Raw genomic sequence first — 72,089 nt, forward strand, 5'->3', positions numbered from 1 at the left:
GTAAAATGAACAGTGGCTCAAGGTTTTTGCACAGACCCATACATTTTATGAATAATCACTCCCCCGATACTGGTGCCATGATTAAAGTATAAAGTAAGTTCGTTCTGGGGTTCTTATGCCATAATGTTTTAACGTGTTTCATGAATAAATGATGACTACATGTAAACAAAACCTATTTCCATTTTCAGTATAAATGAGCTGTCATTTAAATGCAAGGTGCTGTGGAGTAGCATGGATCTGTGCTTCTGTGACGGGGTTTGTACAACTGTGTTTTCCATGCAGAATTTTACGCCATTGCTTTGCCAGCAGTTGTGAACTGAGGGCGTAGTGTTTAGTAAATCCACTTTAATTACTACTTTTTTAGGGTAGGAAAAAGAAGAAAGGCAGGTCAGTAGTAAATTTTAAGCAATATTTGGCGTTTAATGGAGATCCTCTTCCATGAGCCCCAGTAAACCTTTGTATGCTCAATAGAGGCAACTTGACACTGTTTGTGAGTGATGAACAAAATCATTTTTACAGTTATGTGAAAAAAGTCTGTGTGTAATCACACCAAAGTGCAAACAGTGTGTACAGGAGTCCATTCACATGTACCGGAGTCTGATAAAGAAAGGACGCCTGTCTGGCACATAGCTTTACTTTATGACAATTAAAACACACAAAATTACCAAGAATGCACACCAACACAAAGCCAGTGTGACCAAGTTTGTTTTACATGATAACTCACATTCCCGAAGCAGCTCAGTACACCACAAAGACATAACTTCAGATAAGAAAATAGTAACTTATTAACTTTTTAAAATCTTTTTCAGTGTTGCAGTTATACAGATCATAACGGTTAATTAAGGCGCAGATCCTTCAGAATTATATGTTTAATTACAGCTGTACTGAAATTGATGAGGACCATAAAAACAGTATTGTGGCTACTGCTCAAATATTTCTGGATCCACCCTGGCCTACACACCTCAGGCAGCACGTGTATAATTAATCAGCGAGCCTCGGCATGATGGCTCAGTGTTCAGCTTTCAAGAAACAACACAGACAAATTAGCTCTTTCGCTAAGGTCACAATCTGAGCAGCGACACAGATTAATTTCAAAGTACACCCATGTAATCAGATAATTATCTACATTATTTGTATAGAATCAGTAAGAATGCTGTAACATAAAAAGCCATGCAACTCTGTCTCTTAGAAATTGTCCTTATGAACCATTCCTGCTACGGCAAACACGTTTTCATGGAAACTGAATGCAGCTTGATTTCTTTTATAGCAATAGAAAATAATACAGAACACTCGCTGCACATAGGGATGGGCAATCCGAACAAAAAAGCTACCTGATATTCACTGAGAACTGTTCAAGTGTTCTTCAAAGCTCGTCTCCTTGCACCTGTTCTAAGCGACCGGGACGTGACAGCTTTATCTGGCAGTGTTTGCTCGTCTTCACTTTCATTGACTTTATTTTTAAAGAGTTCCACACAGTCTGACAGCTGTATTGATCTTTAGTGCTGCATGTTAGTTACCAAAAAACCTTCTAAATCTTGAACTTCTGATCTTAAAACTAAATAAGAATCATTACGTAGAAACAAAAAAATATCCACAGGCCTGAATGTCTGATGCAGAATTGGCACAATTTTAATATCTTTGCCATAAATCAAACCCGCTGGCACACATTCTGTAACATCTCTGCAAATCTGGTGATGGTTTAGACTTCTACCCTGGAGAAAGTTGCAGTTTCCTTGAATAGTACCGTGTCGTCTATACTGGGCCACACATTACCTTTGGCATCCTGGTTCTGGCCCAGGCTGTATGTCTAATATCCCTGTTCTAAATAGTGGAGTCCCACTTGTCTGGCCTTGAATATCAAAAGTCAAAATGGCAGCTAGAGACAAAAAAAAATGTTTCCAGGTATAGGGGCGATGTTTTCTTTTCTCTTTTCGCTTAGCTTGATCATATTTTCAATACGAGGGCCCGAGACAGTAAATATCTAAATTACTAAAATATGCATGTTGAAGATTCTGGTGTGGTTTAACTGTTTTGTGGAGCAGTCAGCATGTGTTGGGAGAGTGCTGGAGTTTTATGGGTAAATTCGTCTTCCACATGTGAAAAACTAGGATACAAGTATTGTTTTAGTTAAATTTAGACATCAAAGAAATATGTAATTTGCTAAATTAAAAGATAACATGGGTTTCTTTGTCTGTATGCAGGTGTAATAACATTATTTTAGCAACCTGTGCATAGCAAATAATTCTAATAGTAGGGCAATAAGCGAACCACAAAAATCTGTATTTTAAAACCAGAAATAATAGCAACCCTATGATTATAACCTTACCAACTTCCCTACGTCAAGCAACCTTACTGAATGAACAGACATCAATTTAAAGTATATTCCCTAATTTCTTCTTTATTAATACAGTTTTGTCTCTTTCTTGTGGGAAAATATTGCCATGCATGGAAAAGTAAACCTGTCAGTTAAAAAGCAGTGTCGGTGTGAACTGTGGACGTAGTATTTCTATAGATGGAACTGCTGCGATCAGCCACCCACATCTGATATTATCTTAAAAACCCTTATGTTGCAAAAAAAAGCATATTATATAAAATCTGAATATGTTATTTGCAGACAATAGCTTGAAAGATATGAATAACAATATCCAGCAGAAAATTTATGAAGCATTTTAAACTGATTTCAAGGTCACTGGTTAAATATTCAAGCTTTTCTGCAGCATAAGGAGAAAAGTGAATGTGTGTTTTTCAGCACCTTGAATTTTTATTTCTGAGGCTTAAAATGAAACAACTTTAAGGCTGGGTCAGTCTGTCAGTGGTTTTAAGTCTTATTAAAATAATGAGTAAACATTTGGCCCGCTACCTGAGCAGCAGGTACAAGAAATTTAAGAGAATTTGTTACATTCACCGTTTGGCTTGAAATCATTGGATACCTGCCTTCACTCAACAGACTGCTCTGACACTACCCATATGGAAAAGAAATCGAAAAAACTTATAAAGACTTGCATCAGATTTGGCTTGCCTCATATAGTGAATCATATAAGGCTAATGGAAAAGATATATATAAATCTTATAACGTTTGTATCTGTCTTGTGTGAAACTTGTATGAAAAGCATACAAGAGTGAAAACAGATATAAGATCCCCTGAAAAATTATATAAATGAAACTTGTATGTATTGGATACTTCCTAAAACAATATATGAAAGTAATGAGAAAGTGGACACTTTCATAAGTAAATCAAATAAGGGTATAAAAGCCTTCAGTATGATTATATATCAGAAATGGGAGGGTTTTTTTTCTCCTTCTATAATCTGAGTGTCAGGTAGAAACAAGTTTCATTTGTTTCAGTTTGCTCATTTTAAGTTTTAAATTTAAAATTATATATATATATGATCTGTATCTATAGGAATATAAATAAAGGTGAACACTACATGAAAAATTCACAGCATTTCCGCTTTCCAGTGTGATTGCGGTTTGACTCGTGTGAGCCGGCGTGTCGTCATCAGAAACGCGCGAGACGCTCTGGATGAAAGAACTCGGTCCTGCGTCACGCTTCACATCTTCACGGTGAGGAACTACGACACGGACAAATGATGCAAGCGAGGGAAACCTGGATGACGCTAATGGAGTTTGCGAGTGCCTGCAGCAGCTTGATCTTCATTAGATCAGAGATTATACTGAGTTTAAATGGGGCACTGAAATTAATGAAAAAAATATAGAATATTTAAATTTAAAAAATGGTTTTCCTATGAACTTTTCCTTTTTTGTTGGCATGTTTTAGAACAGCAACTTCTGTATGTCAGCGGTTATTAGAAGCACTCTCATTCTGACAGCAGCCTCAGGGCTTTCACACAGGTATCGGTTCAGCACTGACAGATTAATGGATTCTCTAATATCTCTTTGACTGTCACATCAATCCAGCCGTTATTATAAAGCACTTTGGTTTTATGAGGCGGCTTTTTCAAATTATTTTACGTGCACAACTGCTGCTCTGATGACACACTGGAAGCAGCTGGATAATAAGATTTTGTAATTATGCTGGATCTAAAACTGTTAAAGTGTTTGATTTCTGAAAGCAGGGCTGGAAGCTCTACGAGAAAATTCCTACAGCATGAGCGTGGATATGCTCATCTTTTATATCTAACGTTTATTACTTAATATGGCCAAAGCTTCTAACAGTGGGGTCAGAAGTTTTGGCAAAGGCACAAATCTTGTCTTTCATACAAACGTTATTTGTGGCGTGGTGGATATCAGCCTCTGAGCCAAATCCTGAATGATGGCACATTTCTAAGATTAAATCTCGGTGGGATTAAGAAATAGATTTGAGGAGATTCCTGGCCGTTGATCCAAAAAGCTGATTTGACCTTAGTTATCGCTTTGATTTCTGACGTGGTGCTCCATCATCCTGAAAAATGCACAGATTATCACCCCATTGCTCTTGGACCATTGGAAGAAGCTGATCTTTGAGCATGTTTTTCGTATGATCAGTCCTTTAAAAGCAAGCAGATAACCTGAAGCCCACAAAGGGTGATCGACTTGAAGCACTGATAATACAGAAATGGATTACCATCAATCAGGACTTGGGCCAGAACTGATTATTCACCAGTAAAAAAAGAAGAAGCAAAGAATGCTTATGCTGAAAATAATCCAAGTAAAAACTGAAATGACAAAGTGTACAAAACACAAAATGTGTGCCACTGCCAAAACATTTGGTCATGAGTTTAAAATTTCTGTATGTGCGGGGCCAGCCAATCAAAAATTGTCTTGAACAGAGAAACTTGTTTTAGATGGAGGATAAACTGAGGGAAGTGGAAGCTAAATAAGGATTCATCTCAACTGCTAATTGTGTAAAGTTACTCTAGTAGAAGCAAAGAATGAAAATATGAGGCAAGGAAATGAACATAATGGGTCCCTGGAATTTGAAAAAGTGCAGCAGGCTTGGAAAATAAGAACATACTAATAATGTAAGTAAGAGAAAACAGTTTTCCACAAATTATATAGTATATAGATAGTTTATATCATAGATCCACAGTTCTCATAACCTTAACTATGCCTTGCACAGAGCCCGGTATAAAGTGTATAAGGATTAATTTAACAGTGCACCATGCATCCAAGGGGTTAAATAAGTATTTAAAGATAAGATATGACACTATTAATGAGATGCTGAGTATGTTTAGGAGCTGGCAGCTGGTGGTTATGTTAAATTAAACAATCATATTCAAAAAATATGTAATACATTGACTTTTTCCTGGATTCACTGAGTGTGAAAATGAGTGCTTTTGTCCTAACCCAATCAGAAACATTATTTTTTTTGCATGTTGTTCATCCACCCCGACCACCTCTTTACCTGTTTGACTCTCTATAGAAAACACAAAGTGTGATCCCGGCAGCAAAATGAAACTAACAGACAAACTAGGATTTCTAGGAGCTGGAGCTGCAGGCATTTGGTTTTATAATAGTTGCAGTAACAACACCCATGTCATCAACCTAGATGGCGACTGAAGCTTAAATACAGCCAAACCTGAGCAAATGATTTTCACATTATGGAATATAACAGCTTAAAAGAGCAGAAAAAATGGTGATCAAACCAATTAAAGGCACATATTTGTACATACAGGCATGCATATAAACAAAATTTACATTATAAACATGCTTTTTAATGTGTACACTGATGAAAAAATGTTAAGACCCACCCAAGTGTTCATTAATGGGTTGTTATGGGGGTTTTTTTTGGCTTAGAAGCAGGCCACCCTGTATTGTACTCACTCCACATCGGTCCCATAAACTTAAAGTTCATATTTTACACTAGAGGTAACTTATCTCCAATGATGCGCTTGGTTCCAAGTTTTCCTCTGGTAGCGTTTTAGTGCTCCCACCCTTGGTTCCGTTGAGAAGCAGTGGGACAGTCAGGGTGGCCCCGTTGGCGTCTTTCCCTTTCGCATCCCCCATGTTATCCCGCCTATCTGGGGAGGCTAGCTCTGTGACTCCAGGCGTTGCGCCTTTCTCTAAGAATAACGGCTGCGAGCTCTGCAGCTGGTAGCTGCTGTTTCCATTCTGGGCAATTCTGTATATCTCAGTCATTTCTGAAACCACCTCTTCATCATCATCCTCTTCATCCCTGATTGCTCGTCTCAGGCTCTCTCTGGGCATGAGCGCCCTCCTGCCCTCGTCCTGCTGCTGGTGCTCCAGGGGCTCGTGGTTCTCCACCTTCCTCGTGGAGCGGCAGAGGGCTTTCCGGAAACCCCGCTTGAAGTTGTCTGACAGGAAGCCGTAGACGATAGGGTTGGCGCAGCTGTTAGCATAACCGAGCACTACGACAAAGTAGTAAAGGCCCTGGTACTCTGGTGGCAGGGCCACCAATAAGTTGATGATGTTGAGGGCATAGAAAGGTAACCAGCAGAAAACAAACACAGCAACAACAATCACAACCATGCGTGTCACTTTCCGCTCTGACTTTCTCCGCTTGGTCGAGGTGGCGTGGACTTTCTTCCCCGAGCTGCGGATCTTGAAGACGATGAGCAGGTAGCAGAGGCAGATGATGAGAAGAGGGCAGAAGAATCCAACAGTGGAGGTGTAAATGATGAAAGCAGCCCTCCAGATGTTAGCCGGCTGGGGCCAGGCGATGTTACAGGTGCCTCCTGCTTTCTGGATGTTAGCAAAGATGACCACTGGCAGAACAACAAGGAATGACAGCGCCCACACGGTGCCATTCACCACTTTGGCCACCTGAGGCCGCCGCCACTTAGAAGACCGAATGGGGTGGACCACGGCGAGGTAGCGATCGATGCTCATTACGGTCAGGCAGAAGATGCTGGTGAACTGGTTGATGGAGTCGACAGTCATGACCAGTCGGCACATGAAGGAGCCGAAGGGCCATGACTGGAGCGTGTTCTGCACCGCCAGGAAAGGCAGGCCGAGCATGAAGAGTTCGTCGGCGATGGCCAGGTTGAGAATATAGATGTTTGTCACGGACTCTATCTTTGAGTAGTGCAGAACAATGTGAATCACTAAAGTGTTGCCGCCCAGGCCGATGATGCAAACAATTATGTAAATGAGTGGGATGAGGACCCCTGCTACGCTGGGACCCGAGAAGGCATCAGGGGCGGTGGAGTTGGTGGAGTTGAACAGCGTGTCGTTCAGATCGCTGTCGTTGAACATGAGCGGAAACAGTGGGAGACCCGGCGAGGGGCTCGCAAAGCTGCCGTTCTCCCACGTCTCAGCCGTCATCTCCAGGCCGGAATACGACGCGTCACCCATGTTGCTTTGTGATCTCAGCTCCCACCCATCTGTTCTGCTGAAGCAAAGAAAAATAAAATAAAGTCACTGAACTTCATAGCTGACATTTTTCAAGTTTCTTTCAGAAAGCAATGAAAAGAAATGGAAAAACTGTTTTTCAAGGACATGACAAAGGGTAACAGTACTTTTACTTTAATATTAAAGCTCTTCACACTCAGACTAAGAAGTCATCAATAATAAGAAATATTAACCTGAATATATATTTACCATGATGTACTATGATGGCTGAAGTGGTTAAAGTCTATACAATTTGTAACTTTGTATAAATTTACTGGGTCATTTTAAGAAATTTCATCAACAATTTTTTAAAACACAAAACAGTATGCTTGTTAATAGATAAGTGTAACACTAAAGAATTTACTATTTGATTGAAAATGATGCTCACAAGGTATCCCAAGCTATTTATTATTTGTGTGTACTGAATATCATTTTTAATATTTTATATATATATAATATTATTTTTTCTAACTATAAGCTTGGTCTGATTTTTTAAAATACTGCTATAGTTGTACTTTCAGCAACTTCCTTATTTTATGAAGCCGAGGTACTGAGGTTGGACTTAGAGGCATAAACCTTCAGATGCCCATCTCATCCTGGTTTAAAACTGGGGATTCTTTGCATGTAAAACACACATTAACCACATGAAGACAGTATTTGTTTTTCTTGGTATAACTCCTATATTTCTGTTCTGTCACCAAATAGTTTGTTGCCATTCAGGCCACTAAACATTATTTTTTGCTATTTGCAGGTTTAATAACCTAAAGCCGGCCTTTCACTTAATGACTTTTCGATTTCACAGATGCAATAAAATCCATCCAGTCTTCCAATAAACTCATTGGGGTTTCCATTGTTGTAAAAACAATGGAAACAATTGATTGCTTGATGCTCATGGGACCCGACTCCAGCAGAGCTGTTTAAACCCATCTTTTTCTTGTCTTAATGTTATAGCGTTATGTCTCAACTTGTAAATGGTGAATTTCTTTAATGTGAATGTGGTATGTGTTGACATGTCCACAGTCTGTGGTGGCTTCTCTTCTTCATTTAGGTTTTTTGCTTTTCTTTTGTGTACACAAAGGCAGCTGTGGCCCAAAGCTCCTGTTCAACACGTTTAACCCCTCGGCCATAAAAGGTGGGTGGGCGGGGTTGGTAGTGTGGACACCCAAGTTTGCGAATAACTCGGGAACGAGGTGTTGTAGGATTTTGAAATTCATACCATAGGTGCAGCTACTAAACATCTTGGACGACTTTGAATCTCAGTGACCTTGAACTCAAGGTCAAGATAAGAAGTCAAGCTTTCAGAAAATCACCTTGGGTTTTCAAACTTAAATGTGCACCTACTAGGAGGCTGACTAGGAGGAGACAAAAGGTCTCCCAATTTAGTTGTCCAATACATGTAAATAGTAGTTATGTTGTAATTTTGCTAATGAGAAATAAAACATATTTAGGAAACATCTATCTGGAATTATAAAACTTGTGGTAAGATGAAGTGTCTGTATTCTGAGCACAGATTATTAGATATAGTATTACAATGCATTTGTAAATTAAGAGTTAGGGTATTTTATAAAATCAAGCTTTGCAAGTCACTTTTTCACTCCCAAAAAGTGTTGTTAGCCATAATAAGCTAGGCTGTTACATGAAGAGTTAGCAGAGATGTTTCTCAGAGGGTGAGCTGCAAAAAAGAAAGGCTGTAGATAAAATAACGAAAATGGGATAGAAATGGATATGAGATAATGACTCACACAGCAAATAGATAAAGATGCTTGTTTGCAGCATGATTTCACCATGCCATCTATATTTGGTTCTTTTGATAAAGCAGGTAAATTAAACACAGGATATTCTCACACGTGGAAAAAGCAGATAATTGAGATTTCATTAGCAACCCAGCAGCACTCTAGTTAATGTGAACTGGGAACACGCATGGAGGAGAGTCGACTGGAAGACGTAGGGGGGTGAGACTTTGTCATGCTGACCAAACACTGAAGGGAAATAACAGCTGCTACGCTCACCCACACAATCTCTTTCATTTTTAAATGAAGCATGTGAGAAAGAATGAGTATCTGGCATGCTAGAGAAGGTCGTGTTGCTCTGCTTATTGGTCACTGCTGTCCAAACTGAAATGACATATTGTCAAAAATGTTGTACAAGTTGTAGACTGAGAAGACTTTATCTATTAACAGTTGAAGCATTCTGTTGTTTTCAGTGACCTGAAACTAGGATAGCTGTACTGAGGTCCAAGAGCAAGAAAAGGTCTGTTGTCCTAAAGAGTTTAACACTACAATTTCAATAGTAAACATAAACATCGCCCCCTGGTGGCAAATAAATACAGCAATTTAAGGTACATCCGCACTGGTGTCACTTTTCAGCTACATCCATTTTTTATATACAGTTTATGGTACATTGTGATGGACCGAGTTGAAAAAGCAGGAGTCACAGGAATTATTAGAAAACTAGGGTTTCCATTTATTTAACCCCCCAAAAATTATATTTACAAAAGTAATAAATGTTCAGCTCATAAAAGAGGTCAAAGAAACAAAACTCAACAAACCAAATGACTGCCCAAACAAACATAACTGACCTAAACATGAAATGACACACAAGGGTACATACAATGCCTGATCAGACCACTATGAACATGAGGGGTAACTAAACAAAACACAATTGTAAACAACAAAAATGCAGTAGATTCTGGTTCGTTAATAAACTAAACACCAAAGAAGGAAATCAAAACTACTAAACCCTAAACTCAAATACTGAATTAAGTACAAATACTTTGTTTTTAATTAAAGAAAATACACATTCTCCCCTTCAGTAGGAAGTGGTGGTGTGGTCCAATTATCCCTCTTTGTATTTAATGATTTCAAACTCTGTCCACCACCTTTTGTCTGGCAACTCCCAGGGATCATGGCAGGTAAAAAGTAAAAGAAACAAAGGTTAGTCAAAAATAAAAGTAATGAACTGGTATGAATTCCTAAGTAAACTAAATGTACGTGCTTACAAATAGAACAAATGTATCCAAACCAATTAATAAAGTTATTGGAAACTAAAGTGTGTTATTGTGTTCAAATGAAGAAATGAAAATACACAAGTTACCGACTTTAGAGTGTGGCTATGGGTTTGGCCATCACATACATGGTATGGTGAATAATAACGGCTTTAACTTGAAAACAAATGACAGCCTTAATGTTACGCCTGAACTTCAGATCACAGGATTTTTAAACATTAAGGCTTTCTAAAAACCTGCAGAAACCCTGATCAGAGAAATTAGAGCTCGCTCACAGCAAAAACTAACACAACATCTGTATTTAGTAATAACTTTTGTTTTAAGCTGTAACAAACCAACAAACAGAAGGCTTAAGAATCTTTTTCGTCTTCTAAAATAACTGATAAGTGGGAATAACAAATACAGAAGAGCCTGTGAAAAACAACCTTACTGAGCTTCAAAAGTTTCGAGGGTCTCTACACTCATGCTCTGTTCTGCAGTACTTAACATCAACTGCACAATGCCAGTTCTCGATTGAACTGCATTTAGTGGCCAATCATAACGGGAATCTCCATATGCCTCCATTCTAGCTCAAGATAACAAAAAAGAAAGCAGCTCGTCATCTCATTCGTTAATTTGAATGAAGGGAAGAATTTCTAAGATCGTTTTTACCAGCTCCAGCCTTTGCCTGTCATTGACAGACACAGAACTTTATTGTTTTTTTACTATTAGAATTATAACTACAAAAATAAAAGCAATTTAAGTTTAATAAGTTTCGATGAATGCCATTTTTTTCTGAAATAACCACACAGAAACTATTTTTGTGTGTTGAATGACTTTTTTAGCCCACTTCCACTTAGGGTTAGTTGCCTTGAAACAGCACTAAACATGCCGGAAAGTGTGTCTACTGGAGTGTGCAGACTGGAATTTGGTCATGTTGTATCTATTTTACACAGTCTGTGTGTAAAATAGACACATCATTATTCTGGATGATTTCCTGGCCTGGCTTGCTGTTTCCTGAATTAGATAACTTTTGTCCAAAACATGAGCTATTTTTAAACCATTGAAACATCCATCCATTCTGAAGGAAATTGCCGTCCCGGGTTTCCTCCGTGGCGTGAGCGATAAGCAGAGTTTTGTCCTTTCCTTCTAAGATTCCTAATTATTTAAAGTAACACTCAGGTATGCCGTTCAGCTGGGTTAGTTACAGCGCCGGGAGCAGCTTGGGAGAACAAGGAAACACAGACTGCTTCAGGTTGCCTTCCCAAATCAACTCAAAGGTTTATTTGATACACAGCAGTTTATATAGATGAAAAAAAAGGTTCGTGTGTCAGCTTTCCCAGTTCAAACCGGTACAGACTAAATAAGGAAACGTCTTCCTGCCTTGTGAGCAAAGAAGTATCCTGTGTGTAGTTTATCAGTTCAGCTATAATTTATGATCATCCCAGCAAAATACACTCCTAGACATAAAATACAGAGTTCTTTCATTAGTGAATTCTGAAACGAACCACCTAGCCTTTAACGAGCCTTTTCCAGGAGATAAAGAAAAAGGGAGGATGGGAGTAAGGAAGTGGTCTCATCTCTGTGGTGTTTTCGACCTTGGGGTACCAGCTTGTGAGTCCTACACATTAATTCTTGGGTCACAGAGAAAGAGAAAAACAACTAGTAGATTGGCCTTATTGAGTAACAGTTTTCCTGTATAAAACAATATCCTGTAAATGCTTACCGTGGTATCAAAATATCATAACACATTCTCTTCCACTTCTCCTTGTAAGGCTCAATGTTGGGGGCGGGGGCTGGAACCCAGCTGTCTTAGGGCGAGAGGCAGGGTACACCCTGGACAGGGCACCAGTCTGTTACAGGGCTAATGACAATCGTGGCTCAAGAGTTGGCAGTTCGTCTTGTAATCGGAAGGTGTGTGAATGTGAGAGTGAATGAATAGTGGAATTGTAAAGCGCTTTGAGGGTCTCAAAAAGCGCTATATAAATACAATCCATTCATTATAATACATGGAGAAAGACAACCATTCACACCTATGTGAATTTAGAGTTACCAATTAACCTAACCCCACTAAGTGCATGTCTTCGGAATGTGGGAGGAACCCACGCACACACGGAGAGAACACGCAAACTCCACAGAATCGAACTCAGGACTTTCTTGCTGTGAGGCAACAGTGCTAACCATCGTGCAACTGAGCTGGCCCACCATTTAAACAAATATATCTGTAACATTTTTTAACACAATGTTGTAGACTAATGGAGATGACGTAGCTCACCTACAAAGACCTTAAGTTAACTCTTTAATAAGTACACAGCAGTACAGCCTATTCAGTGTATTCAGTGTCAGAATGTGTCAGAATAAAAGGATGAATTTTACAGAAAGCCTTCTCGAAATCGCTTTGTTCTTCTTCTTCTTTTTTTAACTTACAGAACATCTAATGTGTGAACAGCAGAGCCCTGAGCGTATCCAAGAGTTCATCTAACAAACTGACTGAAAGCTTATTGTTGTGCCAAGGCGGCAGCTGCAGACTCAATAAAAAAGGATTTCAGTCTCTTTAGTTTAATTTAAGACACGTGAGGAAAAATGCAAAGTGCAAAACACGAAAACAAAAGCAGCCAATCTACTGTTTACCTCTTTGCGAGGCCGAGTAGTTTCTTGGTTTTGTCACATTAATCATTTTTCAATATCTCCAGTTCCTCGTGATTACGCACATTTCACATTACATTCCCCAAATTTGGGCACCATGGAAACAGGGGGGAGACAAAGCCCAGAGATCAGGGTCGTAAATCAAACTGAACCAAATAAAAGAAGAATGAGTTTTTTTGTCTTCTCGAGGTGAAGTGTTTGAAAGAGAGGAAGAAAGAGTACACACCATTTTTCTTTTGCAAGGAACAAGGACAAATTACAAATACCAGCAAATTGGGTCTGGTATGTTGTACTGCTGATAAAAGCCTGCGCACATGGTGGTTTTGTACTGCCCTGAACTCATATCGCTCTTCAATTAAATAACAGAGAAACTGTAAAAAACAAACAACAAACAAATACAATTATGTCCTCTGGTTATGTTTAAATGTGTCCCTGTTGTCTCGTTAGCTGTCAACATGTTTACCAAATCAGCTGCAGTCATTAGATTATCATTATCCAATGAGAAAGATACACAGTTTTAATATTGCTAAACTGGTTTGGATTTGCATGTATGTCCATAACGTGTTGATAGCAAATGTCTTTCTAGAAAGAGTAAGACTTCATAATAACAGTCCCTCAGCAAGAAAACATAATGGTGTATTTTTAGGTATAAGGAAAAAAATATCCAATCACTCAGTGTTGGGTGAAAAAACATGTAATCACCTGTAATTTGCATTTCTAAAACAAAGACATGCACAAACCTAAATATGAAACAACAGTCTGAGTGTTTGCAGACCTTAATGAGCTGTTGCACCTGGCTGATTGAAAGGAAGCATCGCAGCAAGAGATCTTTCAGTTGAAACAATGGGAGGAATTATACAACTCTATCACACACAAGTGTGGGAAAAGACGCTGGTTTCTCAGTCAGCTGTGTCTAATGAAAATTTGGAGCTAGTACAAGCAAAAAAAGGATATTTATGACCGGAAACATTCAGGCAGACGGACACTGTGAAAATCTCAAAGCAGTATGTCTTCAATAGAAACGTAAAAAATACGAATAAAATGTATAAGACAATGCATGTGAAAAAATGATTAAAAAGCTCCCTGAATAAGACGAGATTCACACGCAGAAACCTACGGAGCCCCTCTGATGACATGGTCCAAAAAATAAATAAATTTTGCCCACAAAGTACTACTTTGTGGGCACGAAATGGGTATAACGTGCCCACAAAATACTTTTTTGTGCCCACGAAATACTATTTTGAAGGCTCGAAATAGGTAAAAGGTGCGCATGAAATGCTAATTTGTGGGCACAAATTGGGTATAACGTGGCAACGAATTACGCATTTGTGGCAACTCAATTCAATTCAATTTCAATTTCAATTAAATTTTATTTATACAGTGCCAAATTGCAACAAAAGTCGCCTCAAGGTGAAATAGATAACGTGTGCACATCATATTGATACAATTCCTGGACAGCTGCTAAGAGACATAAGCATAAGAGTAGGCTAAACCTATACACTGTGTACAGAGACAGTATGATTAAGTTTTATTTTAGGCTGGGAATGAGCTACAAATGCCTTTTGAAAAGCCTGGCAATGCAAGGAACCATTATTACGGAGAGACATTTAAACAGGATATTGAGAGCCCAGTTGCTTTACAGACGTAAGTACGACCTGGACGCTGGGATAGATTTTATTGTCAACCAACTGGAAGGGCCTGGGAAGGATCACGGTTATCGCTCAAGTGTTTCGTGCCCACAAATTAGCATTTTGTGCGCACGTTATAGCTATTTCGTGTCCTCAAAATAGTATTTCGTGGGCACAAAAAAGTATTTCGTGCCCACGAAGTAGTATTTTGTGGCCACAATTTATTTATATTTTGGACCATGCCATCAGAGGGGCTCTGCAGAAACCAGCTTTAACACCTTACATTCTGCGAATCTGAGCTGTCCACTGCTATTTGAGAAAGACTTCATCAAGTGCCATGCCTCAAACATTTCAGGCCATTATAGAAACCAGAGACGTTTTTCTCAGCTTGATCCAGCTGTTACGACTTTATCACTTTCTCACATCATTATGTTGGGTTTTTTTTGTTTATGGGCATTTCCATAAATTTTAAATGGTAAATTCAGTCTTTGGCTCATAAATACAGAAGATCCATATAAATTCAATGCAGAAATTCCTTCATTTTAAAATGTTACATTATACTGTATATATTTTTTATACCTTTTTAAATTTCTTCATTTTTAAATGATTAGACTGGCAAATAGCAATATTAGGCTATTATGAGACAACAGCTAACTATAAGTGTATTACAAATACATAATTTACTTTACATATACATTAGGTGACTTTATAGTTAGACATTTTTCGTTCTTAGGCTTAGGATGTTCAACCATCCCACCCTTTCTAAATGAGAATGAATACTGTGTAGTGCCTCAATAAATATGATATCAGGCTCGGATGGCACTGGTGTAGATGTGAACCTGGGGACTGTAGTTAGAGTTTCATTGTTTTATTCATTCACTGAAGGAGAGGAGGACTCGACCGCGGGACAAAAGAAGGCAGAGTAAAAAACAAAAACAACAAAATCTAAATCATTAATGAAAAGGCTGAGGTCGCACGCAGGAGGTCAGTGAGCGAAGCAGGCGACTTCAACAAGGAGCTGGCAAAGGGCAAAAGAAACCCTGGAAAAGGTCGTACACAAAGTAAACTAGAAGAACACGAAGCAAAGAGCAAACCTGAGCAAACACACAGAAAGCTTCACTATAGGAAGCAACATGAAGATAGCAACTGACAACAACAACATGGAATAGTGAAGTATGTTTAATAACTGGACAGGGGTGAGATAACCTGAAGACCTAAAAACATAAAATCACAGAATACTTGTTTACCTTCAGCTGCTGTTCGTTTTTTAATATGACGAGTTACAAATCTCACTGCTAAGATATGAATCATGGGACAAATGCTAAAGGACATTGTGCATATTTCTGAGTCACCAGAAGCTTTGACTAAAGAACAGATTTCACAACCATCATTTGAATAGACAGTAATTATATATATATATATATAGCGTTTAATCAATTTATAATTAACAGGGACAATTGGCCTGCTTTTTAAATTACACCAGCTAAACACTGACGACTGCTGCTTTTCGTGAGTCTGTTAGATGTGAAAAAAATCACGTAAACTGCATCACAACAGGATGCTGTGAAAGAGCTGTAATTGTTTGTGTGATCACTGCTGTGGTTAGACACATCCCAGTCATCCCCGTGGCATTTCTCCAGGATTTCCATACTTAACTTTGTCGTGATCGCTTTCATTCCTGCTGAGCGTGATATGGTGTTAGGTCGGGGATCCAGTTACGCACCACAAAAACCCATCTCAGCAGCATCAAACCTGCAGCGTTCAAACAGAGACAAATGAAGTACCGCGAATCCTGCACAAAGTGGAGATTTTCTTACATGATGCTCACTTCATCCCCATTTCTACGCATATTTCTACCATTTTTGTGTTCTTGCACATGATTTTTCATCTGTCTTCTCTCACGTGTACTTTTCTGTGTCTGTGTACACAACATTCATGATGTTCAGTTTTAAACGGCAGAAAAAAAGGCCACATCTGTAAGTTGGAGGAGTTGGTGGAGGAGCAAATTACTTATCACACCAGAGACACCATGATGGATTTTTACCTTCAATTTCAATTATTCATCTGTTATTATTACTATCTGTTATCATTTAAACTACAGGGTTAGGTTGAAGATAATATCATATTTTGCAGCAGATGTTACCATTTTTTTAAAGCTTTGGCTTCTTGGTTGCCATGGTGACACATCTCCAGTTTTGTCACAATACATGCTGAAGATGCACTAATTACTGAAATAAACTGATTACAGTCGTGCTTTTTGTTTTGTGCCGGTGTATACAAATATAGATTCGTTTTTCGTGGTAATTCCACATTTTGCTGTGCCACCGGCTGAGGCTGCAGCTATAACCAACAACCAACAGATTTTAAGGTTTTCCACTTGTCATAGGGAAGTGCCTTTCTTCCATTTCTTCCCCTCGTTAAGATGCTCCTAAGCCTCTTAAAGTCCTCTCCACTCCTAACAGTTTTTCACCTGAGGAGCTCTTCTAAGGGCTCAATGCTCTGTGAAGATCATTCTTTTTCATGATATGTCTCAACTCTAAGCCGGATTTCTCAGAAAACATCATAATGAAGGGAACACTTGAACACTTATCAATTTTCTTAGAATTTTCTTTTATCACTAGAAACACTTCATAGTACTGAGAAGCTTTGTAAATAAGTGCTCTTTCATTTATTCCCTGGGAAAGAGAATTGATTTGGTTTTGTTAACAAATATAGTATAAAGTATATAAAGTGCTAAGTGTCCTGATGTTATCACCATGTAACTGTTCTTCTTATCAGCTTTGACACCAAAAATAATGGCATGCATGGGGGCAGGTTTGGTATGAGCACTAGAGGGGACACGTGGAGTGACGGGTCGTCTCAAAAAACTTTAGAAATGCTGCATCACTTTCAGATTCATATTCCCAGAGTTTCTGATTATTTACTCTGCTGAGTTTACACAAATGGATAACTCCCGTCCTGATTTGTCTTTGACTGGTTATTTATTTAGAAAAAGAAACAAAAAGAGTTAATAAAAAGTAACCCAGTATATGTCTAACTGTCAGGCCAGTTTTGTGTCTTTAAATGAGCCATCCATCTATCCATTTTTACTTGTACCGTCCCTTCTTTAATTTGACTTTGGTACATATGGTACAGTGCCAAAGTCTTAAGCCTCCCCTCATCCCTTTATACTTTGCAACCAAAATAAGAAATAGGTGGAGGGTTTTTTTAAAACAATGTTCAAACATGTTATATGAGACCAAAATAATTCTAACGAGCCAGAAAGTCTGTTTGATATGACCACCTTTACTCTCCCACACAGCCTGATAAATTGAGTTTAGGACAAAATTCAGAAAATACTAGAATTTCATCATTTCATCAAAACTCAAGCACAAACTTCTTGGACTGCAAACTGGCCACACAGCAAGCCCTATTAGTTTTCAGATAATGTCATTAAAAATGCTCCAGCCAGAAGAAATGCAACAAACACAGCGCACAGTTCAGCGGAGGTGAAGCGGAGTCTGGCCGCTACTGTCTGGCCGGGCTTGTTTGTTTCCACTGCCTTTGATTTTGGACTTTTACTTCTGCCTCCTGTTCGTCTGGATTTGGCTTCGCTCCTCCTCTGTGACTGTTGTGGCATTTTAGTGCCGCCATTCGCCTCGCTCCTACCAACACCACAACTGTCTGTTTTTTTACCTAGAAAGATACTTCAGGAATAGAAGTTATATACATTTGAAAACTAATCTGAATTCATTTAAACTCGCAAAGAGAAGCAGTTCAATCTATGATAAGTTGTTATTTTTAATCGATTTTTCTAAACCTGGCAGTATGGGAGTGTCAGGGATCTGACTGCAGTTGAACAATATATATCAAATATATAAAACAATTCATTTACTTTTTGATTTTTCTGTGTCACCAAAATGGGTATTACTCTCTAAAAAAATAAATAAATTAGTGCCATTTAAACCATTAGCTCTATTCAAAAGCCACAAGGAACAAAGAGCCTTTTATTTTGCAGCACTTATGTTGTCCTGAGGAACAAAGGCATAAAGAAGAGTGCACGTGACCTCATTTGCACTTAGATAGGAAAGTGATCACATATCACAAAAAAGTTTAAATAGATCCAAGAAGAATTCAAAAGACAGAATTATAATTGGTTTCTTCAAAGCACCTCAGCAGGAGATTTAGGATGCTGCCAGAATTGGCACCCTGATCGTGTAGAAGGAGCACAGAGGCGTTTTAACGGTAATGTGATCCCTGGTTGAACTGTAGGGGTGAGGATTTTTCTGTCACTCAAGAAGTCTTCAGACTTTGCAGTAGTCCTAAAACTTTTTTCCATGCTAAATAAATAAATCAGAAATTAAAAGCTCGGTCTGTGTCAGACTGTCAAAATCATTCCGAGGTCATAATCAGCTCAAATCAGCCTTCAACAACCCTGATATATTTTTGAAAGTGGAGCTCTGCTGGGTTTTCATCCATTATTTAATTTGTTTTTCTCTTAATCTGGCCCACATACTCATAGAGCATCATATGAATGTTGATCCAGAGCCATCACTGCAGAGCACGAGCGAAAAAACGTCCAAAGGAAAATGAGGTCATAGCGGATGAAAAGAAGGTTTGGTGTCCCACGAGGAACCAAAAGTTAATGTGAAATTATTATTTTAATGGACCTTAGTGGGACTTGTATTTTCCATCAAAATAAGTAGGCAGAAAAAAAATGCTTGTTTATATTTAGGAAAAGATGACAGTTTGTTGTCTTAGTTACAGTAAAAGTTCAGGAATGAACTAATATCAAAATATTTGTTTTATTCTGTCTTCACACAAAATAGTTTCAGTTACTTTGTTTCTTTTTTCCTTTTTATCTAGTTTTGTTGTTTATTTCACTTAAATAAATCTTTTGCACCTGCTCTAATTTGTTTAGTTTAGTTCAGTATAATGACTGTGATGTAAACAGAGACGACTCTCACTGAAGTCACTGAGGAAAAGCTTCATTTAGTGTCTAATGGCTTTCTATCATTTGGCATTTCTTCTGTGCGGTGCTTTGAATGAATAATGAGAAAGCAACAACTTCAGTTTCACTTGTCACCAGGATAGCCAAACCTGCATGAATATATAACAACAACTTAGATAGATAATGCATAGATGGTGCATTGCAATGTGAGGTCCAAGTTCCCCAAAAAGCTGGCAGACCTAGGGACATCTGCACAGATCCCCTCACAATCAGACAAACGTTATATAACTCGGGCCCAAGAGGACCCTACAGGACTCTCAGGTGCAAAGTACAATCGACACCATAACTGTGATCATCACAGAAGTGGAAAACAACAACTTTGTCTTTTCACTGATTAATTTTTTAACCTGATTCTTCATTTACCCATTTTCTTCCACTTATCCAATTCACAAGAGAGCAGGAGCCTGCTATAGACTGAGAGGGCGGGGACACAGATCACCAGTTTATTGCAAGGCTCAAACAGAGAGAAAACAACCATTCACACTCACGTCTATGGCCTATTTAGAACCAGCAATTAACCTAAACCCACTAACTGCATGTCTGTGGAAGAAAGCCACATAACTGCTGTTACAAGCAGAAGTTCAGATAATTCAGGGCACCAAATACTGGCCTCGTATCTAGTTCTGTTAGTGGTTCTGATATTGGACTTAGCAATGAATAGTTTTAAATTGGCCACCCAGAACCGCATCGGAAGATATGCGCCTCTAAACATTCACATAACAGTCAAGGACCAATGCTTACATTTCTTCTGAAACTTCATTTCAATTTTCTATGGAAGCCTGGCTTGTGACAATAAATGTGAATTTTAGTGCCTCTTTTCAGATTGTTGGTGCAAAAAAAACAGGCGTCATTTAAACAGGTCATAAAAATTTCATTTAAATTTCAGTTAATTTGTCTTGGCTTCATGGAGCAGCTTGATTTGCGTGTCTTATGTAAAAACTATTAAACAGCTAAACATGTTTGTCAGTTGAATTACATGTATGGCATTGTGTGCATACCATCGCTTGTATTTCACAAGAAATTCAGGTCTTTTTTCAACCAAAAAACTCAAATACTTGCTGCTTTCTTTGTCATGTGTGAAGATAAACTGAATAAAGTTGTTTTTTTGGATAAAACAAGCCATTTAAATATGTCAATTTGGGCTCTGTGAGTTGACAACATTTCATCGACTGCTGAAAATATTCATGATCCGCAGGAAAGTTCAAATATTACACAATTAGCAGCTTCATCTTAAAATAAACTCTGCCGTGCATCCATAACACCTATTTTAATTTTTTACGAGGCTCACAGAATTAATTTACCAAGCTCTCTGTCTACATCTATAACATCTTGACGCTTGTCTGTTAACTGCATTTTATTTGTAATATTCCATTCAGTCTCTAATCTAATCAATGAGAACGTTTTCAAATCTGTGACCCAAACATCAGTTTTTGCTTTCTTTAGATTATTGTTCACCAGCTTTCTACTGTCACTACAATTCTTCACCTTTCACATAGCAAAAGAAAAATACTTGGAAAAAACAGCACACCTGACTAAAATGAAATATGATCTATATTTAAGCCATTTGATGTCAACAGCCTTTGACTAGATGATGGTTAGAGATGTATCAGGGACTCATCGCTTGTGATCATTGGTGACACATTCATTTTTTCTTTATTTTTGGTTGTCTCGCTGAGTCATTCCGGACAGATTTACAGATTTATTTATCCAATACAGTGGCGGAAACAAGGCTACAATTTACAGATGTCTCCTAAATGCATCACAAAAGATGCTGTCCTGAAAAGATGACAGGTTTGAGCATAGACTGACTGAATGTGAGTGTGTCTGATTGGGCGAAATGGCTGATTGTAGGGTAAAACTTTTTCAAGAACCGCTCATCAAAACGACTAAAAAATCGAATAAAAAAATCTGTCCAGCAATCTTTGATTGATTTTTAGACCATCTCTGATGAAATCTCTAAATGTCGGGGGAAATCTCAACTCCCCCGTGAGAGGGGGAGTTGAGTAGAGACTTGATTTTAGGGTTAAATTTAAAATTAAGTTTATATCTCCTTGAGGACACTACGGAGAAATGCCTATTAGATTTTTTAAAAGTCTCCATGGAGTCATCCTGAAAGTATAGTTGCCTTTTTTCTATATCTCAAAAACAAAAAATGTACAGGGCAGGCTCATCGTGGCCACCATTTATACTATGAAATTTCACCCAGATATGAATCCATGCAGTTTTACATCTGCACTTACATAACTGTAATAAATGCAGACTTCAGGAGTTTCTGCATCAAAAAGGTCTGCACACGCTCTGATGGTTCAAGCTAACACACTGTTTTAGTGTTACATTTTACATGTAATGGTATTAAAGGTAACCGACCCCTTTAATATGTCTTGAGCAGTCTTAAAATCACCCCAGTGTGTGTTTATTCAAACATTCTTTGAACAAGTGGCTTTTGTTGCAGAAGTGCCTTTGTGTGGCTGAACAAACCTGCAGCTATCAGAGCTGCTGGAGGTGAAAGCTGCCTTATCTCAGACATGAAGGTGCGACTGCTATTTGTGGTTTCATGGAAGTGAGTGGCACACAACGTACAATTACTGTGAATGGGAAGTAGTTGTTTTTATTGTGAGCTGTGGTTTTGTTGGAAAATCATTCAAGCAATGGAGTGGTTCACTGTTTAACCAAAGCCTTTGAGTTTTGTTTTGTTTTTTTTAGAACATGTGAAGTCTATGAAATACTTTGTCACAATCGAGATATCGACCGAAGAAACAGTGTAGCATTTGTGGTGCCATTTTTTTGGAGACCTGGGCCCGTATCCCTAAAGAATCTTTGTGCAAAAAGTGGCTCCTAGCGGCCAAATTCTAAGAAAATTCTCAGAGTCATGACGTTTTCTTAGAATTTCCCCTAAAAGTGACACGACAATCCCAGTTAATATAAAAGCTATTCCTCAAGATTCCTAACGCTTAAAAGGGCTCCTAAGGCGAGATCTGCTAAGAGCAGGGAAGAGGACTTTTAGTGGCTTAGGAGTTCCCCTAAGCAGCTGCACAAAATGGCCAACAGAAGAGGCAGGAGAGATGTCCTGCAAACACTGGATGACAGGGAATTATTGAGACGCTACAGATTGGATCGTGCAGGAATCATGTTTGTGGTGGATCTCCTTAGAGATGCAATTACTTCACCAACTCGACGCCACAACACTATTACACCGGAGACGAAAGTAATCACAACCCTGAGGTATTTGGCAACCGGGAAAATGCAACAATGCAGCAGTGATGACTTGGGTCTGCAATCACAGACATTGCTAAAAGCTGAGCGGTGTTACCCTCGTTAAGACCACACTGGACTTGTAACGTTGTGATTTCTACTTCATTAAGGACAGCCCCTTGAGATAGGCCATCTTGTTTTCAACAGGGTCCATATGGGAGTGAAAGTACAAAATATGTCAGCTAGGATATTAATATGAGCAAATAAGACACAAATCATTATTTGAACAGGGTGTAATGAGTTTAAGTTTTCACATATTTTAGATTCTAATGGCTATAACCCCTACAGCTTACTATTCATTTTCCAGATATTTTCTTGAATGTGAAATATTATTTACAATTACAGTCAGCATAAGATTAGAGTGTATAATTATGTTTATTGATTTGAGGGTACATCCTTTGCTCATTATCACCAAAAGCTCATTTCCATCAAACTTGTAGGATCAACCAATCACGGCTTTTGAAATGATGACTCATACCTAGCAACGGGGTCAACCACACCTCCTCACTAAGATAGGATTTTCCATCCATTCCTTGCTCAGAGTTCACTGAAAATGTTCTGGAATCACTTCTAAGCTAAAACTCCTGGCAAGGAATTTTTAGGTTAAGTTAGGAGCTCTCTGAGAGGATTCTCAGAATCTTTAGGGATACGGGCCCTGGAATGTAAATGTACCGGCCTTTGTGTGACTGTAGGGTCTGTACCTTACAATATAAGGTGTCATAAGGCAATTATTGTTGTGATTTCAAGTCAATTTACATAAATAAAACTGAATTGAAACGAACTGTCTCTAAAGCCCTTTGGGTCAGCTTCTGTTGTGTAAGATGCAAAAAAAGCTTCATTTTTCATAGAGTACGTGTGAGGTACATTTTTTCATTTCCCAAAAGATTATTTATTTCAGCTGATCAGATTTATTTGTGGTCTACACACTGAACACTGAGGATAGAAACGAGGTATTAACCCTATCACATTATTATTGAGTCGATACCAAAACCAGCGTTGGTATCGATCTTATCGGTAGTTTTGGGTCGATCTGCCGACCTCTGGCAGATGGTTTTAATAATCCACAGAGGAACTTAAGCGTTTTTGCTTTAACCACCATGTGAGATCATAAGCTGGTATTTTCTTTAAGCCAAAGTCAGATAAAACTGATTGATATTAACAAAGACATAAATTATCTGGTGTGAATTCGTTTATCTTATGCCATTGTCGTGGTTGTAGAGTTGTTTTTTAGTTGGTTCCCAGTTTGGTTCACTTTTACTTTTAGTGGTGAAGTTTCTTTTATTTCTTTTATTTCTTGTTTTTCTACTTTTACTTTCCTCGCTGTTTCCATCTCCATCTTTCCTCCGTCTTGTCTTAGTGCTTGTACCTTCATGTTCATTTCTTTCTGCATTGCATTGATTGTTTTCACTTGTGTGTAATTACTTTCACGTCTGTCCCACTTCTGTTTGCTCCTGCTGTGTGTCATTCCCCACTGAGCCCCCCACACTACTGCAGAGATGTTTCGTTAGATAGAATTTACAGAAGTTCCTTAAATGCATCACATGCAGGAAGTTATACAGTTACAGCTGAAAAGAGAGGCTTGCTGAGAGTGTGGGTGTGATTGTGGGTTGCAGCCTTCTCAGGAACCGCTCATTCAAACAACACGAGTGACTGTTTCTGTTTGACTCTGTGAGTACTTTGACTTTCAGACCACCAGAGAGATACAGTTTTATCAAAGTAAGAACTTTCTGTCCTTCTCTTACTTTCTCACACCCTTCAAATCCCTCTTTTAGGGTTAAATTCAAAAATAGCTTTTGGTTAAGGGATGGTTTAGTTACTTTTGTACCTGGCGAAGGTTAAACGTAAGAATGCATTTAGAGTTTTTCTCACAACAGAAAAATAATTCTCAATACTTAATTTGGTTCTGAAATCAGTAATGCATTTCCCCACCCACATTAGCTTTTCTCATTGTTTCTGTGCACACTGCTGTGATTTTTACACATACTTCACTACTATAGATATTTGCTAATGTGTTGATACACTTCTGATCTGAATCTCACAACTCAACAAACCATTTGTACTTTTGTCAGTCAGACTTCTGGATCTCTCACGCTCCTGAATACCATCCACCATCGAATTAGTGTTTTCAGTCAAATGACTTCAAGCATTTTTCAAATATGCATGAAAGACCGAGGCCAGTAACACACTGTCAGTGGTAGCCGTGAAACCGCTCTTCAGTTGAAAGCAGACATAAACACATTCTCAGGAGAGGTTTAGTTGAAAAGCATAGAAAGACACACACTTGTGTCAAGGTGTTGTGAGACTGCTAAGTACACATAAGCGTATACTATACATACACTCATCAACCACTTTATTAGGCACACCTTGCAACTACCAGGTCAGACCCCCTCTTCACCATATTGACGTGATAGCATCACACAGTTTTTTTCTTCCCCATTCAGGTTTGAATTTCAGGACATTGCCTTCACCATGTCCACATGCCTAAATGCTTTGTTGCCGACAGGTGATTGGCACTGGATTCACTCCAATCCACAAGACTGCAAATGCCAACTCTAGAGTAAATCAAATGAATGGTTCTCGAGATAGGTGCTGATTAAAGCCAGATTAGCCACCGGCTGGCCTGTGTGATCAGCTGCTTCTCAATCTCTCAATCCCAGTCACAGAAATCATTTCAGACTGTTCAAAAAACCAGCCACGGTGAAGCTGAAAACGACTAACTGAGCTGATATTTGAAACAGGCTGTATGGTTTTAGCTGACTAACTCTAATGTCAGAGCATCATAATGGATAACAGATGACAGTATAATTAGTAACAGTACAAAATAACAGATGAACAACTCAAAGCTGACACTGCATGGACATCCGTGTGTTGACAACATTTTTCACGTCTATACAAAAGGCATTAAAACCAGAAAAGCGCAGGTCAATTATTAGTAAATCACTTCTGCCATCTCCAGATAGATGCTGGAGGTACATAAGCACACTGTCTTTGCCTTCTGCTGCTGCTACAGACTGATGCTGCCATCTCGTCACTGTTGTTTTTTTAAAGAACGTGAAAGTTTTGGCAGCTCGGCCTTCTCTTTCCATCTGCCCCTGTCAGTTTTTTGCTCTTAAACTTGTTTTCTATGCTTGTATTCCTAACCATCTTTCTTCTCTGTGGAGTTTGCAGTTGTGGGCATGTCCACAATAATCGTAAACCTAGAATTTCACACAGCCCATTTCTGAATGTCGTGCTCATTCATTCATGGTAAATGGTAAATGGTAAATGGCCTGCATTTGTATAGCGCTTTTCTAGTCCATAGGACCCCAAAGCACTTTACACTACATTCAGTCATTCACCCATTCACACACACATTCATCATTAAGACTTCATTTAAAAATGCTGCAGTTGTGGAGGTATGATCAAAGTGAGATTTTCCAGGTGGGGACAACTTCCAACAGATTGCTTGTGAACAGACGTGATCAGCTGACCTGTGCTGTTGCAGACTCAGTGTAAAGCAATAACCTTGCTTTACACTGATTTTCTCAGTAGTATTCTGTAATATATATGCGGTTTGCAAGCTATCATAATGTTCTTCCAACTGCTTTTCTGAATGAAGCAAATTTATTTATCTAGTGGTTTTCAAGACACAAAGGTACCCACAAGGTACTTTACATCAAATAAAAACCTTAAAAGGCAAATAATAATAAGTTACCTGAATGCCAGTTTAAAGTCAACTGAGCTCATTGATCACAGACTGGAGGCCAGACAGCTCCAAAGAGTGGGAACTATGATTGCAAAGGCTCTGTCACCTTTAGTTATTAGTCTAGATTTAGGGAAGGATCACAAGGCCGATCAGTCTTTGGAGTCGTGCTGGTGACACATGACTGCAAAGGTCTGCAGCTGTTGGCTCTGTTCTACAGTGTGTCTTCGTCCTGTCTTCCTCCGATCACCCCAACCGGTCGCGACAGATGGCCGCTCCTGCCTGAGCCCGGTTCTACTGGAACTCTTTTCCTGTTAAAAGGAAGTTTTTCCTTTTTATACAGTTCCAACAATTTTGTAAGATTAAATATTCCGATCTTCCGGAAATGTACCTTCCAGAAAATGAAATCAAAGCGTCCACACATCCTGAACAAATCTACTCTCTGAAGTAAATAAATCTACAAATGAGGATGTTACATATGAGTTTAAGATCTGTCTTGCTGAGCAGTCCTTACTTTTGAAAAAAATCGAATTTTCCTTATGTCTTTCTCTGAGAGTGAAGTTATCAAACTTTTTTCCACCTAACTCACTTCAGCTAGTAAGACTGTCAGTTCAAACGAAGTAACTTGCTTGCTCCCTGCAGAGCTAGCTAGATGCTTAAGTACTGGGGTCGCAACTTCACTGATCCAACAATGTGAGACAGGGATGAGAATGAAAAAAGGATGAGTGCAGCATGAAGGCAGGGTGGCATTACTTTCTGGTTTTTTAAGAGCGCTCCGCAGCATCTCCTGGGAGGAACGCCAAGCTGCAGCACATTTATTATTTGGTGAATGAATGACATCAAACATGGGATACCATGGAGCCGATAGCTCAGCCTGTGGAGTAATTTCTGCCCAGTACCACTGACTATCCATTGAACTGGTTCTTCTAGGCAAACTACTGACTTATTTGCAACAATCATGATTTGATATCACAATGATGAGGAGGCCACTGCCCATGTTGCTTTGTTACTTACATATAGTAGTCAAGCACTTGACTGTAAGTATTTTATAATGCATTTGTCTACACTTTGAGGCAAAGTGAATGCCTCACTTTGCAAAATCATCCATTTTCTTCTGCTAATATCATGATGGCAGTGGGTTAAGCACAGCATCCAGAGATCCTTTGTCCCAGGACGTTCTAATTCTGAGACAAGACGAGATGCATAATCTCTGCAGTGAGCTCTGGGTCTACCCTAAAGGGAAGGCATTCAGAAGGAATCCTAATGAGCATGACCATCTCAGCTGGCTCCTTTAATGCAAAGGCGCACAGGCTCAACATCAAGCTCCCCACACAAAGTCAAATTTCAATCAGATCTCATTTGGTTTGAATTTCCTTGTCTTCAAGATCAGTCATAAATAAGGTATTTCTAAAAAAAAGATGTCGAAAATAGATTGTTTTCTTGCACTTTACCACTGGGAATGACTTCTTTTGCTACGGGATCAAGATGACTAAATATATTCACATTGCACAACAGCAGCACAGTGATCTCAATGCAAAATGTAAGGTAAACACAGTTGGGAGAGTTTGGGTTTTTCTTTTTGTATCTCACTGCAGTGGCAGTTTTAACTCGCTGCGGGAGCGGAAATGCCAACATCTTAGCTGTCAAACGCTGCTGCACCTGCTGGGCTGAGCAGAGCATTCATCGCAAAGGTCAGAGTCTCCGACAGCCGCACAGCTTTAAAGGTTCGGAGCATTTCAGGGAGGAGCTTTGTTATCCTGACAGGTGAGTAGCAGTGCAGATCACCAGGTGTTCACGCAGAGGCCAATGAGATGCGCTTATACTTTACTTTCTATGACACATCATACTTCTACTCTTACTGCAGTTCAAAATGCATTTAAGAGCATTTAAAAAAACCAAGCAAATATGGTTATAGATTAACCTACCACGTGAAACTTAATCAATCATTGACATTTAAACTCTGAAGCTGCCGCCTGGGAACTGTTGTTGAATCATTTTATATGTGTAACTAAATCAATAATCATAAAGGTGTAGCTCAGGGAAAGGGAATGCTTTTAAGTAAATCTGTATTTGTGTGGAGTGAGAGCCACATGACAGCAAGAAATCATTTCTGAGTTTTGTTTGCCAGAAATATGAATTATGTTGTTTATCCTCGACTACTATAGTTAGAAATTCTAATACACAAAATGTGAGACTGATACAAAATTAATACTAATTGCACATACCTGATACAAAATATTGTATCAGGTATGTGCAATTACTGCAGTGTCATGTGGCGGGGACACCTGCATCTACAGTTTGTTTGCAGGAAAATCAAGCCTATACTAAAGCCTATACTGCCAATGCAGCTCTTAAGGTCTTCTAGTAACGTTTAAGGAGCAAATATAAGACCATAAGTCAGTATCATCAAGTGTATAGTGTATCTTTACACTGTCACTTGCAGAATTAAGTGTGGAAACCAGGATATACAGGGTTTCATCATTTATATTTTAGAATATTCACAATTAAAACAAAAACAGATATGAAGCAAACCAATGTTTTTAAATAAATATGACTGATAGTGTCCTACTTATAACTGAGATAATTAAGAAATGTATTTTTAAAATTTTAGAGGCAACAGTGTCTTCTTTAATTTAAGCCATTACCCACTGTTCTCTTATTAAACTGAATTTGTTCTGCTCATTTCCAGCAGAACGTGGATTCTTTGCATGCTTTGCCTCTCAGCTCATGCACAGTCTGAAAAACAGTCTACAGTCTCCCTTTAAACCAAGTTTATCCCTTTGTTTCATTTACATTGCTGTAGTGATGTGCGATACCACTGATTTCCTTTCCGATCTGACACCAAGTAAAATTCGGGGTGGTATCGACGATACTGATCCGATACGATACTTTGTACAAAAGCTTATCTTATTTATTTTATTTATTTATTTATTGTATCTCAAATCACCATGATCACAGGACATCAGACTACTTGTTCTTATCACTTAATAATGCAGAATTCATCATATTGAAATAAAAAAACTGAAGTCGTGCGCTTTTTGAACACCTTGCCTGCCTGCAGCACTAAAGGACTCTGTGAGAGACGTCTGTCTCACCCTGGCAGCACCTGTCCCACTCCTCCTCTTCAGTTCGCCTCAACATAAGCTCATCATATTCTGTGATATGATTTACTCTGAGGTGTTTGACAAGGTCAGTGGTGTTGCCACAACACCTCACTTTCTTGCCACATGTATCGCAAACCATGTCTCGGCTGCTTGTGGAGGTAAAATACGTCCACACATGACTCCGTTTACGCTCAGCCATTGTTGTGAGTGCACACGCCAAGGGGCTGCGACACATTTATACAGACGTATTTCACACATGACTATGAAAGGCGGAAGAGGAAGTAGTTCCTTCCAATGTAGACAATCTGAATGATATAGTTTCTTTCCACTGTGTTCCTGTTAATGATAAACTACAAATTTACCCTAAATTACTAAAATATTGATATTTTAATATGAGAATCGATTCTAGAACATAAATGATTGGTATCGGAGGAATCAATATTTCAGTATCGATCCGCACATCACTACTGTCATGGTCCCTGTGCCTCACCAGCTGATTCTGTATTAGGCAACATGTTTTCTCTCTCTCTCTCTCTCTCGCTCTCTCTCCTGCCGGGGCGATGCTCATTACGGGCTCCCGCCCCTGGCCCACGCACCTGCTGCCGATCGGGATAATCACAAGGCCGATTTAAGACAGCAGCACTGTGTCACTCGTCGCTGGATCGTTGAGTTATCAGCGTCAGTCGCTCAGTAGATTGCAAATAAGGATCTGTGAGTTCGTTCCGTCTGTTCGCCTCTAACTATTATCTCTGTGTACAGATCTATCCCGGACCTTTCCCTGCCTGCCTGTCATCCCGTGGACGAGTGTGTGGATGGTGTTTCCCCAGTGTGGGGAGTGAAGAGAGAGAGCCTTTGGAGGACGTCAGATCCCCGTCTTTTCCCTCACATACCCCGGAACCCTGGACCCCCCTCCCCTCCCTCCAGCACTTTGTAAATAGCATCACCTGGTGTCGTTGTGTGAATAAAATCTGTAAATCCTGTAAGGAGTCCCGGTCTGCGCCTGAGTCCGTTAACTGAAACCTGACAACTACATTGCTGATTTACTGAAGGTAAAAACATATGCAAATGAATAATTGACAAAGGTTTATTACATCTAATTCGTAGGTGTGATGGTGGATAAAAAACATCATTTGGAAGCACCACATTGATTTTGTATATACAGGGAGTGCAGAATTATTAGGCAAGTTGTATTTTTGAGGAATAATTTTATTATTGAACAACAACCATGTTCTCAATGAACCCAAAAAACTCATTAATATCAAAGCTGAATGTTTTTGGAAGTAGTTTTTAGTTTGTTTTTAGTTTTAGCTATTTTAGGGGGATATCTGTGTGTGCAGGTGACTATTACTGTGCATAATTATTAGGCAACTTAACAAAAAACAAATATATACCCATTTCAATTATTTATTTTTACCAGTGAAACCAATATAACATCTCCACATTCACAAATATACATTTCTGACATTCAAAAACAAAGCAAAAAAAAAAAAAACAGCAACCAATATAGCCACCTTTCTTTGCAAGGACACTCAAAAGCCTGCCATCCATGGATTTTGTCAGTGTTTTGATCTGTTCACCATCAACATTGTGTGCAGCAGCAACCACAGCCTCCCAGACACTGTTCAGAGAGGTGTACTGTTTTCCCTCCTTGTAAATCTCACATTTGATGATGGACCACAGGTTCTCAATGGGGTTCAGATCAGGTGAACAAGGAGGCCATGTCATTCGTTTTTCTTCTTTTATACCCTTTCTTGCCAGCCACGCTGTGGAGTACTTGGACGCGTGTGATGGAGCATTGTCCTGCATGAAAATCATGTTTTTCTTGAAGGATGCAGACTTCTTCCTGTACCACTGCTTGAAGAAGGTGTCTTCCAGAAACTGGCAGTAGGACTGGGAGTTGAGCTTGACTCCATCCTCAACCCGAAAAGGCCCCACAAGCTCATCTTTGATGATACCAGCCCAAACCAGTACTCCACCTCCACCTTGCTGGCGTCTGAGTCGGACTGGAGCTCTCTGCCCTTTACCAATCCAGCCACGGGCCCATCCATCTGGCCCATCAAGACTCACTCTCATTTCATCAGTCCATAAAACTTTAGAAAAACCAGTCTTGAGATATTTCTTGGCCCAGTCTTGACGTTTCAGCTTGTGTGTCTTGTTCAGTGGTGGTCGTCTTTCAGCCTTTCTTACCTTGGCCATGTCTCTGAGTATTGCACACCTTGTGCTTTTGGGCACTCCAGTGATGTTGCAGCTCTGAAATATGGCCAAACTGGTGGCAAGTGGCATCTTGGCAGCTGCACGCTTGACTTTTCTCAGTTCATGGGCAGTTATTTTGCGCCTTGGTTTTTCCACACGCTTCTTGCGACCCTGTTGACTATTTTGAATGAAACGCTTGATTGTTCGATGATCACGCTTCAGAAGCTTTGCAATTTTGAGACTGCTGCATCCCTCTGCAAGATATCTCACTATTTTTGACTTTTCTGAGCCTGTCAAGTCCTTCTTTTGACCCATTTTGCCTAATAATTATGCACACCTGATATAGGGTGTTGATGTCATTAGACCACACCCCTTCTCATTACAGAGATGCACATCACCTAATATGCTTAATTGGTAGTAGGCTTTCGAGCCTATACAGCTTGGAGTAAGACAACATGCATGAAGAGGATGATGTGGACAAAATACTCATTTGCCTAATAATTCTGCACTCCCTGTATGAGTATGAAGACAGTTGGTATTTTGTTTATTAATAAATCCATCCATCTTCATCTGCTTTATCCGAGGCCGGGTCGCGGGGGCAGCAGCCTAAGCAGAGAAGCCCAGACCTCCCTCTCTCCAGTCACCTCCTTCAGCTTATCTGGGGGAACACCAAGGCGTTCCCAGGCCAGTCGAGAGATATAATCTCTCCAGCGTGTCCTGGGTCTGCCCCGGGGCCTCCTCCTGGTGGGACATGCCCGGAACACCTCACCCGGATCTACTCTGAGCCCCTCCCGGATGGCTGAACTTCTCACCCTATCTCTAAAGGAGAGACCAGCCACCCTTCAGAGTAAACTCATTTCCGCCGCTTGTATCCGCGATCTCGTTCTTTTGGTCACTACCCACAGCTCGTGGCCATAGGTGAGGGTAGGGACGTGGATCGACCGGTAAATTGAGAGCTTCGCTTTTACACTCAGCTCCCTCTTCACCACGACGGACCGGTGCAGCGTCCGCATCACTGCAGCCGTAGTACCAATCCGTCATCACTCGCGAACAAGACCTCGAGATACTTGAACTCCTCAACTTGGGCAGGAACTCATCCCCGACCTGGAGTGGGCACTCCACCCTTTTCCGGCTGAAAACTATGCCCGGCCGGGCCCCATGGACTAAGGCCCGGCCACCAGACGCACACCCTCGGGCACCAGGAAGAGGCTCTGAGCACAAAATCCATAGAGGCTGGGGTCTATCACATCAGGCAAGACCTCAGATGCAGGCTGTGTAAAGATGCCCCTGAGACAATCCAGCACATAACAGAAGGGTGCAAGATGCTAGCAGGCAGGGCTTACATGGAATGCCATAACCATAGTTAGTAGTATACAGAAACACCTGTGCCGAGTATGGCCTGGAAGTCCCAAGGTAAAAAGGGTGGTGGAGAATGACCGAGCTATGATCCTGTGGGACTTCCAGATACAGACGGACAAACTGGTGGTGGCTAACCAACCGGACATAGTGGTGGTGGACAAACAGAAGAAGACGGCCCCAGTGATAGATGTAGTGGTTCCTAATAACAGCAACATCAGGAAGAAGGAACACGAGAAGCTGCAGAAGTACCGAGGGCTCAGAGAAGAGCTCGAGAAGATGTGGAAGGTGAAGGTAACAGTGGTCCCAGTGGTAAGGATTAACTTATATTACACAAGACATTTTTAAGACTTCAGTTTTCACTTTTTTCATGCCTTCCTTAACCAAAACACACTTACATCCAGAGGGCCATCACTTTACCTACATCACTATAATCAATATTTAATTCATCACTGTTTGATTTCACTTTTTAAAAAGTCTCTAATTAATTAAAAGATTTTAAAGTATCTGTTTCCGCTGCTGCACGGGTCAGCCATTGTTATTTACAGGGGTGTTTTTTTCACAAACCTTTATTTTCTATGTAATCTTTATGAACATTATATATAATTTCTCAAATAAACTAAACTAAACAGCAGGTGGGTGGAGCCACAGCGTTCATATTAGTGTTTGGCAGACTTATTTTTCATAGAAATTAGCACTTCAGTTTTTGCCATTCAAGTAATCAGTGAAGCTACTTTTACAAATATTACTGTTGTAATGATTACTGATCCTGTTATTAGGAAAGGAGAAAAAGAACAACCTTGCAGTGTTTCAGTCTCCCTCTGATTCCTCAGCATGTGACTTCTTTTCACCAGCCTTTATATAAAATGAAATTAAATCATGCGGCTGCTCTGAAATGTTGACAACAACTGAGTGCTCCATGTCTGATTGTTGGTGGTAACAGAAGAACCAACCGTTTACGGTTTAAAGCTGTATAACGAAATCTCCAATTACTTTAAGAACACTTTTCTATTGCTTATCTGAAGTGCATATGGAAGGTCTGTGAATGAGGAGCCAAGGTGTAAAACTCTTATTCAAAGTTAGTCTACTGGAGCCTTCTAGTGTCCACAAAGCCATGAAAGGTTCAGGTCTGAGCAGCAGCTCAGGGACACTGTTAAAGACATGTTTAAAGAGTGTATTTGCTTTGTTTTGTTTTGTTTTTTTCTCTTGAAAGCCAAGACTGAACCTTTGAGCAGCTTGCCAAGCAGTGAACCAATCAGTTTCCCAGTAGGGAAGAGTGCAGAAAGACTGTATTATAATCAAAGGCTGGATGCTATATTAAGATATTTACCATATCTGTTTTTATAGCCTGTAACATAATGTTGGTGTATTTAGAAACACAGAGTCTTTAATATCACATATCTGTAGATCTAATTTGAGTCATCGGGTTGAATGACAGTTTTAATATATGTGAAAGGTAACTTAATCAAGAGGTAACCATAGCAACATTACAAAAGCTTTGCACAGCACATTAAAAGCACAGCAGCTAAAGGTTCAAGGTTCGTCCCTGTCTATAAAAAGCTTCATCTCCAGCGGCTGATATTCGACACCCACCACCCCCATCAGAGTCATGTATGACTCTCGGGTTAGAAACTATTCCCACAGTTTTGCATTTAACATGTATTCCCACTTCAAATAGATTTAAGGGTAGAGTTGATGGGATATTGTGATACTGGACATTTCACAGGTTTCACTGGTAACGTTAACGTGTTCTCGTGCAGATTTGCAAGAAACTGCTTGAATCACAGAGATGCACACTTTTTTTTGATTTAGGCTCATTCACTGGTTACACTACTCATTAAACCATTTTCACTTTACTCCATAACATAAACTTAAATGCATTGTGGGGTTAGCTGTAACAGGTAGGGCAGGTAATCTAGGAATCAGAAAGTTGGTGGTTCAAGCCAGCTATGAAACCCAAGTTGCTCCCTATAAATTCATCTAAGCGTGCATATTAAGCACTCAATATAGAAAAAGTGCTTGTATGAATGTGTAAAAGAGACATGGTCAGTGTTGGGGAGTAACGGAATACATGTACCGCCGTTACGTATTTAAAATACAAAATATGAGTAACTGTATTCCGTTACAGTTACCGTTTAAAAAGGTGGTATTCAGAATACAGTTACTTTGTTGAAATAAATGGATTACACTGCGGTACTTTCCTGTTTCATTTTGTCGCGGGTCAGGACTGTTTGGGTTTTGTTTGACAGCTACGTTCTGTTGTTCCAGGCGGCAGCGCTACGGTTGCCATGTTTACAGGGCGACGCTCTCTCTCTCTCTCTGCGACTGTGTGTTTCCTGGGTGAGAGAGCGCCTTTTCGTTGTTGTTGTTGTGCTAAGCTAACAGGCAGAATGCTACAAGCATAGCTCTAAAGAATGTAGCATCATGGCCAGTGTAGTCCGTGTTGCAGGGAGAATGGACTGCCATACACATTATGGGTCTGTGAGCGCGAGGAGGGAGAGAGAAAAAGGGGAGTGGAAAGGTTGGAGTTGTCATCGAGGAAAAACGGGAGCTGGAAGCATGTAAATATAATAATAACCACTTCAGCCAAGAAGAGTGCCTGACGAGCCCAGTTGTAAGTAAGCTATTAAGACTCGACTGTACACCGTGTTCGTGTTTTCCTCTGAAAACAATAAGTTCCGTTGGAGCAGTCTTTCAACGCCTCTCTCTGTCTCTCGCAAGAAAAGCTGACCCACACAACAAAGTAAAGCTATTTTTCGGCTATGAGCCGACAGGGACCCCGCCGTATTAGTCAGAGGTCCCTTTACTACAGCTCGGAGTTGCGGACCTTCAGTAATAGTAATAAATCACACAGCAATAGTACATTCACGTTGTTGTAAAAAGCATGATAATATATTAAGTAATCCAAAGTATTCAGAATACGTTACTGTCATTGAGTAACGTAACGGAATACGTTACAGAATACATTTTGGGGCATGTATTCTGTATTCTGTAATGGAATACATTTTAAAAGTAACCTTCCCAACACTGGACATGGTTACCAACAATATAAACCTTAGTCAATGTGGAATATGTATTTGTTGTTTGGCTTTAACGTCACTCTGGGGTCTTTGTGGTTTGCACGTTACCAATATGCTCTTGCCCTTTTGTCCTATAGAAAATGTCCATATCGGCATTCCTGAAAAGTTGTAAACCACTCCATCTTTTTCCTCTTTCCTGCACATGGACCAGAGTCAGCTGATTGTAGCGCATGTATGCAGGAAGAAAAAGGCATGGATGATAGGTTTTTTCTCCTCTTTATCCACCCATCGTATAGTTGTACGACATCCAGAAGTACATAGTTGTACCCATCGTGTAGCTATGTTGTTACTTGTGTTGCAAGTTGTTACTTGCAACACAAGTAACAACATAGTTGCAACTCTAACGTAATTACTGAATGTAGTGCAGTAACTGAAAGATGCAGTATTATTACAGAAATGTGTTAGTTTGAAATGCACTGCAACCAACAGTAGTTGTTTGGATTTTTTGATTAGTCACCAGAGAGGCCGAAGCATGAAAGAAAAGTTGTTAATTTGATTGTTAATCACCAATCCTACACTCACCCATGACGTGTGGGTAAAAGAAAAGGAATACAAGCTGGAGAAATAAGCATCAGTTTGGTCATTCAAGGTGTCTCAGAGTAGAGCTGCTGCTAAGCTTCCTATATGACGTGTTTCTAGACTCCAGACATACTGAAGAGATTTTGTATCTCAGCTGACTTGGAAATGCCTTGATGTCATCACCTCTGGTGATGGGGGCCTTAGAGATAGAGATGAAGGCATTTTAGCTTAAAGTGCTGCCCCTGTGAACCAGACTCTGATAAGGAGTTGAAATGGATGGTTAAACTTGTGATATATACTTGGAACATTTGTCATTTGCTTTAAACACACACAAATGTTTCATATTGTCACTCTGAAGAAAGAAGTCCAAAAGAAACTATTAAATTTAAAAGGCACTTGTCTGAATGGAGGGCCTTTATTTGTTATTCATTTTTCATCCTGTTAAATATATGACAATCTTGTTCCGGCTTTTTCTTATGGTTACATTTCTTATGGAAACATTTTACAGGTACATTTATGATTGCTTCCAAAGTGTCTTAAATATCAAATCTTACTTGGTATATATATGTATTAAAACTCAACAGCCATACCTTGCACAGCACCTGGAAAATGTTATTGGCAGCTAAATATTCCACAAGATGTTTTCATCAGAAAAGCATTTCTGTCCACCTTTCTTATGAAGCTGTCTCTCTCTACTTAAAGATTACATGCTCATGTAAATGTGAATGAGATTTAGAAAATAGGGCCATGCGTACACACAAAGCTTTATTTCTGACACCACTAAAGCATCTAAGCTTTTGTATATAAACACAGTTTGAACTGTGAGTTTAATTTTATGCATCTTACTTCTGGAGAACATTTATTATGTATATTTCTAAATAACTAAAGATGGCATTAAATAGTTAGTCAAAAATGAGAACAGTTTTAGACATTTCCACAATTCTTTTATGGTTCTACCATAGCAGTGCTGTAGAGAAATTCCCATTAGACACAAAGTAACACTATATTTGAATTGTGCAGCCACACAGCAAAGCCATGTAGAGGCAGTTCATTTCATTTCACTGTCCATTTACTTCACAACTGTAGTATTCAATCTCACACAGTGTGTCACAATAGAAGCATCATGAGCACCATTTCAGAAGATCAGAAGTGTCACAAATGCTTTTCTTTTGTTGAAAGGGCTCGCTTTTCTTTCAAAATGCGTGATGTGGCCTTCAGAGAATCTGCAGAGGAAAAACAGACAGATCGATACCACTTCAGGGAGCGCTGAGTCTCAATAAGAGAGCAAGGAAGCATATTTTTGTAAAATGTCAAACTTTAGAGACAAAGCAATACCGGCTGAAATTACATGCAAATATGTATTTGCATTTTCTCTTATTGTTCCTTATTACAGTTACAAAAGCAGTTCAGTTTCCTCTTAAGACCAGAGAAGGCACTAGTAGGGCCTTTAGTGTCTTCAGGGATTCTGTGGCTATGCTGTGGTTTTTGTGCAATCATAATGACTCATTCAATCTAATAACATCTGGAAGGTGAAGAATACGCAGGAACCTTCGGGCTGAAAAATAAAGAAAATATTCTGTTTTGTTTAAAGGTCAGCGTTGTTTTGAGATACCAAGATTTGGTGAAGAGCTGGCGCATTTTAGAACATCGGGGATTTAGCAGTTTTGGTTAGGCTGATTATAGTATTTACATTCTCAATCCAATAATTGATCAATCAAGCCATCCATCCATTTTCTATCAGTATCAGGTAAGAGTGCAGTGGAGCTATTGTTAGTAAACATGCCCAGACCTCCCTCTCCCCCAGCCACCACCTCCAGCAATTCAAGGGGACCACCAACCTTTCCAACTCACTCTCCTCATGCCCTGGCCTGAACCCCCTCATCTGGTTCAGCCTTTGAGAGTGATAATGATACTGATACTGGTGATATATCTATACTGTCAACTCCTCATGTATATGGTAAACAGTTATCGATGATTCTGATTCTGATTTTCTCAGACACCATTCAGAGGATGCTCAATCCTCTGCTTGTTTCTGTGATATTTTCTCATAGTCACTACCCACTCTTCGTTGCCATGGATGAGTGTAAGGATGCAGATCAGCTGTCATAATCAAATCCCTGCAAAAGACCTGTACAATATCTGCATCACTGCAGACACTACACTGATCCCTTTCTCGGTCCCCACTCTCCCCCCACTCAAGAACAAGACTCCAAGATCCTTGAACTCCTCCGTTTGAGGCACTGCTGACTGCCTGTTTAGGCGCATGCTTCTTGTTGCCCCCATTAACATTGGTGTGAGCCATAAGTCTGCTTCTTGTTTTAACGACCTCTAATCGTAAACCAGCACTGATCCTGAGTTCTTTTTTCTGACCTGCAATACCAGTGCCTATCATGGGGCGATCGTGGCTCAAGAGTTGGGCGTTCGTCTTGTAATCGGAAGGTTGCCGGTTCGAGCTCCGACAGTCTCGGTCGTTGTGTCCTTGGGCAAGACACTTCACCCGATGCCTACTGGTGGTGGTCAGAGGGCCCGGTGGCGCCAGTGTCCAGCAGCCTCGCCTCTGTCAGTGCGCCCCAGGGTGGCTGTGGCTACACTTGCCATCACCAATGTGTGAATGGGTGGATGATTGTGTATAGTGTAAAGCGCTTTGGGGTCCTAAGGACCAAGTAAAGCGCTATACAAATACAGACCACAGACAATTCTGGAGAAGACTGTTCAGTGCACCTTAATTGCTTGTATAAATGGACATCTCTGTTGCTGTTCACAACAACCAATGTGGTAACCATATACTAGGCTTAAAGCGTGATTTACACTTCTGTGTGAAATCCACATCGTAACTTACAGCATAACTGGAAATCCTTTTAACACTATGCTGTAACTGTTAGGATGCCTGGGTCGTTGACCCAGGGTATTTGAGTTTATTATATTATTTATACTTTTTAGTCTTTGGTTTCTTTGAGTTCTGTCTTATGGTTTATGTCTCTGTCTTCTTTAGTTGCTCTGTCTCCCCTATCACCTGTATCCCCTTGTCTAGTTCGCGTCTCTGTGTATCCTTAGTTCCTATATCCCCATGTTCAGTCAGTGTTTGTGTCTGCCCTGGTCCCACGTCTCTGTTCCCTCTGTAGTGCCTGCATGTGAGTCTGTGTTATGTGTTTCCTGTTTTACTTTGAAGGTCTCTGTCTTATCTCAGTGTGTTCAGTTTACGCTTCCTTTTGTCTCGTCAGTTCTGATTTGCCCCAGCTGTGTTTCCCTCCTGTTACCCATTCCCTGATTGCTCCCTCTGTGTACTTAAGCCCTGTGTTTCTCTATGTCAGTGTCGCGATCTACCGTTTATTTTGCTGTGTGTTTTGCCAGTCCACCGGTGTTAGTTTATTTTGAGTTTTTTCCAGTTATGTTATGTTTGCGTTCAGCATTAAAGCTGTTTTGGATTAAGTTTGTCTCTGGAGTCTGCACCTTGGGTCCTATCCCTGTCCGCACACAGCCATGGTTATGTGGAAGGTTACTTAACAGTAACCTTCCACATAACCATACACTCTTAAAACATAAAAAAGGTTATATCGTAAATTACGACGTTGATTTCGTAGAAGTCTAAATCAGGAATAACATGGAATGATCCACCCACTTCTCACCAAACACTCTGTCATCCTTTCCACTCACCATTACGCCCCTGAGCGAAATAGAGGTCATTGGTTAATGAAGACAACAGGACCAAATCATCCACGGAGACAAATTCCCGAGACCACCACCAAAACTGAAATCACCTTTCGCATTCCTCTGCTGCTGCCTGCCCTGGCAAACATCCAGCAAACATCGGGAATGAATGTCTGTGAAGGTTCTCAGTCATCCAGGTCATCATAGTCTAAGGAACTTGGAAAGAAAAGCGTCTGGACTTCTTTTAGTCGCTTGAAGACGTTTCACGTCTCATCCGAGAAGCTTCTTCAGTTCTAAGGGTCCAATTGGTGGGGAGTCTCAGATTTAAACCCTGTGGGAGTTTCCCCCCCAAAGAGGGACAAAGGACCCCCTGATGATCCTCTACCTAATCCCATGAGCCAAGGTGTGAAAGCAGGTGTGGGTCCTAATCAGCCAGGGTTTCGGGTGAGCTCATTGTGAAACCTGGCCCCACCCTATCATGTGATTTCCTGAGGTCAGATGGCCCAGGATGTGAGTGGCCGTCTGGGGAGGGAATGAATCTGACAATTCGATCCCATTTTTTTATTTAATCTTCCAGTTATTTTTTAATTTAAACTGAAAATAATCTTGTCCATAAAATATGAAAAAAGTCCATTACTACTCACAGCTCTGAAACTTTGTCAAAGTAGATCTGCCATTCAAAGAGTTTCAGTGTATTTTAAGAACAGACAAAGTATGTACAGTCTTATAAATATAACTACTGCTATTTAAAAAAAAAAAAAAAAAGATTTATCGGCCCTGTAAAACCAACTACATATGTCACTAAAACATGTTTTTTTCTTCTTTTTGTTCTTTTTGTTCTTCTTTTTTTTGTCTACAAGTGTGACCTTATACAACTGTGTGGGACGCGTTGGTCAACATATGGGGAAAAAAGTGATGTTGTTCATAAAGTTCATGTGTGGGCTTAAAGCTGAGGATCAGAAGTGTTGGCAATCTTTTTCTGCCAATGTTCAGAACGAAATCAACATTACTTGAATAAATCAGGGACTCGTGGCTCAACATGAATATTTAACATCTTTATTTGTACCTCCTTTCCTTAGAACTCAGTAGGAAGTCTGATACCCTAAGGGTGCTGCTGCCGCCGCCTTTCTGAAGCCTAAGAGAGGGGTTATGAAGGCTTCTCCTAAGGGCTCGGGGAGTCAGACGAACTTAATAAACTCGCAGCCTGAGATCCAATTCTGGCTTTACTTTTACTGTATGCTCTGGGGACCTTTTTCTTTCTTGTGTTGGCCCTGTATATGAGGTAGATGTCAATCTCAGAAGCTGAAGGAAAAAAAAAACATTTTGTTTTTCGCATCTTTCAGCTACATGATCAAAGCCGCTTCCAGACTTATACTTCTTTACATAAATTTCGAGGCAATTTAAAAACTTGGACTCGTGTTTCGATTTGCAGTCACATGGATTAACTGGAAGGATGCAATATGAAAGCCTGAATTTTGATCAAGTGCAGTTTGTTTGCTTATTTAAGAGACTGATGATCAGCTGAGTGTTTTACTGATTGGTTGACAAATCTATTTAACTTGTTTAAGCTAACATAGCAGATCTCTCAAGAAGGAGGAACATGGGTAGACTATAGGCTCATTATCAATGATGCAGATAAAAGGCCTGGATTTGATTTCAGGTGTGGTGCTTGCATTTGGAAGATTTTGCTGTGAACACTCGACATGCAGTCAAAGCTCTCCATGCAGGATGAAACAAGTCATCTTTAAGCTGAAAATAACAGAAAGAAAGAAAATCCATCCAAGAAAGGCTACAATAGTTGGATTGGCAAAATTTACAGTTTGGTACATCTTGAGAAAGAAAGAAACCACTGGTGAACTCAGGAATGCAAAAAGACCTGGAAGTCCACAAAAGACAACAGTGGTGGATGATCGCAGAATCATTTCTATGATAATGAACTCCTTCACAACGGCCAACCAAGTGAACATCACTCTCCAGGATGTAGTGTAGGTATATCAATATTCAAGTCTACCATAAAGAGAAGCCTGCATGTAAATATGGAGGGTTCACTGCATGCTGCAAGTCACTCATAAGCCCCAAGAATAGAAAAGCTAGATTGGACTTCTAAAAATCTAAAAACGCCAGCACAATTCTGGAAAACCATTCTTTGGAAAGATGAAACCAAGATCAACCTCTACCAGAATGATGGCAACAAAAAGTCTGGAGAAGGTGTGGAACAGCTCACGATCCAAAGCACACCACATCATCAGTGAAACATGGCGGAGCAGTGTGATGGCTTGGAAGTACATTGCTGCCAGTGGTACAGAGACACTAGTGTTTATTGATGATGAGACACAGGACAGAAGCAACCGGATAACTTCAGAACTGTTCAAAGATTCAATGTCTGCTCAAATCCAGCTAGATGCAGTCAAACTGATTGGGCATGTTTCATACTACAGATGAACAATGACCCAAAACATACAGCAAATGAAAGCCGCTGAATTAAAGGCCTGGCAGAGGATTAAAAAGGAAGAAACCCAGAATTTTCATTTAAAATTAATTTTGGTAATGTAAAGAACCAAAATTAGAAAAAAATGGCCTCTGTCCAAATATTTATGAACCAAACTGTATTTAAGCTGGACACTAAGGAAGGAGAAAAGGACTTGAATCAATTCATTAGGCAGACACATCGAACCGGAAAGGATGTGCAGTAGGTTAGGATGATCAAGGATTGAGATGGAAATGTACTAACAACTGAAGAAAGTGTGCTGACAAGGTGGAGAACTTTGAGGAGCTGATTGTAGAGAATAAGAGTCAGAGGAGGATGAATGAAGATAGTGAACCAGGAAGTGCAAACAATAAGTAAGGAGGACGTGAGGGCTGGAGTGGATGAACATACATCCAATGAAAGGTGGATTGTCCAGATGACATAGCTGTGAACGTATGGAGATGTCTAGGAGAGAAGACAGTGGACTTTTTAACCACTGAAATCAAAAAGTCCACAACAATCAGTGTAATGGTACTGATGTTTAAGAACAGGGTTGAAGTGCAGAGCTGTAGTAACTACAGAGGAATAAAGCTGATGAGCTATACCATGGGGATATGGGAAAGAGTTGTTGAAGGAGAGAGGTTCTCCTTATGAGAATTTCGGAAGGAGCTTCATTGTGTTTTTGAGGATCCAGAGAAAGTATATGATAAGGTGTCAAATGAGGAACTGTGGTGCTGCATGAGGAAGTCTGGAGTGGCAGAGAAGTATGTGAGGGTGGTGAAGGACATGTATGCATAGAGACAACGGTGAGGTAGGTGGTAGGAGTGACAGATGGGTTCAAGGTGGGGGGGATAACATCAAGTATCAGCTCTGAGCCCCTTCTTGTTGCAATAGACAGGTTGACAGATGAGGTCAGACAGAAGTCTCTGGGGAGAGTGACTGACAGATGCCATGTTGACCTGTAGTGAGAGTGGGGAGCAGGTGGAAGGGGGCCTGGAAGAGTCAGTCCAACTATAATTTCTTATGTAAAGAGTTTATTTTAAAATATGCTCATTTCATTAAAAATATACTATATTTCTTCATGACTGAACTTTTATTTAAAAGGTGCATAACCATGACAACCTTTTTTCATGACTGGAGTAAACCAGCAATGTTAAATATTTTATCTGTACATCTCTACAAGAAAGGGGAAAGAAAACCCACCACAATCTGTTTAAATGTAGTGAGATATCATAATGTTACCAGAGATAATTTACTCTCCTCTTAAAAGGCAATTCTGCCTGAAATGAGGCTGTGGATTGTGCTTGTTAGCTACCCACCTGTGGTGACTCTGTGTGTGTGTGTTTGACTCATTTGTGGGCAGATGATGGCATCAGTTTGCTATTATTTTGCAAATGCATCTCAATTAACTTCAAGGATCACATTTTCAATAAAATGAGTGTTTGACTCCTTTAGATTTGAAATGCAAAGCAAAAGAAAAAAATCAAATACCAGGAAAAGATCGAGCATTTTACATCTTGAGTGGTTTCACATGATGGAGACGTGATGCGTTTTCTACTCTTTCACAATAAATGGTGGAAATCAAGTTGGCTGGTAATCACACTCAGACTGTCATAAACACAGTAGGGAACTTCTTTTTCCTTTTTTTTTTACAGGAGAAAAAGGAAAGTGTTTTCTCCCAAACGTCTTGTCAAACACTCAAACTTCACTTCACTGAGATACCGCTCTGATAATGATCTCACCAAAGATACCAGTATCATAAATGAGAGCTCCATATTTAGGTCTAAAATCCCAAAATGTGGCTGAAACAAAATGAAACAGGGTGTTTTTGTTAAGCTTGTTTATAATAATTTTTAATAGCAGTTAATTGTATTTACTAAAATGAGTGAAACACAGTAAAATGACTGGATTGTAAAGATTTTAAAAAAGGAGAAATTGTATATTTTTTGCTTGTTTACATCAAGGTCTAAGGTCTGTATTTAGTTATTTAGAGTATGTACTGTATTTAGAGTTTGGTTATTGTGTTATGTAGAGTTCTTCTAAAAGCAGTAACCACACAGGAACATAGATGATGGTGAGTATAACTAGATGGGTAGATAAGTAGTTACAATCTTTTCTTTATTGATTTTTTTTTATCCAAAAATGCTAAAAAGTTCTTAAATGCAATATTAGCTTTCGTTTTCCTTGTTCTTCCATTATAGTAAAAACATCTGTGTTTGCCCTTAAACTATAGAAATGCATATTGTAATGTATTTTTAATCTATTTTTTAGCTGAACAAAAGCATAAATAACTGGCCGGTTAATCAGAAATACACACAAGCTGCAGGACTAAAATATATGTATGTAAATGAGAGTACAGAGCAAGCAAAGAGATGCGGCTGTTATGAGAATCTCATCTGCGTTTCCTAACAAAGTGCCTTTGAAAGAAGTCACTAAAGCTGCCTGAAGGATTCAGAAGCCGACTGCCCTTTTGTTACACAGTACCTGTGCAAAATCATGGATAAACCCAGGAAACAGAATGAGTAGCTCATTAAAATGCATTTGCCTGCAGGAGAGAAGACCATTGCATGGAAATGGCTGCAGCCAAATGCTCCCAACAGGTGACGACTGGACTCTCAATGAGATAAACTAGATGTAGAAAATGACCTTTAGTATAAGACCATAACAGAAAATGTAAAATATTGGGAATTTTGGACTAAATATGCTACTAGTGCCTAAAAGAAGTAACTCATTATGTTTCTGCCTCATTTCATTGTCAAATATAGATGCCTCTCACTTATATTTGACAGTGAGGAGCAGTTTGCACTGAATGTGAACTACCTCAGAAAAGCACAGAATCCCTTTTTAAACAAGAATCGCTGTAAGATACAGAGATTTTAATCTTTTTTTTCTTTTCATGATACCAAATAAGCTTAAATATGCAAGGTATTTGTGAAGTAATACATCGCTCACAAGTAGTTCTTCCATCTCCCCTGCAATATTGAAATACATCCTGATCAAACCATTTTTTTAAAAAGGACTTTTTCACTGGATGCTGTTGGCAGTGGTGAGAGCCAGCTGCGTAGGCTAAGCTTAAATTAGGTTTAAATGAAGCTTTACTGCATAAAGTCCTTCGAGTGCACAAAAGACACAAAGATGCACAAAAAGACTACACACAAAAACTCAGAATAGCTAAAAATACAAAATAAACCACAGGGGGAAAAAAACTAATGACCTAAACTACAGAAAAAAATAAAACTATCAGAGAGAGCACAGAAAGAGACTAAAAGAATTAACAACTGCAGGATCAAAGAAACTGGCCACAAAAACAAATAAAACTACTAAAAGCATCACCAAAATTAATTTTAAAAAAGATTAACAAAAACACTAAAAACAAAATAAGAACCACACAAACAAAAACTGACCACAAGCATGTGACTAGAAATACCACAAAAAATCATTATAGAATCATCAAAGAAGGCAAAAATAACTCACAAACAGCTCAAAAATACAATTAAAGAGATGCAAAAATTTCTAAAAGAGACACACAATCCAAAGAAAACTAAAACCAGCAGAGGAAGAAGAAAATGGCCACAGCCTTCACAATCATTCCGTGACTCATTCAGTCTGGGGAGGGGGGTCAGCCTTCTCAGTGGGGTGGGTACCTTTTACATGTGTGTACGGAGGGGGTGCTTTTGTCTCACAATCTGCCCATGGCTGCTGTAGCTGAAAGGTTTCCGACTGTAGTAGAATCTTTAAAGTTGCTGATTTGGCATTTATTGCAGTGAAAAAATGGTCTAAATATTAAAAAGCGTGCAGTTTGTTGTGTGAAGAATTTGTGCCTTTAATTTTAATTCATTCAGAACTTCCTAAACATGTCTGTAAGGGTTATTTAAAAGCATTTAACGGAAAACTCTCGTTAACCATAAATCATCTGAATGTACAGGTGAGCTAACAGATCATCATCAGCTGTCCGCACTCATTCACAGCAAACATCTATTAGTATGAACCGGTCAGGTTTACAACAGATACCCAAACTTACCTTAAAGCTGAGACTTCTCCGCACCTTCAGGACCAGACTTTTACCGGGGCTTTGCTGGATTTATCGGTGAAACAGCGCGAGAAGAGCCGCTGCACTTTGCCTCCGTCGGGATGAGTTCCAGTGGCATCTCCAGCAGAGAAGCAGCCCGCTGCGCTCCTCCGTCCGCCTCCTTCTCACTTCTCCCTCCGTCTGCTCCGGACAGACTGATGCACTCAGAGTCCCCACCGCAACATTATGAACAGCGCAGGTCGCACGGTCTCTAGCTTGTAACTAGGTAACAGCTCTGCTGCCGCACACAGTCAAATAGGAGGTGTTAAAATCCTTTGGTGTGTGCGTGTGTGTGTCGTTCCCGTGTGTGCACACTCTGTGAATGTGACTGTAGTAGCGCAGGTATCATTTCAAAGCCTAAAGAACCATTAAAAAGAGCAGGTGTGGTCTATGATACTTTAAATTAAACACTTTAGCTAGAAAGCTGCCAGTCGGGCATATAAGTACCTCCCTCTACTCTAAATAACAGTCAGCCTGCACTCTGAAAATTGAGGACCTTACAGAAAAGATGACATAACAGGAGATATGTCTTATCATCCCCCAAAATATCACAAAGAACATAAAAGAAGGCAGGAAAAAGCCATAAGAAATGACAAGTACAACACAAAACTATACAGAATGATGGAAAACAGAAAAGCGGATTTAAGAAATCAAAATCAAAAAGAGTAAAAAGATTAAAATTACAAAAATCCAGAGGAATGAACATCAGAATTAGGGCTGGGAATCGTCACTGATTTCTAGAATCGATTCGATCCACGATTCGATTCGATTCGATTCGATTTTGAATCAGTCCGAAATATTATTATATGAACCATAATATATATAAAATTATGATAATTCACCTTGTATATGTACTGTCAAAAGAACCCTCTAAGCCTTGTGAATGAATTACATAAATTTCAAAATTAAGAACAGATACTAAAGCAGTTAAATAATGTAATTTTTAATTAACATTAGTATATATATTTTTTCATACATACATTTCAAGTGGATCAGGGATCCAGTGCAAATAGAACACATCTTTTGTAAACATCAGTAAAACCTCAGAGAAATAGTTTTGCTGTTAGTGTCTCACACAGCTTTTCTGAAATCCACTATTGTGTTTTGGAGACACACAGTATAACACAGCATGTACAAGTGAACTGACAGAAACTGACCGATCAGAAAATGAAAAACTGCCTTTTAAAATACTTCAAAAAATGAAAACATATTGAACAGTATTGTAAAACCTCTGTGAAACTAATGCAATTTAGCCTTATTTATAACTACCCTCTCACTTCTTTGAGACTGTAAGGTTTTTCTGCAAGAAGAGAAGCTGGTCTACATGTTGTGGAGTCAGGCAGCTCCTTTGTGCGGTAACAATGTCACCAGCAGTTGAAAACACTCGTTCAGAAGGAACACTGGTCCCAGGTATGGAAAGATACTGCTTTGCTTGTAGAGCCAAGAGAGGATACTCCCTTTCATGGTCCCTCCACCAGATCAAAGGATCCTCAGAAAGTGCAACAGGCTCAACGTCCCTGTATCGATTCACTTCTTCCTTTGCCTTCTGAGTTGGTGTTTTCTGTGGTGCTGTGGTTTTTGTTGAGTAGGCTGGCCCAAGGAGAAAAATTAATGCAGAGTCCTTTGACCTCTTAATTGGAGGGGCATAATCCACTTCATCAACACCACCAAGAGAGATGTCAGGGACAGTTTCCTCAGATGTGTCACCATCAGACTGTCGCTGTAGAAAAATGAAAACTTAATTAATAAAGAAATTACTATTTATATTCTAACTCGAGTAGTGCAAAAAAACCAATAATTTTTTGTTTTTGTTTCTGTAACTCACAATAGCTGTGTCCACGTTCTCCAAACCTGCTGCTTCCAACACCAACTGAGAGAATGTGTTGTTACAGGTCTCTTTGGACAAGAATGGCAGGGCCTTAAAGCGAGGATCTAATGCTGATGCAATGTAGAGCTTGTCCTTTAGGGCCACATATCTTGAAAAGAGATTTTGCACATTTAACTCAGTTTATTATGTTGGATATACATGTGCATGGTTACATACACTCATGCAAGATCAGAAACATTAATATACGACTTTGTTTCCATAATTTATATATAAACATCTATAGATAGATAGATATAAAATCAAAAGGCCTATTACTAGACAAGAGGGCTTAACTAACATTTTTATAATATATAGATTTTTTCACTATAATAAGAATTTTCATGTAATACATGCATCCATACAGTTACACTCATTCATGGCATATACACACAATTCATAAACATACCTTGACTTCAAGTTGTCGTATACAGCAGTCTTGAGGTCTTTAATCAGTGAGGAGTCATGAGAGACACTGATCATCTTCTCCAGCAGCTGTGCATGCAGAGGTGCAATGATGGAAAGGGTCGGGGACTTTTCTTCAGACATAACCAGTGTGGCTGCTTTCAGCGGCTTCAAAGCTTTCACTATATCTTCTCCATCAGTTATGTCAGCCTCTGTAAGACTACAGAGATTACTGTCACTTCTCCTCACTTCAGGTGAGAGTAGAGCTGCAGAGATTGCTGGTTGTTGCTCTAGGAAGCGTTCCAGCATCTCCAATGTGCTGTTCCATCTGGTCACCCCATCAGTCACCAGCTTATGGGCAGGTAGATTCAGTATCTTTTGCTTCTCTTTAAGCTTGCGACTTGCAACAGTGCTGCGATGAAAAAAGGATGCTATGCGTCTCACTCGGCCAAGCAGCTGAGCAACAGCTGGAACTTTCAGTCCTGCTTGTGAAGCTAAATTGAGTGTGTGGGCAAAACAACCAATGTGCAACCAGCCCGTTATTTCTACAGCTCGCACCATATTTGCAGCATTGTCAGTTACGATGACTGGATTTTTGTTTGTAAGCTCCCATTCTTCGATTGCTTTGAACATAATTTCAGATAAATTAGCTGCTGTGTGGCTTGCTTCGGTGGTTCTTGTCTGTAAGACATGAGACACGAGTCTCCACTCCTGGTCGATATGGTGTGAGGTGATAGTCAGGTAGTTATCTGTTGCTCTGGATGTCCAGCTGTCACAGGTTATAGCGACTCTCTCTGCTGACTTGAGTGAGGCTGTAACATCGTGTTTCACTTTTTCATACATGTTTGGGATTACCACTTCACTCAAATGTTTGCGTGATGGTAAAACATAGCGTGGTTCTAGCGTATTAATGAGGTTTTGGAAGCCATCATTTTCAACAACGCTGTACGGACGTATATCTTTACATATGAAAGTTGCCACAGACTGGGTTATTTTTTGGGCACGTGGAGAAGTGGATGCCAACTTCATTGCAAATGCCTTTTCGAGTGAGCGTTGCTTGGTGTCGGCCGTTTTTGCTAGCGGGATATCTGGATGATGCCTCGTTAAATGATTTCTGAGATTTGTGGTATTTCCACAGTGCTTTACCTCCATTTTGCACATCTTACATACGGCTTTGCTTTTGTCCGGCTCTTCACTGTCTTCACAGTTCTTAAATCCAAAGTGTTGCCAGACATCTGCCTTTAGGCTCGGTGGCACATTCCCGGGAGTAGCCATGATGGTTCATGCGTCCAGGTCACTTAACTCTCGCGTGACTTCCTCATGTTAACCGCTTGCAAGTTTCATACGCGGCAAACTACATATGTATAAAAAAAAAATTGATTTCCGGATTTAATGAATCGATATCGTTTTATTCCAGTTAGAATCGATTTTAATCGATGAATCGATTTTTTAAACCCACCCCTAATCAGAATCTAACAAAATGATAAATAGCCTTCAGTTGGGTTCAGAATTGGTTGGACAAAGACATTTGTCGTTTACTTTTGTACAGCATAAAAGCTTTTAACTCCAACAACCCATATGTAAATGAAGTGCAGACTTTCCACTTTAGTTCAAGGGGCTTCATAAAACCACAATATTAACTCTTCAGGAATTGCAGCAATGTTTATACAGGTTCTTAAAATGAATTAGACAAACTAATATAATTTTATAATGAGGAGTGTCCTTAATACTTGTATGGAAATCCTTTGCGGTCACTAATTGCCTGAAGTGTGGAATCCATGGACTTGAAATGCTCTGTCAGGCCTTTACTACAGCCACCTTCAGTTGCTGCTTGTTTGTGGATGTTTCTGTGTTTAGATTTGCATTTATGAAGTGAAGAGCTGCTCTGCTGGGTTCAGATCAGGTGACTGACTTGGCTGCTGAAGAATATCCAAATTCTTTGCCTTACGAAACTCCAGGATTGCTTTTGCAGTGTGGTTTGGGTCATTATCCATTTACACTATGATGTTTTGCAGAATTTGGATGAATCCAAGCAGAGAGTACACGTCAGAGTTTATTGCATTTCTTTTATCAGCAGTCAGTAAACGTTAGTGGTGTAGTTCATCTGGCAGCCGTACATGGCCATATCGTAACATTGCCTCCACCATGATTAACAGTTCATGCAGATCATGAGCTGCTTCCCACATTAGTTCTCTTTATGCCTGGTACAGTCTAATCAAATCTTGGATTAGATGTTTTCTAGTAAAGTCTAACCCGACCCTTCTGGACTTGAGTGTAAGTAGTGGTTTTCACCCTGATCTCTGTTATTTCCATTAAAGGTTTTTCTTCATTGAAGACTTTGACAATGACACCCCGACTCCCTCAAGTGTTCTTGACTTGATTGGATGCTGTCATGCTGTTTTTCTTAACCATGGAAATAATTCTGTCACCATCAATTTAAATTGTCTTCTGTGGTCTTTAAGGCTCTTTTCTAAATGTACCAGATTGTTGATTTGGCCACTCCTGAAGATTTTTGCTGTCTCTGTGATAGGTTACTTCTAATAATGGCCTCCCTCACAGGTCTCACCTGGCCACAAAACTGCTGGTCAGTCAACCTTTTGATCTAAAGCTGAAAGTCTGCACATCACTTTTACCTTGATTGGTTGATTTAAACCCATCGTGATGTACAGTTGCGGTTCGACCCAGCATTTTGGAGTTGTTATGTTTTGGCTTTGAATAATGGATTATTCCTGTATACTGGTGGTGGTGGTGATGATTATGATGATGATAGATTATTATTATTAGAGTTCCATGTTTCTGTTTATATGTGTTTCAGGATTTGTGTCTCATGTTTAGCATTTAGGTTCCATGTGTTATATTCAGTCTGTCTCTCAGTGTCAAGTCTGCGTCTTTGTGTAGTGAGGTCTTGTTTCCTGTTTTATTGTGAAGGTCTGCGTCTCTTGTGAATGTGTTCAGTTTTACCTCTTGTCTCGTCTCGTTAATTGCTCCCAGCTGTGTCCACCACCTGTGTGTAATCTCCCTGTGTTTCTTTGTGTGTATTTAAGTCGTGTCTTCTGTTATTGTAGTTGCTGGTCTGTCTGTGTATCCACCATGTCGCACCTGTGTGTTCTCCCTGCTGTCCAGCTTCATTCTCCTCTGCTTGTTCTCGTTCAGGTTCGTGCTCTGTAGTTTAGTATAGTTTAGTTTGCCATTTTTTCCCTGTGCTGTGTATTCAATAAACCACTTTCACAACTTTACAAGTGCCTGCAATTGGATCCTCCTTTATCATGGGTGGCTGTAGCTCAGGTGGCAGAGCAGGTCAGCCACTAATCAGAAGATCGGTGGTTCAATCCCAGGTTGCCTCCTGGCTGCATGCCAAATATCCTTGGGCATGATACTAACCCCACGTTTGCCATACTGGTGGTGGTCAGAGGGCCCGGTGGCGCCAGTGTCCGGCAGCCTCGCCTCTGTCAGTGCGCCCCAGGGCAGCTGTGGCTACAATGTAGCTTGCCGTTGCCAGTGTGTGAATGTATGGGTGAATGACTGAATGTAGTGTAAAGCGCTTTGGGGTCATTAGGGACTGAGTAAAGCGCTATACAAATGCGCTTTACCATTTATCATCTCCACACGGCTCACTCCGCTCGCCATGACAGTTGGTTTTGGACAGAATTAACAGTTTCACAGCATTTTCTCACACATTCAACACAAAAATATTCAAAACACACACACACACACTTCAATGTTTATACATTTTTCTTGTTACTGTTTTGTCATCACATCTCGTCCTTATGTTTGTCCTTTTTTCGTTCCAATGTAAAGTTGTTGTTTTTTTAAATCAGAAACAAAAGTCAACCAAACAGACACACAAACCAGCTACAAGTACTGAAAAATCACCCAAAAAAATCTACAAAAACTGACAGAAGATCAACAAAAAAATACGAAAACTACAAAAAGAAAACCTCACCCCAAAATAAGTAAAACAAGAGCACAACATTATTCACTTCAAAAGCTGATACTTTCTTTGTGACAGCAACTAAAAACTAAGGTAAGAACATAACAAAACAGCTTAATAATAAGTAGAACACTCACAGTTCAGTGAAATACAAATGTGCTGTGAGGGTTCAGAAAGGCGCTGTTGCCATAAGAGGACAGATTTTCTCTGGAAGACACAGATTTTGCACTGTGAAGATTTACTGCATGAGGTATGAAAGCTTGGCGGTTTCTGTCCTTGTGGAAGCAGAGATGAATCAGTGTGTGAGAGAAATTATTGCACCTTTAGTGATAAGATGAAATCTCTACTAACAGATATCTGAATATGATTATGCACAATTAACCAATCCCATTTAAGCAGGCTTTGACTGCATACAGAGAAACAGTCCATGTGGTTAAGGGTGATGCAATGACTGTTAAGCTATCAAAAACATTCAGATAAACCAGTAAAACATACTGAAAGCAAAAATATATATAAACAGAGGTAAAGCAAACACAAAGAAGTAAAAACAGATGGAATGCAAATAAAAAATAGACTCACAATAGCCACAAATACAATATTTTAAAAGAGACTGCTAACATCTAAGAGATTTAAAATGACTACAAAGTGATACAAAACTACGAGAGAGATGGAAAATAAACACAAAATGTCTGAAAATAGGTCAAAAAAATACACACAGGGAGATGGAAATTTGTCACAAGGTGACAAAATTAAGTACAAAGTTGGAGGTTGAGCACCCTCAGAGTCAGAAACATGGTGGAGCAGCACTGCAGACTGAAAGATGATCTGCTCACTTTGTAGACATGCAGGGCTCATTCCAGTCTGACAGAAACCAGCTATTCATAATCACAGGTGACCCTATACAAATGAAAACATAATTATGAATCCTGTATCCTGTTTCTGCTAATTGATCTGCCTAAATTCAAATGCCGATCCTTTAAAATTACAGACAGTGAGATGTTAGATTTTAATCACACTTAATGAGCTGTAGTGATTCTGGCGGAGCTCAGGCCTGTTTTGATACAGAATCACTGTGATGCAAACACTACGCTGCACATATTAATATCATATGCCTGGTAGGTTTATCATAATGTACAGCCAACGCACAAAAATATATGTTTTTGGTGTGTGTGCATGTCTGTATATGTCAGGAAAAGGCACAATTTCATGCTTTTCATGTTAGTCACATTGTCCTTTTTTAGTGGTCAAGCATCAATGGACAGATAAGGCATCTTGTCTTTGCTTTTCCCGATGCACATCTTCCCTGGAAAACTGCTCAGCCATGTATCGAGTTTTTCATTTACCAGCAAATGCACATAAACTCTGGGACAAGTCTGTCTGTAAGATCTAGTTTCCATGAAGTGAAGTAACCTGTTTTTCCAGGTCTATTCAGCTACACGAGCATGTTCTCTGCAACAAACGTTTCAAAGGGCCAATCTCTCAACTCAGCTTCTCATTTCAGATCACACAGGGAATGGAAAATCTGTCGAGTGTTGACTATACTGCAGCTGCAAGAGTCATAACGATGCCGCAAAGGAGAGAAAAGAAATAAACGCCTCTTTCTCTGTGCATTTTTGTCACTGCTGAAAATGCTTTATGAAGAAGAAGAATCGCTTTTTGCGTTTGATGACAGTGCTTCTTTGCTGTCCTCTGTGGTTTATCCCCAAAATGTCAGGTTTCAATCAGAAGCTGGCTTTGTCTAAAAGAAAGAAAGAAAGAAAATGGGCTTTTTGCCAGCAAGACTTTCAGTTTGTAATGTTTGATATAAATTATAGAAATTTGTTATTGGATGTCTATGTCATGTAATGCTATTCTGTCACCTTCTCCCTGCATTTCACAATTACACACAAGGCGCGTTGTGGGAATCGGTTCCTTGACGGACCAGCTGTGGCAATGATAGATGCCAAAAAAATAACAAATCAATTTTAGAGACCTAGAAAGTCCACATCAGAAGACTGGAGGGATAACTGTTAGCCAGGAGACCATGGTTTACTTCCTGTTTGGACCTTTTGTTACTTGATTTGAATTCTACGTGTTGAGTCACTGGTTTTTTGCTTGGTTAGATTTAGGCAAATATAGTGGTTTGGGTTACAAAAAGGCCCTTCACAAAATGAACAGTTCACAGTGAAGAGGGATGAGTTTGGATGGACAGCGCTGATGATTAAACAGTATTCTTTGCCACCATGGCAATGAGACCAAACTGAACTATATGATTTACATTTTTATTTAAACCATTAACAACACACCTATCTGTTAGTAATTTATATCTTCAGGTGCAGGCTATGTCCCTGACACATTTCAGCACATAACAGGAGGTTGCAAGATGCTAGCAGACAGGGTATACATGGGACGTTATAACCAACTGGCCGGCATAGTATACAGAAACATCTGTGCTGAGTGGCCTAGCTAAGATCCTGTGGGACTTCCAGATACAGACAGACAAAATGGTGATGGCTAACTAATCGAACATAGTGGTGGTGGACAAGCAGAAGAAGACAGCTGTAGTGACAGATGTAGCAATATGGAATGACAGCAACATCAGAAAGAAGAAACACGAGAAGCTGGAGAAGTACCGAGGGCTCAGAGAAGAGCTCGGGAAGATGTGGAGGATGAAGGTAACAGTGGTCCCAGTGGTAATCTGAGCACTCAGTGCAGTGACCCCCAAGAGTGGCTCCAGCAGATCCCAGCAAGGGCATAGATTTGGCATGGACGGAAGGGACATGTCCCCAACAATATTCAGCGATTATTGAATTGTCCCCACCAATAATTTGATCTCTTCGAGTAAAGAAAAACAAACCCGATAGAAAGAAGAAAAAAAAAAGATCTGTCAACGTCTCGTTCATACGGAGCCCCGCAGGGGACATGGGAGAAAAAAAAATTAAGACGGACTTTTGCGAGATCTCGCAAATCCTAAATATATGATTTAGTTTAGGACATGCCAAGATGCTCTTGAAGTATAAATGATATATCTTGTAACTTGTATCTTGTTTCTTGATTTCAGACCAGAGATATTCTCTTCAGTCCTCTTTTATGAGAGTTTCTTGCTCTTAGCTTCATCATTACACCATTCTCTGCAATTCTTTATTGATAATGGAGTGTTAGGTACAGAAATTGGAAGTTAAATGAGCTCCCAGCCCCCAAAAAGCTGAAGATAAAAGTAATAAGAAGGAATTAAACATGTTTTTATCTTCAAAGGCTTCAGAGCTACATTATTAAATTTGGGGAAATTTTAGCACTCCTCTTCCACAAAATCCTCCCACATACTAAGGCCGGTGATAATTTGGACTTGAAGTGGATCCATGTGAAATAGTACTTATTTGACAGCTGCCATGAGGTTGGGTATAAAAATACATCAGTTTCAAATTGCCATCTAATATGTTTGTCATATAATGTGTTTTCTATTGTCTGTCTTTCATTGCAGGGTTTTATTTTATTACATTTCTTACTTAATAAGCAATAGAAAAACAATAAAGCTGTCGTATGTGCATCAAATGTTCACACGATTGGTGACAATGTGGGTAAAAGAATTTTTAGACCTGCGGATAAATAAGAAAGACACCTTTTAATATAGTTTTATTGTGAGCATGTGTCCGTTTTACGGCCTGTGTGCTGGTGCTGCTTTGTTGGCACCACAGATCTCATACACCAGATTTGTCATCAACATTTTCCTTTTAGATGTATGGACTGAATGGTGCAACCGATCAACAGACCGCCAGTGCAGCTTTTTCCAGACTCCCTATAATCACTTCTTCTGTGCTTTCACAAACAGGCGGTTCTCTGAAATAAAGTGTTTCTCTCCCTCCAAGGCTACAAAAGGATGCCTTCACTCTCGTTAAAACACCCATGACAACAAGGATGATGAGCCCATCTGCTGCCGCAACAGCGCGTGAGTCTGTGTGAGTGCACATGCACGGCCAACCAGATGAAGATTCATTCCACATTTCACACACAATATATGTGTGTCCTCTGCGGTGAAAGCAGACTGTGAAAGAAAAGTGAAACCTCCACAAGAATGTGGGCCACCCAATACTGAAAGTATTATAGAGTGTGTATAAAAACACAGAGAAAAGGGCAAAATATCTGCAGAACATAACAAAAAAAATACACTAAAAACACACTTAAGGGAAGTGATCGGCCAAACATCAGAGACATGTTTTATTTATTACAACAGGATGGATATTTAGATGAGTAGTTACCCATTTGGATTTAAAATATGTGGTCAGTTTATCCACATAATGGGTATTTTGAAATCTTGGTCTGTCTGTTCAGGAAGATCAGTCTTCTTCGGTGAATGTCAAGTTTTCTTAATTTTTTACCAGCAAAGTTACAAAAATACTGTTTTTTGTGACATATGTATGCTCATCTGAAACGTGGAGAAAGTTTCATATAATGAGTTCAGCATGAAGAATGCCAAAACTCTAATTTTATAGTGTTCTAAACAATTGGGATTCACAGTTTTTTCTACCCTTGGGTCTCTGTGTTGTCAGGAAGAGCGCTTAATATGGTCATTCAGGAAGCCCCGTTTACCTGATGGGAAAAGAGCAGCCAGTCCGAAAATATTTAATTTAATGGAAATAATTAAGCTTTCAGATGGAGCATGAACTGTTACATGAACAATTATGTAGCCAGCATAGATTAAAGTAACAGCAATCAAGTGTCACTGATCACTCTTCAAATATATTCCCATTCATATTTTTATATTGTGCTTTAGTTGTTTGTTTTTACAACTTTATTACTGTAGCTCACGCTCACTTTGCCTCATATTTTCAGGCCGTGCCGTCCAGTCAGGGTAAGCAAGGCAAGCAGTGCTTGTCCATTGAAATCTAAAAATAGACATTAATTAAAACCAAAGTTAAAATGATCTCTCTCATTTCATTGAAAATAATAATTTGTCATAAAGCTTCTGGCCTGTTTGCATCTTTCCTTTAAATTACTTCCATCTCGTGGTTGCTGCTGGCTGTTGTCTGTAAAAGCAGGATCCACTCTGATGGCACGCCTGCATCAGCTTGTGAAGCTGAGAGGCCAGTGGCTTTATCTCTTGTTTGCACATTGTGGATGAAGCTTTGGTCCTTGACGGGAAACTTATTAGAGACAAGCGTGCTGCAGACAAGCTGTAGCTAGCTCTGCTTTCAATGATCTGAGATCAGTTACATCTTTGCTTTCTGTGGTAGGCTAGGGTTAGCGACTAAACAAACTTCTGTAAATTAGCATCATTAACAGATAGGTTTCCTTTTACTACCCACGCTGACCATGTGGGGTAGATTTAGAGTATATAGTGAAAAAGTTGTTAATAACTGCTTTAGCATGTTAGCAAAGTAATCCATGATGATGATCTCCTAGATCTAGTTTAATAAAACAGGCGTGTAGAATTGGTGGAGTCTCCAGCAGTTTTAGATTACCTACTTGACTAAATGTGTAAGTTTAACCTGTTCTTTTGCTAATACCTTTACTTTTCATTAATATTTTCAGCTCCCCTGCAGATATTTACATTTAACCATGTCACACCCTGCCTTTAACTTCAGCTGTGATTCTCTGAGCTCAAAAACAGCCGTGTTTTAGTGTTCCTTGCAGAGCAGCCACACTACAAACATGACTTTGGAGAATATGATAAATCACTGCAGATTAAACAGATTGCAAAACATTTAAAATGAGCTCAAGTGCATAAAAGTGAAGATGTTACCTGATTTGTTTCATCCTCAAAGTTACACACAAAGGTAGAGAGAGGGTCTAACTACTGGTCACTCTTTTCTGGACCACTTGAAGACATAAAGGCACTGAATAGGTCTACCAGATGTCAACGTGGTTTGGTGCGTTTCATGCAGATAACAGTGGTCGACAATACCCTCGTATATCCTGGGACTGGCTCACCATAATAAGGTCACACGTCAAGAGTATATCTACACTGCAGCTTGAGCTTAGTCTTGGAGCCAGGGGCGATTTTAGGATAAAACCCTTAGTAGGGCTCAGCTCCCAGTGATAACGTCATTTATGTCGTGCACTCCAATCTATAATTGATGAAACATAATAAATTGCTTTTAGTATTGTGAGTTTTATACCACAAAATAGGTTTTAAGAATGAGTGAATGATGGTGTAAGCTCCTAGTAAACATCGTTAACCCTTCATAACTCTCCAAATGTCATTTTAATTAGATTCACGTTACAGTGCTTCTTTTAAAAGCAACCTACTTAGTCGGATGGCTGATTGGAGTGTCTAAAAATAATTTGGAAGAATAATTGCAGATCAGAATTTAATCCAGTTGCTTTGGAGTGGACCCTTCAGTTATCAAACCTGAGGCAAAGGTTTAGTCATGTTTATCAGAATTTTCTAAAGCAAGTTGAAGAACTATTTTTAGCAAAGCAGATCGAAGTAGAAACATCCTCAACATTGTTTCAGTCACACAGAAGCCGTCCACCAACAAACCAAGCAATTAATGTAGGATTAAACACTCCAATTCCACTGAAAAGCACACAAATCAATCTTTTTTCTGGCTAAACAATCATTGTTTTCCATTTAACTTCACTATCAGTAAATAAAGAGACATAAGATATTATAAAATCAGGTTAGGGAGACTCCACATTTGATTACAATGTAGCATACTGCTTAGTTATGTGAACTCACCATTGGTGAATGCAGGCAAAACAGAAGCTGTCTTATGGTCTTATAACAGTGGTGTTGACTTTGGCCACACGCCCACTCTTACCTGTTTCTTTGTGCTGTCTGCTTTTGCTGTCTTCAGACAGTTCTCCCTCTCTTGCTCTCCCTGTCGATTTCCCTCTCCATCCATATCAATTAGTCATACTGGAATTGAATATTGGGCTGCTACGACTGGCGGTCAGTTAAGAGGTAACATATGAAAAAATGTAATTTTCAAAACAGCATCTTTCCTTTCTTCGCTTGAGTTCATTATCCATAAATGTACTCTAAATAAATAATGAAGCCCAATTTGACAAGAATAGGAAACTTTAACAGACTAAAGTAAGGACATCAGCTTCTTGGCTGGCAGTGAGTGATATGCCAGAAGACTGTGACACAGAAAGCTCACAATCTCTAGCAGTTTAGCCTTTATTTAGAGAACAAATACACACAACCAGACACTTTTTAAGTACTGCAATGACCCGGGCATTAACTGAATAATTTTCACTTTCTAAAGTTTGTGACATGAAATTACTTTTTCCTCTCCTTTCTGTCCCGAGCGGCAAGTCTTATTTATTGATGACAAGCCTTAGCGTTGAAGCATCCAGCGCCCGTGTGTGTGTGTGTGTGTGTGTGTGCGCATCCTAACACTGTGACATCAAGAACACTGGACATTTAAACCTGTTTTCATTCTAAGCTGCACCATCTCAGTAGAGACTCCAGTAAGTCAGATAATACCAAAATACATTATTATTACTGCTGTTACTATAGCAATTTTTAGGGGTGCTAGGATGAAATTTCGGGATGCTTGAGCACCCCAAAAAAGGTTTTAAACTCACAGGTGCCCGGGGCTCCGTTATACTGCACATAGCTTAAGTATAACTTTTGTCATTTTGTATGAACTTGAGTTCAAAATCAGGTCAGATGTTTTCCTAGGGCAGAGATGTCAAACTGATTTTACATTGTGGGCCACATACAACCTACTGATCTCAAGTGGGCCGGACCAATTTAGTCCAATTCCATTTTATTTTATAGCACCAAATCACAACAACTGTCGCCTAAAAGCATGGCCAGGGAAACTCGTATTTCTGTCAGTGTAAAGTTTAACTACACATTTAGTGCCTAAGATATTTTAATATAAGAAAAAGAAGTGCAATTCCTTTTTCCCCCATGAAAAAGAGACACTGTAGTATCTGTCAGCACGGCTCTTTGGGCTTAAATTGTAAGAAATAAATATGTAAATTTGAAGAAAAAGTTCTGGTAGCTCAGTGACCTGATTCTCTTGCAATTATAAAGCAAAATGTTTTTGTCAACTTAAACTTTTATTGAACCAAAAAAAAAAATCCCACAACATTTCTAAGGTAATTTTCAGTCATTTATTGTTTTTCTATTACTTAATTACTTTGATGTTGGATTTGCGAAAGACGTAGGCCAAAATTGGACATTTTGAGTCAGATTCACAAACTGAAATGAGAAATTGTATCTGTATCACAATCTAACAATAACAAAAGAGAACAACAGGAAAGTTTGCTGTCAAGTTTAGATTCTTCAAGGAAAAAGAGAAATAAAAAAACACAAAAAGAGGAAACCGATATAAAAATGTTTGTGAAGGATACAAACAGAAGTGCTGCAGCACTAATATTCACGTGTTTGCTGTCGCCAGCCTTTTGTAGGAGGTCTATTATTGGATTTTACTATTCATATTTCCCATGGTTCAGATTAGGTCTCAGCAAAAGAGCTGTCAACTGGCTCTGCCTGGGAAGAAAATCAAGGTTATCCTTTTAGTCGCTCAGTCTGGGCACAATACATAACAGTCCTATAGCTTTGGTATTACATTCTCTTTATCTGATGTAGTTTACCATCCATGTGAAGAGTGCAAGCCGCACAGCGCCTCAGGGACCAGACTCCTACAGCATCAAAAAGGTCACGGACACTGCCCACGTCTTTCCTGCCTGCTTTATCATTACAAATAGCACAGACTGTAAATGGCAAACCTGATCCCTAAAGGAAAACAAAAACAGCTCCACAAAGTCAATGAAACTGTCAAATTAAAACATCTTCTGGATGTCTTTGTTTAAAGGGGATGTCTGACCCTGCTTCCAGCTTGAGCTCATTACCTGATGTAATGTTTGTCTAATTAAATTCACATGCATAAAAATAGAAGGATTGTCGATTGCACGTGGGTGAACGAAAGCAGCCGCCTAGTGCTCAGAGGGCATCCACCTTAAAGCGTGATCCTTAACTTTTAGCTTTTAACCGTTTGTTGGACAGTCCTGCGAAGACTCTGATGAGTCAGATGTGATGATGAGGTGTGGGCGAGCGCGTAACAAAAACAGGATCTTCTTAATGAGATCCCTGCTCTCTGCCTTTTAGCTGTTTAATGAGTGTGGCTCTTTTTCAGTGTTTAGTACGAATTAGTAAACAAAGACAGGAGAAATGTTAAAGGTTCACTGCTTCTTAGTGGTGCAAGCTACATTTACTCAAGGACCGTACAGTACTTCCCTCTTGTCTTGATAAACCTGCAGGGGATTATCTGCTGAATCTGCTGTTGCTTTTATAATGAGCTTCAGTTCATTGTTTACCTCCCTGCTCTGTAGGGCTGTAGTCAAAGAAAATTCTGGTGAATAAAACTCGACTTTTGGGGCATGCACACTGTCTCTGAATAAAGCACGTCTGCCAGAGTGTGGACTGCACTCTGCCTGCCACTGATCTTTTCTCTGGTTTTGATGAGGGAGGAGGCTGCACATCCACTTGGCCTTTGTGAAGCTGCTGCTACTGGCAGACGCTGGAATCAAAGCCATACGTGGAACCACCTGCTGTTATAAAACTGCTTCCATACCAAACATCTTGAGACACGTCACTTGTGATATGTTAATACTCAAGGCCCGAGGCACTGAACACAAAAGGTGACAGAACTGCTTGGTTCTTACAAAAACTTCACAACTTTAAAATTGTGTGGCATGTTGGTTGTGATATGCAAACTGCTGTTTGTAGAATTGTTCAAACTTCAGCACCATTTCCCAGCTGCCAAATTTGTAAGTTGGGTGTTTAATTTTACCCACGTTGCCAGATCGTTTCTGAAACACAGTCTAAATACACAATCTTCTTTTTCTTCTTCTTCTTTCAGATGCTCCTGTTAAGGTTCATGACAGTGACTCATCTGCTTCCATCTCACCGAATCCTTTGCTTTCTCTTCTGTCACACCAACCCTCTGCATCTCCTCTCTCACTGCATCCATAACTCTCCTCTTCCTGTGTCTTTACCCAGCAGTAGCACAATTTCAGTAGTAGTACTCAGCCTGCTGATTAATGGCACCAGTAGCAGTCGTTGTTATCCTGGTATCCCCTGATCCAGTATAGAAATCTCATACCTGATGTTCTGCACATTTGATTTCAGCCGGATGGCCTTCCTGACAGATCCGTCCCTATTTAATCTGGGTTTGAGACTAGACCTGGCACTAATAATACACTGACCTGTGGCTCCATACACGATTAACACACTAAATACAATTTCAATCTGCCAGAGCAACCTGGTAACCCGTTTATGAGGTTTTGGCTTTAATATACAGCACTGTGCAAAAGTCACCGCTCATTTCTTTTTATTTTCTTCCAAGGAGAGATAATGCCAAGGCAGCTTGTGTTTTGCCTGCATTCACCAATGGTGATTTCTTGTAATATTTTTTAGTAGGTGTTGGGGCTTGAATAGTTCTCCAGGATTTCTGAAGATCTTTTAAAGTTTTTCTTTGGACTGTGGTGTCAGGTTGGCTGCGAGGCAAAGCAGGCCTCAAATGCAGGACTCCTCGAATAACAGTGAATTTATTTAAAGTGAAAAATGTGCAACAACAATCCGAAAACCTCGATTCCACAGTCATGTTTGATCCCGACTCCCAGGTGCCAGTGATTTTACTCCAGAAGGCTGTTCTCCACTACAGCTCGCTCAGTATTAACTATTTGCTCACCACTCTCTCCACACCTCCGCTCCACAGGTTTCTCTACACATGAAACACAACAAGTTTCTTCACAGGAAACATAAACTAACACCAGAGCTGAGGTTACAATGACTGTAGTCATTCATTGATACAGCGCAGACAGAAGCTCACACACTGCCTTAAGTAGTGGCTCTTGACAAGGTGATCACAGGCAGGTGTGTGGAACCAAAAGGGCAGAAATATCCACTGATTGCCACCACTGCAAAAAACCAGCACACCCAGATACACACACACATAACCACACAAAGCAGGATAGCACAAGAATGTGGCAGAGAGGTTGAGGTGGAGAGACAGAAACAGACAGAGGACCATGACAATTGTCTGCTTTTTCACTCATGTTCAGTCCATTTTTTAAGCCATTTAACACTGATCTATGAATCATTCAACTATAAAAAAGACACCCAGCTTAAGGGCTGAAGCAGTGTTGGGTCTACACATAACAGACAACTATAAATAACTAACAGCAGACAACAAGAACCAGTTTTAAATTGTATCTTCAGCACTTTGTTACTAGCATCTGTCAAAAAAAACCCACATAATTTGTTTCACTTTCTTTAGTTCAATCTACAAAAAATAAAAAACACAGTTTGACAGGCATAAAATCTACACCACCGTGATGGTTCCCAAAGAGCTATTTTCTAAAAATCTGCCTTATTTGCGTGATTTGCAGTGTGCTCTTAAAAAATCTGAGCAAACTGTACAGGTGGAAGACAAAAGAAGAAGTGGCTACAAACTATCTAACTGAAGAACTCTTCATGAAGACTAGTTACTGTACAGAGTATTCAAGATGCTGAACAAAGGTCTTCAAACCGTATTTCCATGTATGTTTTTAAACGTTTTGCTAAATCACCATTTTCATGAAGAGTATGAGCTGGACACCTTTAGGAAAAAGTTGTAATTGAAAAGATGTGCTATGAAATGAGCGTTCAAGGGCCATCTACAAAGAACAACACAAAAAAAAGCTACAAAAGCATGCAACTTGGGCAGTGTAGTGTCACCAGAAATAGTTTCACACATCACTGCCCTCCTGTAGGTTATTGCAGGAACTTAGTTCAGAAAAAAGACTTTTCCCTGTTTAATTATATGAAGGAAAAATATTTATTAACAACTTCACTGTTACAGTATGCTTTCTTATCAAAAATGACTTCACACATCAGTGGTTTGAATAAAACTGCAACAGTTTTGGAGCTGGAAGGCAGGAGAAACGGGAAGGCCACAGATGGATGTAGTGAAGGAGAACTTGGAGATGGCTGGTGTGGCTGTAGAGGATTGATAAAGGACTGATAATCCACTCTGAGAGCAGACAAGACAATAAGTAATTAGACTGGGCTCCACCCACCAGTGCCTGTTACATTGTTAGGTTGAAAGTGTTAAAAGAACAAGAAAAAGCTGACTTGTTCTTGCCAAGAAGAAACCGCAGGGCTAAAACATGAAGCCACTGCAGTTCCTCTAGTGGCCACTTGGAGGAGAGTCCTGCAGACGCAGCTGTAGCTTCAGCTTTTTTTAACTGGACTTCATCCATCCATCCATCCCCATCCAAGAAGTCTGAGCTGTAGTTCTGGTCAGTGAAATTAGTCAGTTATTTAGCAGATGTCTGTATCTGAGCATTGTATTAATGCAGCTTTCCAACCCTTGGCTCATAACTGAGCACGCCAACCTTTAAATATGGTCACTTCAATTCAATTCAATTTTATTTATATAGCGCCAAATCACAACATAAGTCGCCTCAAGGCGCTTCATAGCTACAGAGAAAAACCCAACAATCATATGACCCCCTATGAGCAAGCACTTTGACGACAGTGGGAAGGAAAAACTCCCTTTTAACAGGAAGAAACCTCCGGCAGAACCAGGCTCAGGGAGGGGCGGCCATCTGCTGCGACCGGTTGGGGTGAGAGAAGGAAGACAGGATAAAAGACATGCTGTGGAAGAGAGACAGAGGTTAATAACAGATATGATTCAATGCAGAGAGGTCTGTTAATACATAGTGAGTGAGAAAGGTGACTGGAAAGGAAAAACTCAATGCATCATGGGAATCCCCCGGCAGCCTATGTCTATTGCAGCATAACTAAGGGAGGATTCAGGGTCACCTGGTCCAGCCCTAACTATATGCTTTAGCAAAAAGGAAAGTTTTAAGCCTAATCTTGAAAGTAGAGATAGTGTCTGTCTCCCGAATCCAAACTGGAAGCTGGTTCCACAGAAGAGGGGCCTGAAAACTGAAGGCTCTGCCTCCCATTCTACTTTTAAATACTCTAGGAACAACAAGTAGGCCTGCAGAGCGAGAGCGAAGTGCTCTAATAGGGTGATATGGTACTACAAGGTCATTAAGATAAGATAGGGCCTGATTATTTAAGACCTTGTATGTGAGGAGCAGGATTTTGAATTCAATTCTGTATTTAACAGGAAGCCAATGAAGGGAAGCCAAAACAGGAGAAATCTGCTCTCTCTTTCTAGTCCCTGTCAGGACTCTTGCTGCAGCATTTTGGATTAGCTGAAGGCTTTTCAGTGAGATTTTTGGACATCCTGATAATAATGAATTACAGTCGTCTAGCCTGGAAGTAATAAATGCATGAACTAGTTTTTCAGCGTCACTCTGAGACAGGATATTTCTAATTTTAGAGATGTTGCGCAAATGGAAGAAAGCAGTCTTACATATTTGTTTAATATGTGCGTTGAATGACATGTCCTGGTCAAAAATGACTCCAAGGTTCCTCACAGTGTTACTGGAGGCCAAGGTAATGCCATCCAGAGTAAGAATCTGGTTAGATACCATATTTCTAAGATTTTCAGGGCCGAGTACAATAACCTCAGTTTTATCTGAATTAAGAAGCAGAAAGTTAGCGGCCATCCAGGTCTTTATGTCTTTAAGACATTCCTGCAGTTTAACTAATTGGTGTGTGTTATCTGGCTTCATGGACAGATAGAGCTGGGTGTCATCTGCATAGCAGTGAACATTTACAGTGGGGCAAAAAAGTATTTAGTCAGCCACCGATTGTGCAAGTTCCCCCACCTAAAATGATGACAGAGGTCAGTAATTTGCACCAGAGGTACACTTCAACTGTGAGAGACAGAATGTGAAAAAAAAATCCATGAATTCACATGGTAGGATTTGTAAAGAATTTATTCGTAAATTAGGGTGGAAAATAAGTATTTGGTCACCTCAAACAAGGAAAATCTCTGGCTCTCACAGACCTGTAACGTCTTCTGTAAGAAGCGTTTCTGTCCCCCACTCGTTACCTGTATGAATGGCACCTGTTTGAACTCATCATCTGTATAAAAGACACCTGTCCACAGCCTCAAACAGTCAGACTCCAAACTCCGCCATGGCCAAGACCAAAGAGCTTTCGAAGGACACCAGGAAAAGTATTGTAGACCTGCACCAGACTGGGAAGAGTGAATCTACAATAGGCAAGCAGCTTGGTGTGAAAAAATCAACTGTGGGAGCAATCATCAGAAAATGGAAGACATACAAGACCACTGATAATTTCCCTCGATCTGGGGCTCCACGCAAGATCTCATCCCGTGGGGTCAAAATGATCATGAGAACGGTGAGCAAAGATCCCAGAACCACACGGGGGGACCTGGTGAATGACCTGCAGAGAGCTGGGACCAAAGTAACAAAGGTCACCATCAGTAACACACTACAACGGCAGGGAATCAAATCCCGCAGTGCCAGACGTGTACCGCTGCTGAAGCCAGTGCATGTCCAGGCCCGTCTGAAGTTTGCCAGAGAGCACATGGATGATACAGCAGAGGATTGGGAGAATGTCATGTGGTCAGATGAAACCAAAGTAGAACTTTTTGGTATAAACTCAACTCGTCGTGTTTGGAGGAAGAAGAATACTGAGTTGCATCCCAAGAACACCATACCTACTGTGAAGCATGGGGGTGGAAACATCATGCTATGGGGCTGTTTTTCTGCCAAGGGGACAGGACGACTGATCCGTGTTAAGGACAGAATGAATGGGGCCATGCATCGTGAGATTTTGAGCCAAAACCTCCTTCCATCAGTGAGAACTTTGAAGATGAAACGAGGCTGGGTCTTCCAACATGACAATGATCCAAAACACACCGCCCGGGCAACAAAGGAGTGGCTCCGTAAGAAGCATTTGAAAGTCCTGGAGTGGCCTAGCCAGTCTCCAGACCTCAACCCCATAGAAAATCTGTGGCGGGAGTTGAAAGTCCGTGTTGCTCGGCGACAGCCCCAAAACATCACTGCTCTCGAGAAGATCTGCATGGAGGAATGGGCCAAAATACCAGCTACTGTGTGTGCAAACCTGGTAAAGACCTATCGTAAACGTTTGACCTCTGTTATTGCCAACAAAGGTTATGTTACAAAGTATTGAGTTGTATTTTTGTTATTGACCAAATACTTATTTTCCACCCTGATTTACGAATAAATTCTTTACAAATCCTACCATGTGGATTCATGGATTTTATTTTCACATTCTGTCTCTCACAGTTGAAGTGTACCTCTGGTGCAAATTACTGACCTCTGTCATCATTTTAGGTGGGGGAACTTGCACAATCGGTGGCTGACTAAATACTTTTTTGCCCCACTGTATGATATGTCTTCTAATGATGCTGCCTAAGGGAAGCATGTATAATGTAAACAGAATTGGTCCTAGCACTGAACCCTGTGGAACTCCATAATTGACCTCAGTGTGTGAAGAGGACTCTCCATTTACATGCACAAACTGGAGTCTATTAGATAGATATGATACAAACCACTGCAGTGCAGTACCTGTAATACCTACAGCATGTTCTAATCGCTCTAATAGGATATTATGGTCGACAGTATCGAACGCTGCACTAAGGTCTAGCAGGACAAGCACAGAGATGAGTCCACTGTCAGAAGCCATAAGAAGATCATTTGTAACCTTCACTAAAGCTGTTTCTGTGCTGTGATGAGCTCTGAAACCTGACTGAAGCTCTTCAAATAAACCATTCCTCTGCAGATGATCTGTTAGCTGTTTGACAACTACTCTTTCAAGGATTTTTGATATGAAAGGAAGGTTGGAGATTGGCCTATAATTAGCTAAGACTGCTGGGTCTAGAGATGCTTTTTGAGTAAAGGTTTAACTACAGCCAGCTTGAAGGCCTGTGGTACATAGCCGATCATTAGAGACAGGTTGATCATATTTAAGATCGAAGAATTAATTAATGGCAGGACTTCTTTGAGCAGTTTTGTAGGAATGGGGTCTAAAAGACACGTTGATGGTTTGGATGAAGTAATTATTGAAGTTAACTCAGAAAGATCAATTAGAGAAAAAGAGTCTAACTTAACATCAATGGTACTAAGAGTAGCTGTAGATAATATTACATCTGTGGGATGATTACTGGTAATTTTTTCTCTAATGATAAAAATTTTATTTGTGAAGAAGTTCATGAAGTCATTACTAGTTAACGTTAAAGGGATGGTTGGCTCACAAGAGCTCTGACTTTTTGTCAGCCTGGCTACAGTGCTGAAGAGAAACCTGGGGTTGTTCTTATTTTCTTCAATCAGTGACGAATAGTAAGATGTTCTGGCTTTGCGGAGGGCTTTCTTATAAAGCAGCAAACTATTTCTCCAGGCTAAATGATGATCCTCTAAATTTGTGACACGCCATTTCCTCTCCAGATTACGAGTCATCTGCTTTAGGCTACGTGTTTGAGAATTATACCACGGAGTCAGGTACTTCTGATTAGAGACCTTAGTTTTCACAGGAGCTACAGTATCCAGAGTCGTACGTAGTGAGGAGGTGAAATTATTAACAAGATGATCGACCTCTGTTGGAGTAGCGTTCAGATAGCCGCTCTGCTCTATGTTGGTACAGGGCATTGAAGATGATAACAGTGGGTGGATTATATTCTTAAACTTAGTTACAATGCTTTAAGAAAGACATCTACTTTGATAAAGTCTACTCTCCACCGCTGTGTAATCAATTATTGTAAATGTAAATGTTATCAGGAAATGATCAGACAGGAGAGGGTTTTCAGGAAACACTGTTAAATGTTCAGTTTCTATGCCATATGTTAAAACAAGATCTAGAGTGTGATTAAAGTGGTGGGTGGGTTCTTTTACATTTTGAGAGAAGCCAATTGAGTCTAATAACAGATTAAATGCCATGTTGAGGCTGTCACTTTTAGCATCTACATGGATGTTAAAATCACCCACAATAACTATTTTATCTGAGCTGAGCACTAAATTAGATATAAAGTCTGAGAAATCAGACAGAAACTCTGTGTAAGGCCCAGGTGGACGATAGATGATAACAAGTAAGACTGGTTTCTGAGTTTCACAGCTGGGGTGGACGAGGCTAAGCATCAGGCTTTCAAATGAATTAAAAGTCTGTCTTGGTCTTTCATTAATTAATAGGCTCCATAAATACATGGCAGTGGCCAAAAAGCTAAAACATGAAGTTTCGTACTAGGGAGACAGCAAACTTAAGATAAGATAAAACTTTATTAATCCCTCGGGTGGGTTCCTCTGGGAAATTCGGTCATGGTCATGGTCAGGGTGATGTCACGGTGGCAGCATCCATATCCAGGACTATTGCAGATTTCTTTTTATGAAAGTAAGACAATGAAAGTCTGATTGGTTGAACTGGAGTCGAACTGGAGTTGAACTGGAGTTGAACTGGAGTCGCCCATACAGTCATACCTGGGCATCAAAAGAACTGCCTCCATCCTGGTTCAAAAGACACACCCTGAAAAGTTGGGTTGCATTGCAACCACCAAATAGCACTTAGCACTTGTTAAGCAACTACACACAAAAAGATATTTAAATAAATACAGAAAACCAGTGCAGTTTCATCAATAAGCATTACAGAAACCTCTGTAAGAGGGAGAATCAATCCTGTGTGTGCTGAATAATGGAAAGATTGCACTTGTACAAAGAACCTCAGGCTGTCAATCATAAAGCCTCGATTAAAAACAAGACAAATAGGAAAAAAGAGACTTAAATCAAACGATGTACTTCAGCAACTGAGCGGAAAGTACAGCGAAGTGTTCTTCAGCTGAGGTGAACTGGAACAACACACTAAACCCCTGGCAGCTTCATCCCTGACCTCCACCTTCTGTGACCACAGAAGAGAAGGGCTGATTTGACATCCAAATTGTTGTCTCTGAATAAACACTCCAGTGATGTAACTGCCATTCACTGACTAACATATTCTTTCAGCTTTCAGGCAAAGAGAAAAGGGAAGAAAAAGAAAAGCAAATTTAAATTAAATTTTGTTAAAATTTTTACTCTTTTCGTCCAAAAGAAGAATAATGGACACAGGGATGAATAGATCATGTTTTTTAAACAGAAGGACATTCATTTTACTCTTCATTTCCCATTTATCCATTTAATGGGTTTATAACAATTAAAAAAAAGATATATTCACAAACCAACTGCAGCCTAGTTTCCCTCAGAAATCAGTGCACTTTATCATAAGCACTGTCTTTTCATTGTGTTCAATTTTCTTATTCAAACATCACACATTTCCATTTCTATTTTGGATAATGTTTGGGAAGAAAAGGAACAAATGAATGAAAAATAAGCTTCAGGGCTGGACTGCATTTGTTACTAAATGAAGTTTAATATGTTAAGTCTAAGCCTGATAAAGACTTTGCTGCATAATTACGTTGTTCAAATCTATTAAACCTAGTAAGGGTGAACATTTTAGCATAAATATTCACTGCAAACAATTTTAATGTGGTGAAGCTTTTTACAAGTCTACTCAGTTATGTGCAGACTGGACCTAGTAGATGACCTCAGCGGCCGTGGTCATTTTTGACTCTGCACGTTTCTCCTGTTTTGATGATAGCATCTAAGACTCCCGTTACACACATGCCTAGAGACTGGCTGGAGAACCCTTGGCAACCATTGGCTCTTAGGGAAAAATGTTTATTCCCCAACTGGTTGGCAAATGGTTGCTGGCTGTCGCTAGGTGAAACTGGTCACAAAAGACTTATATATCATGTTTAACCTAGAGTAGCGAAAGACCGCGGGGGGGGTTTGAAAATGATGTCAGTTCACTGTTCTCACCCCGGCTATCTGTTGAGCTGGTGGGTAACAGACATCTCCGAAAACATCGGAGCACTTTTGCAAATATGTGATGTCTTGATAAACCGAGCAGATATTTGAAGTGTACACAGCTACATTCTCGCCTGAAAATATGTTAAACGTTTATTTTGTGACCCAGAAAAAGTAATAAGAGTAATATTAAAACTAACTAGCTTCCGCCATTGTTGGAAACTGGAATTGGCTGGGCCACACTATGAATTCTGGGATATGGTGGGCCACGAAGGATACACCCGACCCGTCCTTCAAATCTGGGGAAAAGGATGACACATTT

At 39.8% G+C, this 72,089-nt stretch overlaps 2 protein-coding genes across 4 annotated transcripts; both read right to left on the reverse strand.

Annotated features, from left to right (window-relative positions):
• Positions 1–488: 488 nt before the first annotated feature.
• sstr3a (somatostatin receptor 3a) lies at positions 489–47,161 on the reverse strand. Of its 3 annotated transcripts, none has more exons than XM_086290092.1 (2): positions 46,860–47,161; positions 489–7,288 (listed from the first exon to the last, which is right to left on the reverse strand). In XM_086290092.1, the coding sequence occupies exon 2, from the start codon at positions 7,252–7,254 to the stop codon at positions 5,803–5,805; it is 1,452 nt and encodes a 483-aa protein (XP_086146218.1). In that variant the 5' UTR covers positions 7,255–7,288; positions 46,860–47,161; the 3' UTR covers positions 489–5,802. The 3 variants fall into 3 exon arrangements, 2 of the variants coding, with proteins under 2 accessions (XP_086146218.1, XP_086146219.1); XM_086290093.1 differs by having other exon boundaries at positions 489–7,291; XR_015128872.1 differs by lacking the exon at positions 489–7,288 and adding an exon at positions 16,169–16,299.
• A 591-nt stretch (positions 47,162–47,752) lies between these two features.
• Positions 47,753–50,552, reverse strand: LOC147333126 (E3 SUMO-protein ligase ZBED1-like). The gene is made up of 3 exons (XM_086290742.1): positions 49,181–50,552; positions 48,733–48,883; positions 47,753–48,627 (listed from the first exon to the last, which is right to left on the reverse strand). Exons 1-3 carry the CDS (start codon positions 50,449–50,451, stop codon positions 48,181–48,183), a joined length of 1,869 nt encoding a protein of 622 aa, XP_086146868.1. The 5' UTR covers positions 50,452–50,552; the 3' UTR covers positions 47,753–48,180.
• Between the last annotated feature and the right edge of the window lie 21,537 nt (positions 50,553–72,089).

Source organism: Aulonocara sp. 'chitande type north' Nkhata Bay, linkage group LG4 (genome assembly GCF_057382095.1).
Source record: "Aulonocara sp. 'chitande type north' Nkhata Bay isolate Kocher_YH1m ecotype deep benthic linkage group LG4, A_spYH_male_GT1.1, whole genome shotgun sequence".
NCBI lineage: Eukaryota > Metazoa > Chordata > Actinopteri > Cichliformes > Cichlidae > Aulonocara > Aulonocara sp. 'chitande type north' Nkhata Bay.

Excerpts from the sequence above, each read along its gene's own strand:
- sstr3a (XM_086290092.1), bottom strand. The coding sequence starts at position 7,254 with ATGGGTGACGCGTCGTATTCCGGCCTGGAGATGACGGCTGAGACGTGG.
- LOC147333126 (XM_086290742.1), bottom strand. The coding sequence starts at position 50,451 with ATGGCTACTCCCGGGAATGTGCCACCGAGCCTAAAGGCAGATGTCTGG. Across the intron at positions 48,884-49,180 it reads TACGACAACTTGAAGTCAAG|ATATGTGGCCCTAAAGGACA; the intron begins GTATGTTTATGA and ends TCTCTTTTCAAG. Across the intron at positions 48,628-48,732 it reads AGAACGTGGACACAGCTATT|CGACAGTCTGATGGTGACAC; the intron begins GTGAGTTACAGA and ends ATTTTTCTACAG.